At 36.6% G+C, this 72089-nt stretch overlaps 5 protein-coding genes across 7 annotated transcripts; 1 reads left to right on the forward strand and 4 right to left on the reverse strand.

Annotated features, from left to right (window-relative positions):
• Positions 8327-16810, reverse strand: LOC109834490 (DNA-directed RNA polymerase V subunit 7). The gene is made up of 2 exons (XM_020402524.1): positions 16696-16810; positions 8327-9116 (listed from the first exon to the last, which is right to left on the reverse strand). Exon 2 carries the CDS (start codon positions 9105-9107, stop codon positions 8568-8570), a length of 540 nt encoding a protein of 179 aa, XP_020258113.1. The 5' UTR covers positions 9108-9116; positions 16696-16810; the 3' UTR covers positions 8327-8567.
• LOC109835445 lies at positions 37346-38238 on the forward strand. The gene is made up of 2 exons (XM_020403427.1): positions 37346-38104; positions 38200-38238. Exons 1-2 carry the CDS (start codon positions 37346-37348, stop codon positions 38236-38238), a joined length of 798 nt encoding a protein of 265 aa, XP_020259016.1.
• LOC109832393 lies at positions 52902-54113 on the reverse strand. 2 transcript variants are annotated; one of them, XM_020399772.1, is made up of 4 exons: positions 53954-54113; positions 53788-53821; positions 53265-53312; positions 52902-53188 (listed from the first exon to the last, which is right to left on the reverse strand). In XM_020399772.1, the coding sequence occupies exons 1-4, from the start codon at positions 54082-54084 to the stop codon at positions 53111-53113; spliced, it is 291 nt and encodes a 96-aa protein (XP_020255361.1). In that variant the 5' UTR covers positions 54085-54113; the 3' UTR covers positions 52902-53110. The 2 variants fall into 2 exon arrangements, with proteins under 2 accessions (XP_020255361.1, XP_020255360.1); XM_020399771.1 differs by lacking the exon at positions 53788-53821.
• Positions 55778-57113, reverse strand: LOC109832394. 2 transcript variants are annotated; one of them, XM_020399774.1, is made up of 4 exons: positions 56954-57113; positions 56788-56821; positions 56265-56312; positions 55778-56188 (listed from the first exon to the last, which is right to left on the reverse strand). In XM_020399774.1, the coding sequence occupies exons 1-4, from the start codon at positions 57082-57084 to the stop codon at positions 56111-56113; spliced, it is 291 nt and encodes a 96-aa protein (XP_020255363.1). In that variant the 5' UTR covers positions 57085-57113; the 3' UTR covers positions 55778-56110. The 2 variants fall into 2 exon arrangements, with proteins under 2 accessions (XP_020255363.1, XP_020255362.1); XM_020399773.1 differs by lacking the exon at positions 56788-56821.
• Positions 69865-71038, reverse strand: LOC109832395 (probable CCR4-associated factor 1 homolog 6). The gene has a single exon (XM_020399776.1). It carries the CDS (start codon positions 70993-70995, stop codon positions 70144-70146), a length of 852 nt encoding a protein of 283 aa, XP_020255365.1. The 5' UTR covers positions 70996-71038; the 3' UTR covers positions 69865-70143.

Here is a 72089-nt window from a genome sequence, read left to right on the forward strand (position 1 = left end):
GGGTGTAACGGGGTTTATTTACTGAAAAGTCCTAGTTTTGTTTACAATTTGTCAACTCCATGATTTTTAAATGAAAATTTCGAGTTCAACACCAATTCCTGTTCATCTATCTAATCTGTTTTCTTGTATGATTTGGGGTTTATGTAAAGTATTATTAGCATGATAGATAAAATGCCTTTTCACTCATGTAATATTGTTGTTACCGAGGTCATGTCCTAGTTTTATGAAATTTTATTGCTATATTGATTTAGTTAGACCATCTCCAACAGCTTCCCCATTTCTCACTTTTGGAGAATATAGTTAGGTTTTTGGTCCAACAGATTCTCCCATCTCATTCCCCAAAATAAGGATGGAGGAGAAAAAATGGGGAAGCTTCCCCAAATCTGTAGCATTCTTCAAATTTTTGGAGGAAAAAAGAGATTCTTCAAAATAGGGAAGCTGTTGAAGTTGGTGTAAAAATAATTTGGAGAATATGACTTTTGCTTCCCCATTTTGGAGAAAATTTTAGAGAAGCTGTTGGAGATGCTCTTACAACATTACATTGACTACGTTGATGAAAATGGACATTATTTCAGAATTTTATTTGAAGGTATATAGATTGAAAATTCAATCTATGAATAGCGAACTTAAATGATATTTATTGATTAATGTGTACTTTATCCATCCTAATTTATTGATGTGTACTTTTTATACCCTAAGTTAAAAGCAAATTTCCACATCCACTTTTGATACTTACATAACTTGATTTTTGATAAATTTGATGTAGCGTACTTTTTCACTTTCAAGAACAACACTTTACTTACTCATGAAAGAGTAGTATGTGTGAAACTCTAATTTTATAAAAAAACAAAAAGAGAGAATTAAATAGTTCTAACATATGTCCCATTATACTAAGAACTACATAGTCCTACTGCACTAAGGGTTCGGATTCAAATTCTTTGTAATGAAATCCATATATGTTGCACTCTACAACTATCACATACAAAAGAAAACTCAAGCCTGCTATATATATATCATTGTTTAGGATAACATGGCTACATTAATACAAATCAGTAATGCAATTTATGACATTGTAGAATGATGCATACATCTAGATAATGTAATTTCAGTAGAACACGGGGGCTCCCATAAAAAAGAGCCATATATCTTAAATTTAAAACTTTAATAAGATAAGCAGAAATTTTGGTCACATTATACGCCGTATAGACCGAAACAAGGCCTGCCGACGATCCAATCACCTGTCTAAGGTAAAACCTAATTCAAACTCTAATTAACGAATGAAAACAATCCACGTCATCCAACGGGAATCCAACTGGACACGCGTCATCATTGAAGGAAACAGTGTTCTATTCCGCGGTTGCTGTCGCGTAACCGATCCGGTCCTGGAGATCCGCGAGCAATCCGTTTGACTGTAGTGGGCCCCATTATCACTCTCTCGCCTGCAGACGGAGCCATCACAAATCATTGATCGTATACTAAAATACGTATGTATGTACAAATTTGATGGGTTAAAAGTCCGAAAAGCCCTCAACTTTTGTGATTTTCCAACGAACCCCCAAAGCCTTGATCACGGTGCAAAGCGTCCGAAACTTATGACACGCACGACTTGCGCTTTTCATCACCCCAACGTTTTCACAATAAATTTTTTGGTTTGTTACGGTTCAGGAAATTTTTTCAATAGTTAAGCGGAGTTTATGTACAGTTTAGAGATAATTTCAATTGTTAATACAGTTTTAGGAGAGTTTTGCGTGAAACAGTTCAAATTGTTCATTTTGATATTAGGTTATTATTACAGCTGGCAGATGGTTCCCCCGTGAGAGAGGGGGGGAGGCACGTGACCTCGGGGGTCTAAGTTCCTTGATCTCCCCACGTAAAAGGTCGGTGCTGGGAATGGGATAATCACGTGCATGGGTGTGCGGGGGGTGACGTCAGCAATAAATGGGCTCTCGGGTGTCAACCGACAAAGGTGGACTTGATCTGCTTTTGCATTGAATGACCCATGTTAGCGCGTGTGATGAGCTTGGGCGGCCCATATATTTGGCCCATAAACGGTCCTCCTGAATGTTACGCCATTCCTAGAAAGATAGTAATGTTTAGGCTTCGGCGTATATCCTTGCGTTTTTAGCAGCCACATTTTCAAGGAAAGATAGTAATTAGGATTTGGGATTTGATGACACATCAAGAGAATCTTGTTTCCAAAATCTTCTCCTCTCACAAGGATTTTGAGAAGAGAGCGGAAACCTTACATCTAAAATGCAACGTAACTTTCAACGTAGATGAAGGGTAATTATTATGAAGCACTGAGCAAGTTTGATCACTTATTATTAGGAAACCCCCACTGTCACTTTTTCATTACATAAACAAAGGGTAATTATTATGATACACTGAGCAAGTTTGATTACTTATTATATACATAAATATTATATACGAGGAACAGCTAAAATAGTGTTTTTAGGGGCTGTTTGGTTAAAAAAAAAATTCTTTTGAAAGCCTGCCAAAGTGTCACTTCTTTGGCAGGCTTTAAGCAAAAACGCTTCTAAAAAAAGAGGATTTTGCTTGAAAGCCTGCCAAAAAGTAACATTTTTGACACATTTGACAGGCTTTCAATAGTGGCTTTCCCTCAAAAATGGGGAACCAAACAACCCCTTAGTTCCGAAGAATATGTTAGCGAGGGCGAATCAAAAACATGATAAAGTTGTGATCAGTATACAGAAAGCGGAAGAGGATGCAATGGACTTCTTCTATTTTTTTTTAAATAATCAGTGAGATGTCGCAAATACTTTGTTATCCGCTAGGCTTGATGTGGAGAGGAAGTAGGCGATTGATGTCAATAATACTTTGGGGAAGCATAATATGATAATTAAGGTACGTATTTTCAGCGAGAAAAACAGCATATACCTTGCACATACGGTTAAGGACTAGTTAGCGGTAGTATTAACAGCAAGGGTTTTGTAATAAGAAACTGACGATGATAGGGGGGTTTCCTAACAAATGATCAAACTTGGAAAGGGTTTCATAATAGTTACCCAAAAGTAACAAAAAAAAAATTGATATTCTTGGAAATTTTAATAAAAGCAAACTGTGTCATAAATCCAAAGCCCCCCTATTCTTCATCCAAATGGACCCTTAGTTCACACCTTAATAAAAATTTCTGAACAGTCTGTGTACCTCATCCTAGGATAAAGGACACTGCAGTTTGAGGATAGAGAACTGCTTGATTAATGTGTACAGAACGAAACAAAAGAATATGAGAGTGAAGTGGAAGGGCCCATCTTCGAAGTCCAGCTCATACTCAACCTCAAATCACATTTTAGCAGGTCCATACAAAAAAAAAAAAAAAAACAATCATATTTTAGCAGGTCCATATGCATATGTACCATACGCACATTAAAACATTCTCTGCTCATATCATTCGCGATCAGCCTTATCAGGCCTAAAAAAAGCTAACAACAACATATCCTGGGAAAGAAAAGTAGCTTGGGTTCTCTTTTTGCAGGTAGAGTTGCAAGTTTGTAATGGAATATTGATGGCAAATGTTAAGAAGTTGAATAATGCGCAGTTGGCATGTATTTTTCTGGGGAGAAAACTTTGGAAAAGGATACCTTCTCCCTTTTCGTTCTTATGGAATTCAGACATCAAAAATTCTGAAATCCTCTCCAACACTGCACTCCTAAATCAGGGAAAATAAGCTAAACACCACACGAGGATGACTCCTTACAGAACCTCGAAATATTTCTCAAGATGTCTGTAAAACCCTCATGGGTTTACCCAGCTTTGAGTCATGAACAGCTTAGGCAAGCAAATATGCTAATTAGAAAATACGTACGGTCATCTAGACGGTTGAACAAAGTAGTCAAGCAAAAGCATGTTCCAACATATGCAAAGTTCAATTTGAACAGAAGAGAACGTACAGAAATTATGGCAAAACAAGTATTATTATGCAACAGTGGGAGAAACTCGAATTGCTAAAGAGGAATAAAGAAATGAAATTACACAGATAATTCTGAACTTATTCTGCAAGTTTGGAGCCACCATAGCATGGGGAAAGGGGAAAAAGAAACTAAAAAAAAGGACGGAATTTCCTATGGACCAATTTATCTAAATATCTAAAAATTATAAAAAAGCCACCTCTCGCATATTAAGAATAAGAATCGATGATAATTTTGTGCTTAAACAATAGAAACCATGTAAGAAAAGATCACGAAAGAGCCCTGGTGGCACTATGTACGAACTAACACCATGCGCAACCATGTGCGAATGTAGACATACAAGAATGTGCTTGTATGTGATAAATATAAAATCAAAGCCGATAAAAAGCACTAATAACTTATGCTCAAATGCCTCCAAGTTATTAGCCCACTAAAACACTTGAAGACTTTAGCACCAGCCATAAAATTCCTATGTCATCATATATTCCAAAATCCTATCATATATCTCTTCTAAGTGCGTCCTTGCTAATTCGAGATCAACATCAACTTTAGCATCCTACCACTGAAAGATTAAACTATCATGTACAGAAGTATATAAATCTCTTGCAACCTAAAACACTTTCTCCTTTTCGGCCAGCTCGTCAGCCCATCTAGAAACATAGATTCGAATACCTTCATTTTAGTAAATTTACATAAGCCAACAGAAATGACCAATGCATGAAACCTCTGACTAAATATAGCTAAGCAGTGCCATCAGTGCTTCAATCTACCGCTGGAAGTACGTTTTACATATCCCTTCAGATACATGTGTCCTTTTTTCATCAAGATCCATTTAAAAAGGAAAAGAGTTCCTCATGGTTACTTGATTATAAACCCTCTCCTTAACACTTAAGAGAAGAAAACAATAACATTTAATAAAAAGCTAGATTAGCCCACCACTTCGTTTTGACTCCTGTGTCCGTGTCCGACACTTCCCATATCCGCGTCCCTGTTCAACACTCCTTGGATACTTCTTGAATATATATATTTTTATTCTGACATGCTCTCGATTATATAATACATGTTTTAGCTTAAAACACTCATGATACACTTCTTGGACGTATATCTTACACTTCACGTCAAATTTCTACTGCAACTCGTTGGACTTAGGTTGAATTCATTTCAGCCAATACCCCAATGCATAAGTATGAATTTAAAGGATTGTTTGGATATCTAGTTCAAAGATGAGCAGTTTTTCAATTTATAATATACTTAATAAAAGAAACATAAAAACGTTAAAAAGATAGCTTTGGGGATGAAGATTGATCCTCTTACAGTGTATGGCGATTCTCAACTGATAGTTAATCAACTGAAAGGGATCTACACTATAATCAAGAGGTCTCTCAAGCCTTACTTCATCAAGGCACGCTTAGTTCTCATAACATATGAATGAAAAAAACAACATCGATCTCATATACATTATAAATTTCAATATGTATGTATGTATGTATGTGTGTATGTATGTATATATAGCCAATCCTTGTATCCTACCGTTTAAAAATTTGCAGTGCCTTGAATCAACACCCATGCCTGCGTCCACACACACACACACCAGTATCCGTGTAATAAGGAAAAAAGATAACATGATTCTAGAAGGTTCTTAAACAAAGTACCTGATATGCACAATTAGAATGCAATACTATAATAAACTATACAAATATGCAATAAATTTTAAGTTCTTAACAACAAAAATCAGGAGAAGTTGTTTTTAATGCCATGACTTGAAGAAATATTGAATTGCATATACAGTTTCAGCAAGATGATAGCCATTACAAATAATTTCCCTTCACGCATAGACAGTCAGTAAAGGAAAACCAAACCTCAAAAAGAAGAGGACAAACATATAACACCACATTATGACTTCCAAGTTCCCAACTTGAAGCAAACCTCAAAAACCAAACCAGGAACCAAACCTCAAAAAGAAGAGCACAAACATATAATACCACATTACGACTTCCAAATTCCCGACTTGAAGCAAACCAGCCATGCATATTCGAAGCCAAAGTTGCCATAACAATTCACAAAAGGAAAGCAAAAGGAAATTACAAGGATGTACAAGGAGCATCAAACCTCAATCGTCGAAGCTTCGAGAACTGTTAGCATTAGGACCATCATCTCTCCTTAAAAAGAGAAGAACAAAAAATCATTCCTTTTCAAGAATTCACCCCAATCTCACGTACGGCTGCCTCATCGGGCTCCCGACCACCGACGCGAGCAACCCCCCATTGACCGCCTCATTCTCATCAAGAAACAAATCATCAGTGATCCTAAACGTCGCATGCACCACAATAATCCCAAGGCAACCGCCGAACGCCGCCAGCGACCCAACACATTCGTCCCCCCAACACCACCGATAACACCAGCCGCCACCACCCCGTCACGCCCACTCGACGGGGCGAGGGCGACCAGCACCCTGCCCCCCCCCTCCCACCCCCCCCCCCCCCCCCCCCCCCCCACGCCCGATTCGTCGACAGATCGGCACCGAGCGGACGACGCACGCCGCGGCATCGTCGCGCACAGAAGCCCTAGTAGGGCAAGAACCAAGAGCCGACCGAAGGAACCGCCGGAGCTGAAAACGAGCATGAGATGGGGGTCGCCGTAGAGGCAAGGGGCTTGAGGGCAAGCAGGGTATGAGCTTGAGCGGCGATCATGCGGGCGCGTATAGTTGACGCGGAACGTGCCGTAGACGGCCGTTGCCGGCGCGGAGGCGGAGGGCCGCGGGCCTCGCCGGAGCCGGAGGCAGGAGCGCGCCGCGGCAGAGAAGCAGACCGGGCGCCGCGTCGCACACCCGCAGCTCGCGCCACTGCGGGGCCGCCGGCCCGGCGGCAGTCGACGATAGCCGGCTTTCGGCGCTGGCGCTAGGTGGAGACCAGATCGCGGCAGGCCGTGCGAGGAGACGGCCGTTCGGCCGGCCGCGCGGCTGGCGGCAGCCGAGCGCACGCGAGGAGCCCGTTGATTGCGCGGTGGCCGGCCTTCGTTGGCATCCGCGTCGCGTAAAAGCGGTCAGCTCATGGTGGAACCCTAGATCAGGGAATTGGGCGAGATCTGGACCTTGAGACCCTAACCCTAATTTTGGAGGACCAATTCAAGGGGAAGAAACAAATGAGGGAAAAAGAAACGTTCTTTTTGGGGGAGAGATGCAACGGAAAATGTATGTGGACTTGGTCTTTGGACCAATGAATTGAACTCGGAATAGGATAACTAGCTTTTTTTTTTTGCGCATATACTCCTCTACTCTACATTGGTTTTTTTAACAGTGTTTTACTTAAAAGTTCCTATTTGATATTTTGGTTAGAGAGAAAAAATAGCGAATTTTTTATTCAATGGAAGTTGGAGGAATTATCTTGAAAAAAAAGTTTCTTTGAGTTTTTTGGCGTAATTTTATAAATACTATCTCACCCACTTGATAATTTAAGTTTACAAACGGGAAAATATTGCAAATTTATTGGAAACTTTTTGACATCGCATACTTTGAAACCACAATTATGGGGTGGGAGGTGTGGAAAAAATCAAATGTGAAAGAAATGAGAGGTAATTTTACAAATATCAGCATTTTAGAGGTAAATTTGCAAATATGTAAAATATGAGGGGTATCTTGACAGTCTTTGTGGATGCACTTAAAATATCTCATACTCAAATTTCAACACATACATGTTTTGTGGGGCCACAGCCACATAGGCTACAGCTGTAACAAAGCGAAGAAAAAGCCCACCAAATGGGCCATGTTCATTTGGATGCAACTATGGGTTTCATGTTATTGGCAAAAATAACAAGAGCAAACAAATACATACTCCATTCAACATGCTGTTTGAATTGTTGTGATATCAATTGATCTGAGGCTTAAGTGTTTCTGTAGGCCCCAGCTTTGGGTTTACTCAAATCTCCCACAGGATAGGGGGTGTTTGGCAAGAATTTAAAATATGTAAGCTACTTTTTACAAATAACTTTTACATCCATATCAGTACGCAAGTGAAATACAATGTTTGTTTAAAAAATTAAATTATTATCGAGAGTGCAATGTAAAAATAACGTGACAGAATAAGATTAATTAGAAAATACAATTAAAATCATTTAATTAAATTAGCTACATTTTTGTCACTTTCATGTGACTTCATCACTTTTTTAGGGGAAGTCAAAATTGCATTAAATCTTATGTGACAACTTTCTTACATCTCAATTTCATAACCATTTACATGAAAACAAACACCTTAAATTTAAATAAAAGTAATTTTCTCACTTTCATCTTTCACTTGCATGCAAACAAACACCCCCTAAGTTCATGTCGCATGTAGATAGCTAAAGCTGATAAATGCATAATATCACGTCCACAGGAAATAATCCTAATTCACCAAAACCAATTTTGACAACGCAAACGCAACAATCTTTAGAGAACATTTTTTAGACAGTTGAGACCTACAACATTAGTGCACTGCAATGTGTCATAGTACAAACTTGAGCTTGCTTCCCCTCTAAACAAAAGGGGATCACATAACACAGAATTCCAAAACACCAAGCTCAATTTGCAGGAGCATCCATTCTATATGGAAACAACTACATAGGATAAAGTCTTTAACTACACAAGAGTTTTACAGCAGAAGCCTAGAAATCAGAGATGGGGCCGAGGAAGTCACCCGCGATTGTTGCGAGAACCTGAAAGGCCCTGTCGACTTCATTCCAGCGAAATCCTAGAATCTTGAACCTCACCATGCCATCCTTCTCCATTTTGGACCGCTTCTCATTCATAAACACCGGGTTTTCTCCAGCGACAAAATGATAATCTCCCATTTTCTTCTCAGAAAGAAAAATGCTATCGTATGGTCCAGACTTGAGGAATATCCCGTGCTTTAGAATCTTATCCACGGTTCCAACCAAGATCTCGCCTTTGCACGGCTTCTGCACAAGGCACTTGAAGGCCACGGGGAACAGAACATCACCAGTTAGCTCTCGGATCTTGCCTTCGCCGATTTTGTTCAGAGAAGTGACAGCAACGTAGCATCCATGCTCCTTGGTTGACTTTTTTGACGCGATATCTTGCAGTAGGCGAAGGATTATTGCTTTGTGTAGGAGGAGGCCTTTTGTGTCGAGTTGATCAGGTGGGATCAGGATGTTCCCTGCCATGTCAATCTCAAGAAACACCATGGTTGTGATCTATTGAAAACCCAATAAACAATAAATATGATGAGCCTTCTTGATATATAAATTTTATTATTAGAAAGCATTTCACACAAAATGTATCCCATGTCAAATGAAATCAGTCTTGAGATTGGATTAACATGCTTTCAGTCATTGGATTCATATTAGGGCAGCAAATTCTAAGCAGAAAAAGCAAAATGTCGCGTTCAGTGTTCCCTCCTTAAAACATTCATATTACGTTCCACTGAATAAAAAGAAACAGGAAAAGAGAGACTGAAAAGGATAAAAAAGAATTCATGAAAAAGAAAAATAGAAAAAAGGGGAAGGACCAATGCCTTTCCAAGCAATAGATTCACAACAGTGAATATGCCTTTTGTGATGTATCGTACTTTTAATCAATCTTAGGACCTTGTGAAAACTAAGGTCTGCTCAGCATCTATCGACAGATAATTCATATGTTTATGCAATTTATTTCAAAAGTAGCCATTTAGCTGATTATTTAAAGACTGACCATTCAGGCTCTGATCAGAATTTACCAGCAACCAACTGCACCCACAATTTTAACATGAAAAAGTACAAACTATAACATCTAATGCCAATATGCTAGTCCAGTAGCATGATGTTATTACGACCAGGAAAGACAGTATAAACATGAAATTGTAAAGAAAACATTGCCCAGTTAACATGCACTAACTAGAGATGTTTTGGAGAAAGATAACAAATTACAACATCATCAAACACAATAAAATCGACTAAAATTGTTTGAACAAACAATATATAAAAGATAACATGTAAGCAAACCAATAGATCATACTAATGTTGGAGGAATTGGGAATACGACTTAGATAATGTATGGAAAGGATTATCATGGCAGCCATCATTTTAATTTTACATATTATCTAACCCCTGCCCACCCCATCTGCATGGAAAAACGCCAACTAAGAACTAGAGAACAAAAGGGGAAAAAATAGGACGGTGGGGCCGTCGTTGGGATCGGGCTGTAGCCGGAGCTCATGGTGGAGGATTTGGGGGAGATCTGGATCTTGAAATTCTAACCCTAACCCTAATTTGGGAGGAGCTCAAGGAGAGAAACTGGGGAAAAGGAAACATTCCTTGGGACCATGGAGAAGAAATGTTGTAGGAATTGGAGATTTGGACCAATGAACTGAAACTGGCACAGAATAGTTAGTTCGTTTTGCACATATACCCTTTTTAAATTAATTTTTTCACAATGTTTTACTTAAAGTTACTATTTGGTGAGAGAGAAAAAACAGGAATGTTTTTTAAAAAAATGGCATTTTAAGAGGTCCAACTTACTTTATGATCTTTTTTTTCCCATTTTATAACAAAGTCGATAATGATGTTTTAACTTGAGACGTCTCAAACAAATTTTGTTTTCATCATTAATATGGACATCAAACTTTAACCGTCTTACCTGTAGAACTCCAGTATTGTTATAAGTTATAACTATACTAGTATTTTATCCCGTGCTAAGCACGGTTATAACTTCATGTTTTGCTATCTTACTTAGAAAACACACCGAAAACGCATTTATATCTTCCAAAACCTATCATATATTATTTTATCCCCTTCAAATTTAACCTCATACCTCCATGTTTCTATACCTCGATTTTAAAAATAATCTCATAAACACATTTCTGTCTTCTAATACCTGCCTTATCTTTGTATGAATGTCATCCTAATACGCTTATAGAATTGTACAAACAAAGGTGAACAATTAATATTATTACCAAATTTACATTTAAAAATCATGATGTGGAAAAAAAAGAACTCCAAATGATCAGAAAGATCCTCTAAATTGTTGATATATATTTTTGAGATTTCTTTATATAAGAAATATAGCTATTGTATATATTATAATTATGCAATTTTTCTGAAAATTACTACTAAATTAATAACAGTTTTTTTAATAAATACAATTTTAAACATTGGTTACATATATAAACATCATTTTACATTAATAATAATAATAATAATAATAATAATAATAATAATAACAATTAACTTACGTACTCAACTCTTTAGCTAAACAGAGTTTTATATGTCATATTTATTGATTAATTTAATTTTAAGAAATCAAATATACTGCTCATTTTTGGGAACACGCAAAGGACTTTAAATCAATTGAAATCTCAATTACCTAGATCTAACTAACTCTAGAATTTTTTTAAACTTACCAAATCTCTTGTTGTTAATGTTATCCTATCCATCCATGCTTTTTATTGTGAAGATTGAATAAGAGTTGCAAATTTTTCATTCTTATTTTTTTACTCCTTTCACAGTTCATTTATGATCTTTGGTTTATTTTTTTGCAAAAATTTCCAAAGGTCAGCACATACTAGAACTCATCATCGATTTTTTTATTTAAAAAACCCTCTCAAGTTGTTTCTGAAAATTCAGGTAGAGATCATTATAGTTCTTTTATGTTATCATGTTTAATTTCACAATTATTCTTTTTCAATTCTAATTTTTTTGTTTTATCGTTTTGTTAGGTATGTTTTTTTTTATCTTTTTTACAAACTTGAAGATAATTCTTGAAAGGATTTTATCACCACTTATGAAACTTTTAGCCATGAAATGCAATAATAATTATGATTTTTCATACATAAATCATGGGTATACCTAAATTGAATATGCATACTTATCAATAAGATGCCATAGTATTTGATGTTTACATTTCATAAGGTATTGTCAGATATGTGAGCTTCCTTAGATGTATGAGATATACTTGGAAGCACATGACAATTGTGTCATTCTTTATCAATATTTGCTGTATTTCTGTATTGTAACTATTTTCTTTAATTGTTTTTTTAAATTAAGAAATGGGGATATAACTTTGGTAGTGTCTGCAAAGCCTTTTTAAGAGCAGCCATCATTTTTTTTGCATATTACTTGCACCCCTCCCCCGTCCCCACCAGAAAAAACACCAAAGAAAGAACAACAATAATAAAAGAAGGGAATACGCGCACGCGCACACACACAAACCTCCCACAAAAACAAACTCTGCTTCTTTTATCACTTTCTCTTTGGAGATATATTGCAAAGAAAAAACATAATGTAAAATACTTTCTTTTTAGCAGCCTCTCCATAGAGTGGAGTCGTTTACTCCAAGCCTCCAAATTTGAGTTATCTTTTTCTTTTCATTTCAAGAACCTTAGGTAGAAAATCACAAACGAAAGCCCCCCTAGGAATCGTCAACCGCCTAAGCAGAAACTTCTCAGACTTCAGCTATACCAGGATTCCTCCTAATACGTACTAATTTCCTTAATGTATGTCTGTACCAACTAGGTAACTCGTACTCCACTACCCTAGCTATCGAGTCAATAGCTCAAATAGTGTCTTTTCCTAGCCATATTTTTATACAATCTAAATAGTTTATCCTTTTAAGGGTTCTTACCACTAACAGAATCTACATAGACAAAAACCTGTTTCATGGCATCTTGTTCTACAAGCAGAGACCAAAACCGCACAGCTAACTCTTCAGTACACTACTTAGTTGATAATTAATGATAGCCCAACATATCATTCTTCTTTCCTGCTGGAAAAATATTGTTATATGGTTGTATATGGTAACTGAACAGCCAAGTCCTTACCCCAATTATAAGAGAACAATTAGCTTCGGATCGTAAATTTGGACATGATAAGCTTAAACAGCTTGGATTTGAATGCACTAAAGTCCAAGGAAAATAACAAGATAACCAATCCAACAACCTGTTTTGGACCACAAAAATCTACTCAATAAGCTTAAACTTCTAGGATTTAGATGCATTGAAGTCCAAGAACAATATCAATAACCAGTCTAACAAACTTTCATCATAATTATAAAGGGGGAAATTAATAGACAAACTGACAAACTGCAAAGTAATTATTTATTAGAGGTAAAGGTATATAGGTTTGAAATCCCACTACCATGGTCCATGATGAAGCAGCACATAAACACATGCATGTAAATGTCCATGAACAGACACACAAAAGCACGGAGGGAGGAGGAGGGGGGTTGATTCTTGCCTCTCATTTGGGAATCTTTCATAAGCGAAATGTTATATTCAAATTCAATAGTAGGAAAATGAAACGAAGATCCACTTCATTCAATGTTATCTGCAGTATTAGCACCAAGAAATCGAAAATCAAATTTTATGTTTTTCACCTCTCCAACTTGTCCTATAATAAAAGATGTGTCGTATTAAATATTTCTAAGAGGTATACTGAGACGATAACAAAATGGTTAGAAGTCAGTATGTATCCAATCGAAGCCTTCACGTACCTTGAGTATATATTCAGTCTCTGAATGAGAAACATATTACTTTAGCTAAGCATCTCAAGCATTTATCCATCATAAACTAGATAATCCTACCAAATTGTGGATTACTTTCAAACCTCCAAAAAAATTTCACATTTACTTTAAAAGCCCTGAAATATATCTGCTAGTCTCTTCTAAAAAAAATTGAAACTCAAACTTGCAATGGGATGCATATTACATCATCCAAATCAAGCAACAACTTTCTTTTGCATAAAAAAAAGAGAAGAAAATCCATGTATCATATGCTCCACAAATCATTTCAATTGACGACTGCAACTTTCCTACTACTACACTCTTGCTCATTAAGGAATGTTTCTAACATCCCAAGTCCAATAAACAAAGGTTTCTACACATTGAGTCTTAGAGGGTTTCAATTCCTGACATGACCATGTATCACCTACACTTCTCCATTTGTGCTTAAGTAGCTAAATATGCAGATGAAGCAAAGACACTCTTTAACAGCTATCACCCAAAATTCTCCTTTTCCAACCATAAGCAAAATTTTCCAAGAAGTGTAAGAACACCAAATGTTTCTAACCAACTCAAACTGTAGCAAAGTCTTTATATGTGGTATGTAGATAGATTGATCTACATACTCTTAGGTCCTCCTTAGTATTTCAAAAACTTTCTGGTAATGATGCTGAATTCTAGTCCTGAGTATCTCATAATACAAGTAACTTAGTTTACAAGAACCACAAAGACCTTTCCTGCAAGACAGAATCTCAAAAACAGCCGTACAATTGGGGAGAAAAATCGACAACTACCATTGAAAATACCTGCGAACTGACACCTTTTCATGGCATGAAATCAATGAGTATGTAATGTTTTATAGTATTGCAAGTGAAAAGTATAAACTAAGACAAAGCAAACAAAAAAAATTCATTACCAATGTAGTGGATTAATATTGTAATTCCAAGCACATATAATCACAATCAACAATCAAATAGGCCATAATGATTTGTGAAATTAGTTATAAGTCATCTTCATAAATAGATTTAAATCTAATTTCTGCATGATACTATAATCAGAAGTAGTTAATGCAGCATCTGGTGCCATAAAGATGACTCAAGCATCCGATGCAATAAAAGATGCGTCCAGCGGCATCCAAGAAATGAAAGGCAATGGATAGAAATATAGATATGAATACCCAAAGACGAGTGGAATAATCAAACAGTGATAACATGGCAACGTGACTGTGTAAACTATGTTAGAACATTTGTGATGCCATTTATGGATATAAATATAGATATGCTATAATCAAACAGTGATAAAATGGCAACGTGACTGTGTAAACTATGTTAGAACATTTGAAAAAGGTTCAAATACCATTTATGATGTCCTTACATATAACCTAGACACACTTACCTTATCTTTCACTTAAAAAGGTGGCTAACGAAGGTTAAGGTATCCAAAACTCAACTCTACAAACCTCTTCTTCATTCCACAGATGGAGTAAAGAGATAACATAGTTTGCCAACGAGAACTGCAAACTACTGTACTAAACTGCTAATCAGCTTCAAACTTCCCAAGAATTCATACCGATATTTTAAAAGACCATGAATTTTATCTGGCAGCCTCTTCTGATAAAAAATGATATTCAAACTTGCAATGGAATATATAATACGTCCTCCAAATCAAGCAGTTGCCTCCATTTGCATACAACAATAACAAGAAAATCCACAAACCATTTGCAACAGAAATTACAAAGTACAATAGTGTATTATGTTTAAACTGACTTCCTAAAAAACCATATTGCCTCGAGCATCTTGTCTACTTTAGGTAACATCAAAACACTTTGTGAAGAAATTGATTAAGATAGTCAATGCTACACAATAAACTGCAAGAGACAGAGAAGCACCTGATAATACAGGAAGAACAAAAATTGCTATCAAAAGGCTTATAAAATTTCAGCATCAAGCATGCACCGAGATTTTATTCCTTAAATCGTACACCATAACGACTTAGAAAGAGTACTTTTCACTAGTCACTACATACAATTAACCTTGAAACTGTCCTCCCAAAAGATGATGGTGATAATAATAATACACCTAAAATTCCGAAGATAGCACCAAAAGACAACTCAAAAGTCAAGGGTTTCTAAACAATAGCAACCGTATGTACAATGCTATCTGCATTACCTACTGCTTTCTTCTACAAGAATTAATAACCAAAATCCCCTTAGTTTTTTTTTTCCAAAAAGCACTTAATAAGGTTGATGCATAGGATGAACAATCACATCAAACAATTTAAGGGTCAGTGCCCTAAATTTGTCAAGTTGGCTACTTACTTTTAGACCAAACTCAAAAGGGGCAATTTCAGCAATCAAGAAGGAAAAAGGAAAATCTATCAAGGAGTCTATACAAGGTATCAACAAATAAATCAACTAAATATACTCCAAATTCTAAAACCCAAAATGGATGAGCTTCAATTGACTAATATATAGAGTTTAAACAATCCTTGCATTGCTAATAAAATGCCCAAACTTACGAAATCCCCAAATGGAAGAGTTTTTACTAACAAGACTTCATGTAAGAGCTAGGGTCTAGGGATTGTAGGTATGAAATTGAATGTCATTGCAGTTCATATCGAAATTGTTGGCGGGGATGGAAGAGATCATCAAATGGGCTTCTTCAAAGTAGTTAACTTGGAAGAACAAGGGTCTCTAAACAAAATCAACTGTGTTTACAATGCTAGACAGCTAGAGCTGAATTACCTACTGCTTTCTTTTACAAGGGCAAATTACAAAAATTCCCTTAAAACTTTTCTTTAATCCCTTAATAAAGGGCTCATGTATAGAATGAACGATCAAATTAAACAATTCAAGGGTTTTTTCCCCAACATTTATCAATGTGGCCACTAATTCTGGGACCAAATTTAAAGGGGGTTTTCAAAAAATTAAGTAAACTAACACCAAATTCTACAATTAAGCAAAAACTACACAGGAAACGCAGAACAGTTACAGCAAACAACCTATCGACAGTGAAAATCACCTAAATACACTCAAACCCTAGAACCCAAAGAAGGGTTCCAAGCACAGAAAATCCTCGCATTGCCTATAAGCAACAAAAACGACCAAAATCAAGAAACTCCCAAAAGAGGAAATATTTTTTTCGAACAAGTGTACTTGCATAACAAAACTAGGGTTTTGTGATCATAAGTCCGACATTGAAAGAAATCGTGAAATGGGTTTGTTTAAAATAGAAAATTGAGGGTTTTCTTTCGATTTGAAAATGTTAGCATGGGAAAAAAGAGACAAAGAGGTAGAATTCGTACCCAGAGAGAGAAAAAGCGAGATCGGAGCTTCTCAATGAGCTCTTTTGCTGCTGCGTTCCCCTTTCTCTCTCCTTCTTCGCTCTTCAATTTTGTATTTGTGGGATAGAACTAGGGGTGGGCAAAAACCGAAACAAACCGGTTCAACCGAAAAAACCGCCCGAAAAAACGGATCGGTTAACCGAACCGAATTAAATGGATGAGAAGAAGTCTCTAAACCGCCCGAACCGAATTAAACCGGTTTGGATCTGGTTTGAACCCCTGAACCGCCCAAAAAAAACCGAACCGAATTCTTAAACAAAAAGTAGCTGCGAACCTTGGGTGTGAAGAAAATTTATGGCTGAATGTTTAGCATTTAAGAATTGTGGGGTGGAGTTTATACTAACATATATTTGAGTATGCTGATATAGTTAAGTGAGATTTCCGTAAATCAATACAAGATGTTGAGGTTGAAGGATAAATTTAGTGTTTTGGTCAAATTTCAATGATAACATGAATACAGCTTGCTGGTGCTGGATATCAAATTAACCTATAGTATAGACTGTCAAGGATATAAGATAATTCTTGATGAGAAAAAGGCAGCTAAAAATTAACGAAAATCATCAAAAGGTGTGTGTGTCTGCCAAACATTGTTCTTTCTCTAAAAAAGGCTACATAATTACATGGTCCTCCTAGTGTATTAAGCTAGTTATATTCAGATCATACAATTTGATTAAGTGGCTTAGTACAATTTTGATTGTTTCTTTTCAGTTTTGATTGCTTCTTTTCAGTTTTGTAACCCAATTGATTTTATGGTTTTTCAAGCGAACAACCTACAAGTTATAACCCCAATTTTCACTAGAAAAAATATCTCCTAGTGTAATTTTATCCACCATGAAAAAATTGTGAATAACAATGTCTAAGTGGGTTTCCTTGATAAAAGGCGAAATTATCATAGTTGCAAATTTTGTTCACTGGATGTGACACATTGACATATTTTCTTACTCCTATGACGATGTGGTATTTATGGATCATGGTGACAAAATACCTCTACATTTTTGTCAAAACCAAAAATTCATCCAAGAGAAACATGAGGCGTCACATGTGTCTGAAGTAGATTAAGCGGGCTTACAAGGCTAGAGGGTGGCAGGATCTTAGTAACAACCCCCACCCCCCCCAACCAAAAAAAAATTCTATTCGCCTTTTCTTTCTTTATTCTTGTGAGGCAAAGGAATAATCTTCCCCGAATTATAAAGAATTCATCTTTAAATTTTGTTGCTCTAACCAAATTAACCCCATGAAAAAACAGTGCACCCCTAATTTAAATAAACACCTACTTTTTTGAGCCCTAATTTTAACGAAACTCATTTTCAGATCATTTTAGTGATCACAACTACCATCCACATTGTAGCTACGTCAGACGTACGTGACACCTAACATGACTCTATTTGGCCAGAATTTTCGCTCTAACGAAAATATAAGGGTGTTTGTCACTGTGGACCGCATAAATTTACCAAATCATCGCTGCGGTAAGAAATATGTTAATCTGTCACATAGGATCAACAAAATATATCCATCTAGTAATTTTGCCCTTGATAAAATTTTAAAGTTAAAGGGTTTTTTAATATGCCCGTAACTTAAGTCCTGCTTGGATTGAGGATAATATGAGGAAATGGAAGGTAGGGAAACATTTATCCCGTTTGGATAGCATTTAGGGGTGGATTGTTCACCCTAATTCACCTTAGTTCACCCCCAAGAATACAAAATTTGTTCCACCTCAAATTACGGTATAACCAAGAAGAAGAGAACCCCCTTAACTTGCATTCTCGTCTCTCCCCTAACTTATCACCCTAACGAAATATAAACAAGCCCTAAGGGCATTGTCTGATAATTCGAAAGTTGTGGGAGTTATCTTATAATCGTTCAACTATAATGGGAGACTTTTTACAATTAGCTTAAAAAAAACAATGTAAGATGGACCTGCTGCAAAATAATTTTTAAGAAGGCTTCCTTACACACTGTCCAAACCATTAGGTATTTTGTTAAAAAGAGTTTTTGCATATTAGAGCCCCAATATTTTTTAATTCTACGGTAAATCTCAGAATCTTCAATTTCTAAATTAACCGATCATCATATTCGTTTGAATAGGGGTTTTATTTATAACAACTTAATAGTTTTTTGGGTGAAAGTCCAAAATATATGGTCTAATTTAAAAAGATTTTTACACGAAAGCTATCCTTATCAAAATTGGAACTTATCAACTTTTTGACGTAAAATACATTAACTTGCTTACATGTTTTAAATGTCACAGATTTTTTACTATTCACTGAAAAAACGCCACAAGTGTGCATTTTACCTCTCAACCCTCCTCTCCTGCATATTCTTCCTCACCAAACCCACACACTAAATCTAACCCTAGTCTCCTCATTAGGGGTGCATTCGGTTCGTATACAGTTCGAGTATGACACTTATCATATCCATATCCGCTTTTTGAAAACGGATACAAATACGTTTCAGATATTCATCGGTAAGAAAAAAGCATTATCATATCCGCACTAAACAGAAACGGTTATGGTTCGGATATTAGAGAGTCAGATACGGATATGATACGTATATTAATCAGATACACAGATTCAGATATGCACTCTCTCGTGGTATATAATTTTCAAAAATTGACATTACAAACTTACAGTTACACATCAATGTGCACTCTCTATTTATTTGTGTGTTTGTGGGTATTGGGAATGAGTGTGGAATTGGCACTTAGGTATCAGTTGAAATTTTTGAGCACTGATATTAGTAGCTTGTAGTTCCTAATTCCGAAGCAAATTTTAGCTTCTAACTTACTACTTTAATTCAAGGTGCATGTGCTCTAGAAATTCACAAAATTTTAGGGTGTGTTTGGATTTCAATGGGGTTAAGGGAAGTTAAGGGAAACTAGGTGAGAGAATGGAAGGGAAGGGAAGGGAGTTCCCTTCCCCTTGGTTACACCCTAATTTAGGGGTAACAAATTTTATACTATTAGGGGGTGAACCAAGGGGAACTAGAGTGAATAACTTCACCTCCTAAATGTTCCCAAACAAGGTGAATGGTTGGGGGAACTAGAGTGAATAACTTCACCTCCTAAATGTTCCCAAACAAGGTGAATGGTTCCCCTAACTTCCCTTCACCCTTATAATGTTCCCAAACAAGGTGAATGGTTCCCCTAACTTCCCTTCACCCTTATTCCCCTCAATCCAAACAAGTCCTTAAGCTAAATCATTTGTCAAACAAACTAGGTCTTTTCAGTTTTCAGTTAATAAAGGATAGCAAATTAGGGCTTTTTATCAAATAAATTAGGGCTTTCCACCCAACGAAGGGCTAGCAAATTAGGATTTTTATCATATAGATTAGGGCTTTTCATTCAACCAATTAGAGTTTCGAATTCACCTTAGTGTTAGAAGAAACTGAGGAGAAGAATTTTTGGAGGTCGCTGTTGATGGTCGGTCGAGATTAAAGGTGGAGACTTGAATTCGGTCAAAAGCAGAGCCTTGGAGACGGCTGAAGTCGAAGGCGGAGGCCTGGAGACGACGAAGGTTGAAGGTGTTGTGCGCAGCGGAAATTTTGGCAGCACCTCCAGTGCGCAAGTTGCACAACAAGAGATTAGATCGTAAGAATTCTCGTCTCACCAAGGAAATAAGAATCTGAAGCGAATATCTCAACAAAGTGAGATATCGGTTCTTTTTCTCATCAGTTCTAGGACTGACTTGTCGAGGGATCCTACAAGCTATTACAAATCACGGCAAGAACACAACTTTTACGTGGTTCGGCAAATAGCCTACGTCCACGGGGCAAGGAGGGGGAGATCTACTATTAGAGGGAGAGATACAACTAGGGTTTACAATCACACAATCTAAACCCTCACACAAACTCTCAGATCCCTCACACAAATACTCTCTTAAATGGATACACAAAAAACTAAAAAACAGCGGCTTCGTTTTTCTTCTGCAGTTTCGTCCGCCGCCAAGAGAAAAGTCAGTCGACTTTTTTTTTGTAATTTCCTCCTTCGCGAAACCCTCTGTAGCCGCCTTGAATTATTCCCCTGCCTTGCTCTTAACCCTAGGCTAAACATAGTTGGTATTTATATGAGATTAGCGGCCCGAAATCTCACACGGAAAGGAAACGAAAAATCACATGGGTGGCCCCCACGTTCACAATTCTCCACCTCGGTAAAGTTTTTCCAAACTGAGCCGACACCAAAGCATCCAAATGTCCCATTTGTTGTGTCCAGTACGAACTCAATCCACAATAAGTCGAGAACCCGAACGAGAGTCCAAACAATCTCACCCCCATCAACTAATCCAAACCGGCTGCATCGTAAAGACTGCCTATGTATCCTCTTGCCCAAGGAATCAAGCCGCCCGTAGTTCATCCAATGGTCTCGAAAGGCCTCAACACCGAAGAATGTTCAAAAGTTCCAAACAATGACCAAACTTAACACCTGAAATAACTTTGGTCAACATATCTGTAGGGTTATCCTTCGTGTGGACCTTCTCTAATATGACGTCTCCATCATCCAAAACATCACGAACAAAGTAAAATCTGACATCAATGTGCTTCGTGCGCGTATGATAAACCTGGTTCTTCGCCAAATAGATAGCTAACATGCTATCACAATATACCCAAAGGGTCTCCTGTGCATTCCCCAAGTTCTCCAATAATCCCTACAACCACAAAGCCTCCTTCACAGCTTCAGTCAACGCCATATACTCTGCCTCCGTAGTAGAGAGAGCCACTATAGACTGAAGTGTGCATCTCCAACATACCGGTGCTCCTGCTAGTGTAAACACATATCCGCTAGTAGACCGGCGCTTGTCCAGATCTCCCTCATAATCAGAATCCACGTAACCAATACAATCCTGCCATGTCTTCTCATTCTTCTGAAATACCAAACCAACATCCACGGTACCTTTAATATACCATAGAATCTACTTCAGGGCCTCCCAATGACCCTTCCCGGGGTCGTACATGTACCTAGATACCATGCTCATGGCCTGTGATAAATCTGGCATTGTACACACCATCGCATACATCAAGCTACCCATAACATTGGCATATGGAACTTTGGACATGTATTTCCGATCCTCAACTGAAACAGGTAACATCTTAGCTGATAGCTTAAAGTGGGGAGCTAATGGAGTACTCACCGCCTTGGCATTGCCATCATAACTGAATTTCTTCAGCATCTTCTGCAAGTAACTCCTCTGTGTTAACTTCAACCTCCCTTTCACCCTGTCTCTCTCGATCTCCATACCCAATATCTTCTTTGCTTCTCCAAGATCCTTCATATCAAATTCGGATGACAGCTCTTTTTTCAACTTTCTAATAGCTGAAGTATTCCTAGAAGCTATGAGCATATTATCAACATATAACGGCAAATAGATATACTCACCATTCTGTAACTTGTGCATGTAAACATACGGGTCATATGGGCTCCTCGTGTACCCTCGGCCAATCATAAAGCCGTCGAATCTCTTGTACCATTATCGCGGTGATTGCTTCAATCCGTAAAGAGACTTCTTCAGCTTGCATACTAATTCTTCCTTTCCTGCAACTTTGAACCCCATAGGTTGTGTCATGTAGATCTCCCTTCAGCTTGCATACTAATTCTTCCTTTCCTGCAACTTTGAACCCCATAGGTTGTGTCATGTAGATCTCTTCTTCTAAATCTCCATGTAGAAAGGCTGTCTTTACATCCATTTGGACCAAATCTAAATCCAGTTGTGCCACCAATGCCAACAGAATCCTAATCGACGAGTGCTTTACAACAGGTAAGAATACCTCATTGTAATCAACGCCCTCAAGTTGTGCATAACCCTTGGCAACCATCTGGCTTTGTACCGAATGTCCCCAATAGAATATCCCTCTTTCTTTGCATACACCCACTTGCATCCAATAGCCTTCTTACCCTTCGGTAGCTTTGCAAGTTCCCAAGTACCGTTCTTATGAAGAGACTGCACATCCTCCTCCATGGCTTCCCTCCACCTAATCGAATCAGAGTTTGACTCTGCTTCCTTGAATGTAGAAGGAACCAAATCATCAACGACTGCTGATAAAGCATATGCAACCATGACATCGTCATATCTAGCTGGCCGACGAATGTTTCTTCTTGGTCTATCAGCTGCAATAGACTCCTGAACATGACCATGTTCCTGGGTCACAACATCCACTGTATCCTCTAAATGTCCGGCTATCATCCCACCTATTCTAGTGTCACCTCTGTAGGAGCCTCAATAGGTACAATACTATCTGAAGTGGGTGGAGTCACATCATCCTCCACCTGATGCGATATCCCAACTGTCTGGTTTTCCTCCACCTGTTGAGGAACTTGAGGCTTCATCATGTACGCCTCGTCAAATGTGACATTCCTGATAACTTAAAGCCTTTAACACCTTCTCTAAATCCAACAAAGACTGCTTTCTTCGCTCTCGGATTCAATTTACCATCACTGACATGGTAATAAGCAGGACACCCAAATATCCGAAGCGACTCATAGTCACTAGCCACCGAGCCAGACCAACACTCCTTCGGAGTCTTCCCCTGTATTGTAGTGCACGACAACCTATTCACGAGATGGCTCGCATAAACCAATGCCTCGGTCCAAAAGGATCTTGACAATCCACTCTGTGTCGTCATACATCGCACCTTCTCCAGTAAGGTACGGTTTAACCTTTCAGCCACCCCGTTTTGTTGCGGTGTCTCACGTACTGTTGACAATCCACCGTTATCTGAACGTAGAGTCTTCACCTTTCTACCTGTCTGCAGCTCCACTTTTTTTTTTCACTCCACAAAAATATCCAGAACCTGATGTTTATGCTTCATCGGGTATACCCAATTCCTCCTGGAATAGTCATCAATAAAAGTGATAAAATAGTTGGCCCCACCAAGTGATGTGTGCTTGGAAGGGCCCCAAACATCTGTGTGAATGTAGTCTAATATACCTTGGGTATTGTGAATAGCGGTGCCGAATTTTACTTTTGTCTTCTTCCCAAGTATGTAATGTTCACACAGTTTCATCTTGCAAGTCTTCGCACCCTTCAATAGCCCCTGCTTCGCCAATACCTGCAGGGACTTATCACCAGTGTGTCCCAATCTCATATGCCATAAGCTGGTAGCATCTTCCTCTGTGGTAATCGAAGCTGCCAGACCTCCTGTTACTGTCTTACCCTTCAAGTAGTAAACTAAGCCAAAATGAATAATAATAATTTTATTTGAATTATGGAAAAATTTAAATTTTAATATTTTTTTAGAAAAATATCATTATCTAAAAGAAAAATGCTTGCATAAAAAGTAAAGATTTTTCCTACATCACTATGATCAACAAAAAAAATGATAAATGTAACTACAATCTACTGCTCATGATTTTCTAGAAAGAAATTTAATTAGAAGTATGAGGATCCACTCTGGATTTCCCAAAGAGTTTTTGGGCCGATGTTGTGAATACTACTGCATACTTTATCAACCGTGGGTCATCCACGGCTCTCAGTTATGGGATACCTAAAGAGGCTTGGACCGGAAAGAAGCTGAAGCTATGTAAAACCCTGTATTTTATTAGAAGTATATGTGAACTATTAGTGATAAATAGTTCTATGTGTGATAAATGACTTGAGGTCATGGATATACTTGGTAGCAAGAATCTAGACATGTATAAGTGTGGTTTCATAGAGTTCGTGCATTGGTTTTGGCTGAATAACCAAATATGCACGAATCTGGAAATAAATATCTGCCCAGTCGACTTATGAGTCGAGTCATGAGTCGACTAATGAGTCGACTCATGAGTCGACCTATGAGTCGTCTGACGGGCTGATTTCCAGCTTTTCTTTTATTTGCAGGTTGGGTTGGTTTTGTTTCGGGTTTGACCGCTTATATAAAATCTCTCCTACTCGAAACCAACTCGAAAACCCATCAGTTATCAGAGAAACCCTAGTCTCTCTCTCCCCTCAAAACCCTAGTTCGTTTTTAGCGATTTTTAGGGGATTTTTCGGAGGATTTCAGCGGGATTTGATGAGGTGCAGCATAGGAGATCTTTCTCTCTCGGATTCAGGAGTTTGTCAGCATACCAGAGGCGAGTAACATCTCGCCCAGCCCTACACCCACTATTTGTATAGTTTTATTTGGTTTTATTTCGATTTTATTGAGCCTAAATTACTATTTGTGTATAAAAATAGATCTTTATAGCATATGATGTGAAAATCGAATGTTTTTCAGTTTACAAAAGCTCACAAACGAATTTATAAATTAAGATCCAGATCTGGAATTTGTTTAAACATGATTTTTTATTGTAATTTAATGGTTTCAATACGTTTTTAAACATGAAGAAATATGTTTAGGGTTTTAATGCAAAATAATACATGCAAATCTTTCTTTTCTGTTGATGTACATGTGTTAGAATTGAATATATATTACTGGACATGAACAAAGAGAACCTTAGTTTTTATCAATTTTCGTAGATAATCATCGTAAGCAGAAAACTGGGGATTTTCTGCTCACTGTGACGCCCCTGGGTTCACACAAGGCTGCAGTTCAAGGTAAAACCAAGAATGTCAAACCTGTCATGCACCACACCGTGCAATAACATGTTTTACCATTATAATTACTATCTTTCTAGTAGAGTCAAATAACAGGTGTAGGTACAAAAGCAAGTAAAAGATAATACAAGAGTTAACTGATGAAATAATAGAGATCAAATTAATACTTCATCATCTAACATACTAAATTACAAGTCAATGTTTGAAGTGAATAGACTGGAATTTCTCAACAAGTCTAAAATACAAATGTCTGAATAAAAGGAAATAAGGCACACAGTCTTTACAACTTCTAGAAAACTCTCTCAAAATGTCTAAACAAAGCATACAGTGGAGCTCAAAAGTAAAATATAACTATAATAGAATAGCCGAAGTTAAAGTGCATCGCCATCAACCTGTGACTCTCCGGGCTCCAAGCTCGTTACCTGAAAGGGGGAGGGACAACGAACGTCAAAGCGCTAGCGAGCAACATCACAACCAACCCCAAGGACGAGTATTTGGTTGTGACATCTATATCATGACCAATCCTGCAGACCGGTCAAAGCTTGATCCAAAGTCAAAGAAGCTCTCTTTCATTGGCTATGGAGGAGATGAGTATGTGTACTCTTTCTGGGAACACGATGCGCGCAAGGTGGTGTGTAGTCGTGACGTCGTGTTCAATGATGATGCGGTGTACAAGACCAAAGAGGTGAGTGAGAGTCAGTTTTCTCCCTCTATTTTTCCAGATATTGCTAACAGTGAGGACGATAGTGAGATACTAGTCAGCATACAAGACGGAGACTAAGAGAACATGCCAGATGCACAACAACATGATCCAGTAGAGCTGCCAATCATAGTTTGCAAAGCTTCAAGAAATCCGAGGGTGCCAGAGAGGTACCTTTCCATCATGAATTATCTTCTCCTGAATGACAGTGGTGATCCAAAGAGCTATGAGGAGGTACAGCAGACGGAAAAAGCTTGGGGCGAGTGGGAGTCTGCCATGGAGGAAGAAATAAAATTCTTGACGAAGAATGAGACTTAGGAGCTCATAAAGCTTCCAAGAGGACGACAGACTCTTCACAATTGGTGGATTTATCGGGTCAAGGATGAAGCCGATGGACGGAGATGCTACAAGGTGAGGTTTATAGTGAAGGGTATGGGCAGAAAGCAGGGATAGACTATTTTGACATTTTCGCTCCCGTCGTCAAGTTAACCATGATCTGGAATGTGCTGAGCATTGTGGCAGTTCGAGATCTCCATCTAGAGAAGATAGATGTGAAGATGGCATTCCTTCATGGATATTTGGAGGAAGAGATTTATATGTATCAACCAGTGGGCTTCGAGGAACAAGATATGGAGGGCATCATGTGTCGCCTGCACAAGAGCTTGTATGGCCTGAAGCAAGCTCCACGACATCGGTACATGAAGTTTGAGAACTTTATGGAGGAGAACAATTTTTTCAAATGCGACGCAAACCACTGCTGCTTCATCAAGAGGTATGGCGAATCCTATGTGATACTTTTGATTTATGTTGATGACATGTTGATTGCAGGACCCGACTTAGCCTGCATTGAGGAACTCAAGAGGCGTCTCTCCGAGTCCTTTGAGATGAAGGATCTAGGTCCAGCAAACCAGATTCGTAGGATGAGGATCATCAGAAACAGATCAGCACGTAGGTCGAGGTTATCTCAGAAGGCCTATATTGAGAAGATTCTTGAAAAGTTTGGCATGAAGAAAGCTAAACCGGTGGGCTCGCCGTTTTCTTGCCATTTCAAACTACCGAAGACCCAAGCACCAGAGATTACTGAAGAGCATGAGTTCATGGCCAACATACCATAAGCATCTACCGTTTGGAGTTTGATGTATGCGATAGTGTGCACGAGGCCAGATATTGCATAAGGAGTAGGGGTTGTGAGCCGCTTCATGAGCAATCCAGGGAAGCATCACTGGGTGCCGTCAAGTGGCTTCTATGCTACTTGAGATACTCATCTGACCGCTGTCTTGAGTATGACAGGGCGGATTTAAAGTTAGAGGGCTTTTGTGATGCAGACTAAACCGGGGACATAGACTCACACTAGTAAAAAACTGAGCGTTAACGACGGGGTATTGGCGACGGATTTGAAATCCATCGCCAATACAAACATTGGCGACAAAACATTAGCGGGGGTAGTTTCCGTCGCCAATGTTTGTATTGGCGACGGATTTCAATCCGTCGCCAATGATTTTCCGTCGCCCATAACCTTCGGCGACGGGAAAACATTAGGGACAGATCAAATCCGTTGCCAATAAGTATTGACGATGGATTCGAATCCGTCGCCAATAAGTATTAGCGATGGATTCGATCCATCACTAATGTTCCGTCGCCAATACTTATTGGCGACGGTTTCGATCCGTCATCAATAAGTATTGGTGACGGATTAGATCCGTCACCAATGTTTCGTCGCCAATACTTATTGGTAACGGATTCGAATATGTCGCCAATACTTATTAGCGACGGATCGAACCCGTCACCAATGTTTTTTTCGTCGCCAATACTTATTAGTGACGGATGCGATCCATTGTCAATGCTAATGTGTCCATCGTAAAAAAATTAACATTAGTGATTGATTATCTTATTGTTCATGAGTGGCCCCACAAAAAATTAAGAACTATTTTAATATTAGTCCCTCAAATCTATAATATTTTAAATGTAGTCCACCAAATTATGTAAATTGTTAACACATCTAGAATGTAAATGAACCAAATAATTAACAAATAGTTCAATAATTGTTCAAATATATTCAGTCATATTCGATCCCGTAGTTCATTTAATAAATTCAAGTTTGCTAACGATTAGAATTTGACCAGATGTATATTTGATTCGTTTGTTTATTAAATATTTGTTTAAAATTTACCACATGTTATTTGTATTATTGCACATATGATGTCATATTTGTGAGTTTTTGGCTTCATCTTTCATTAGTTTAGAGAAAATGATGAGAAAAATAAAAATGATGAGAATATGGTGAGAGACCAATGAAGATATCATTTTTAGTTATAAGCGTTATGAACATGAAACCATATTGATTTTGCTAATGATATACTAGAACTTATCATAGCTCTTTTCAATGAATTAGGAGTTTTATGTTACTTTTAAAATTTGTTTTTTACTCTTTATGCTAACAGATTCGATGAGCTTTACTATTCTTTATGCTAGCAGATTCTATGTTAGTTTTAAAATTTATTTTTTATTTTTCAAATTTATTTTTTATTTTTAAAATTTATTTTTTGTATTTGAGTTTGCTAACGATTAGAATTTGACCAGATGTATATTCAATTCGTTTGTCTATTAAATATTCATTTAAAATTGATCACAAGTTATTATTTGTATTTTATTCATATATGATGTCGTGTTTTAACCACTTACTTAAGTTTTATATATCGATTTTAAGAGTCACATAATCTTAAAATCTATTTTCTAATTAAATTTTGATTTAAATATATACACATTATATATATAGTATTCACATAATCTTAAAATCTATTTTCTAATTAAATTTTGATTTAAATATATACACATTATATATATAGTATATCGGAATAATTCTTATTTATGAATTTTAAAAATTTTGATTTAAATATATACACATTATATATATAGTATATCGGAATAATTCTTATTTATGAATTTTATTAATACTTGAAAATTAAATTCTTTAGTGAAATAGATATACTTTGATATTCGATAAGTATTCATGAGTTTTTGGCTTCGACTTTGATTGGTTTAGAGAAAATGATGCTAAAAGTGAAAATAATGAGAAAATGGTGAGAAATCGGGGAGATCATTTTTAGTTATACGTATTACGCACATGTAACCATATTGATATTGCTAATAATATACCAGAACTTATCATAGCCCTTTTTAATTAATTAGGAATATGATATATATTGGAGATGTTGGTTGGATTTGGGTTTCCACGATGTAATGGGACAACTATAGGTCCAAATGGGTTGGATTTTTATAATTAAAATTTAAGAGATAGTGGGAATAATAGTTAGAGCAAAGATGATATATGTTGGAGTAAAAAGAAGTTTTTAATGGATTTGGGGGATGTAATAAAAATTTTCATGATTTGAGTGACTAATTTTGAAATATTAAAGATTTGTTAGTGTTTTTTTATATATCTTTATGACTTTTTATTAGTTTATTTCATTTTCCCAGAACTAAAAGAAAATTTTCATAAAACTTTGTTTGTTTCAACAATATTTTGGGATTTGGAATACTATAATTTGTAATATTTTGTTTGTTCAAACTCAAATTATAGCATTACAAACTTTGGAATTTGAAATCCATAGTTGTAGCAAAACAAGTTTTAGGATTACCATAGGTAATAAATGGTGAATATAAGAACTTTTTTTTATTACTTTTTGGAATTAGAAATTCATAATTTGAATAAAGCTTTTGAAATCCACCCGACATCCCACATGAAAAAGAGGATTTTGCAAATCCTAAAATATATTACTTTTTTATTATTTAGGGATTTAATATCCTAAAACTTATTTTGAAACAAACAAGTTTTATGGAATTATAAAACCCAAAAAAACTCTTTTGACATCCCAAAACTTGAAATCCACACCATATCCAAAAAAAAAATGAAATAAACACCCCCTAAATATATCCCTAAAACTGTCTTTCTCTGTTCTCTTCTTTAACCTGCTTCCCCCGAAAAATTTCCTCCAAATTCAAAAATCTCGCCCCCTCTAAAAACCCTAACCCCAATCTCTGAAACCCCTCATCTCAAACTCCCAAGAACCGCCTCCTCTTCATCATCATCGTCGTCTCCATACCTCAGACCCCTCATCATCATCGTCTCCATCCTCTTCATCACCATCCTTGTCTCCATCCCCTTAGTGACTGTCTCCACGGCCGCTCCCTCTGGCACCTCCGCCTTCGGCGCCGACGAGCCCATTTTCTTTGTGAGACTAAGGTTTCTCTCCTTCTCTCTTTTGACAGCTAAAAGAAACGTGCAATTTGTTAATTTATACTTTCTATTACACTCGTTTTTTACTTTTTGTTTGATCATAAGCTTTTCTTGATTAGTTAATTTGTGACATAAAGTTTACAAGTTTACATTTTGCAATTGACCAGTGAGTTTTCCTTTTAAAATATATCAGATTTTAAAGAACAACTTCAGATTTAAGGTTTTGGTGAGAATTTTTCTTTGGGTTCTTTCATGATTTTGTGATGTTGATGAAAAGGGAGGCAGGGAGATGAGATAATAAAACAAAAACATGCAATTTGTTACCCCAAAATCTAAGGAATAATTAAAAGCCAGGTTTTCTTTGTGAGACTAAGGTTGTTGTCATTTTCTTTCAGTGCTATTGTTAGATTGTTGCATAGTTTATATAGAAACACTACAAATTTTTTTCTTATATATTCTACCTATATTTAACGAAAAAAGATACTAACTTTTAGCGTAAATGTGGTTGTTGATGGGTTAATCGTGAATCTTGGTATAGACACAAATATCACTTTGGTGATCTCTTTTAGTATAATTATTCTGCCAAATTTTTTTCTGTAATTGCATTTGGCGGCAAAATACCACATTGATATCATTTACCAGGAAAATAATAAGGGGATTGATTTGAAAATTAGATGCATATATCATTTCATTCGAGTTTGTGCGGGTCAAGAAGACTACAACAGGCTCAGGCCTCTTAGCTACAGGGGAGCTGATGTCTTCCTCCTAGCATTCTCCCTCATCAGCAGGGCTAGTTTCAAGAATGTCAGCAAGAAAGTAAAGCTTGAATCCTTTTCCTCTAATATAATGTTATCAACTATAGAATGTCAGCAAGAAGACTACAACACTAGGTACAACATTATCTTTGCTCCTGTATCGGTTATTCATACTTTCTTAGTTGTCTCATCCAGTGATCGACAAGTAATTTCCAAAAAGTTTTAAGTTCTAATACAACTTAAACTGAGTATAGTTCCCTGTTAGAGAGAATGGAATCTGTGAAATTTATTGGTTTCTATATAACTGCTATGATGGTAGAGTATTCATCCTAGATTAAAAGTAACAAGGATATCTCATTATGTATGAATATGACATGTCTTGTCTCAAATATATCCATTTGGAGGATATGTGAATATATTGCAAACATAGAATAATTTAAAATAGGTTAAACTACACAACCCCCCCCCCCCCCCCCCCCCCCCCCCCGAACTTTCAGAGTTTTGCAACAAAACCGCAATAACATAATGAGTAGAGCGAGCCAGATGCTTCGGGGTTGGAGGAGTAGACTTAAGAGTCAATACTTAACGGATATAACCATTAATTAGAAGTGGATTCATCAGCTTGATAAGAGGGTTTCTCCTTATAATTGGATGACTCTCATTATCGAGTGGGAGGGTGAGAAGAAGGTGAGTTGTTTTTAATTCACTATATTACCACCGCATATACTAAAAAAATTACTTTATTTTGAAGGGTAAATGTTTGATAGCATCGGCTAATCGCGGTGCAAAGCCATATGATCACTTTCTGGGAGCTACTCACTACGCTCGGATCGAGCATAAATATTTGTGTGAAATCCGGTTAGATCAATATATTAAAACTCAACTCATGTTACTAGTTTCATATTTTATTAGAAATAACTTAAAATTTGATTATTCACAGGACGCCTTGACTATGCCGCCAACTCTTCTTGCTAGAAGAGCATATACACCCCCCGAGGGCTATGATAAGGAGGAAAAGATGACAAAAATTAAGGATATGCATGTGAGTATAAATTTAATTTTATATTTGCACACATACATTTATGAAGACATCTTCTGCATAAATTTTCTGCGTATGATGCTAGATATGCTCTTCTCGATGTTTTTTAAATTTTCATGTTTCTCGATGATATTCCATTTAAAATCCTTGAATACTGAATGTTTTATAATAATTCACAATTAAATACTAATATTAATAAATATAAAAAATCAATCAAGAGAAGATGTAGAAGTTTTCATATGCAGACAACTTTTATTTCTCGAAATTGTATAGGCTGTAAAATTTCCTTACATAAATTTCATTATATCTACACAAGTTGTATGGAATTTTTATATGCGTGGAACTGGTTACTCAAATGTGTGTAAGTATGTGTAAATTCTCACATATGATATTTAAAATTTTATTTTATAAAATTTCTATGTTGAAGTATTTCTAAAATTTGCATATGCATGTATCAGTTGAAGTATTTCTAAAATTTGCATATGCATGTATCAGATTTTGACCGAGTGTGTAAGCAAATAAGTACTGCATATTTTCTATGAAATTAGATGAGTTCAGTGGAAGAGAAGATTGTATTGCTCATGTGTTCAGGTGCTACTAAGACTTTAATCCATTTACTATTCGTCATTGTCCAAGAATTTTATGCTTCGAAGAAAAACTCCATACCTCGAGGACCATCTGTCATTAGAGATTTACACAGGAACATCCACATGAGTAGGATATTGGGCGGATCAAGCTCAAGTTGTGTTGATTATCGTAGGATACGTAGGGGACCATTCATAAATTTAGCAATATTATTGCGAGAGGGAGGGATTCTGAAGGACACCATACCTGTATTAGAAAATCTGTTGCTGGTAACAAATTATATAGATGAAAAGGTAGGGGTAATCGTTAAGTCTATTGTTGTTTTAATTGCCACAAAAGGCATCATGTTCAGAATATATCGATTTTAAGACTCACATAATCTTAAAATCTATTTTCTAATTAAATTTTGATTTATATATATACACATCATATATATAGTATATCAGAATAATTCTTATTTATGAATTTTAATAATACTTGAAAATTAAATTCTTTAGCAAAATAGATATACTTTGATATTCTATAAGTATTCATATGTTTTTGGCTTTGACTTTGATTAGTTTAGAGAAAATGATGCGAATAGTGAAAATAATGAGAAAATGGTGAGATACCAAGGAGATCATTTTTAGTTATACGTGTTACGCACATGTAACCATATTGATATTGTTAATGATATACGCGAACTTATTATAGCCCTTTTTAATTAATTAGGATTATGATATATATTGGAGAAATTGGTTGGATTTGGGTTTCCACGTTGTAATGGGACAACTATAGGTCCAAATGGGTTGGATTTTTATAATTAAAAGTTAATAGATACTGGGAATAATAGTTAGAGCAAAGATGATATATGTTGGAGAAAAAAGAAGTTTTTAATGGATTTGGGGATGTAATAGAAATTTCCATGATTTGAGTGACTAATTTTGAAATATTAAAGATTTGTTAGTGTTTTTTATATATCTTTATAACTTTTTATTAGTTTATTTCATTTTCCCAGAACTAAAAGGAAATTTCCATAAAACTATATTTGTTTCAACAATATTTTGGGATTTGGAATACTATAATTTGTAATATTTTATTTGTTTCAAACTCAAATTATAGCATTACAAATTTTGGAATTTGAAATCCATAGTTGTAGCAAACAAGTTTTAGGATTAGCATAGGTAATAAATGGTGAATATAAGAACTTTTTTTATTACTTTTTGGAACTTGAAATCCATAATTTGTATAAAGCTTTTGAAATCCACCCTACATCCCACATGAAAAAGAGGATTTTGCAAATCCTTAAATATATTACTTTTTTATTATTTGGGGATTTAATATCCTAAAACTTATTTTGAAACAAACAAGTTTTATAGAAATCTAAAACCCAAAAAAACTCTTTTTACATCCCAAAACTTGAAATCCACACCATATCCCAAAAAAAAGAAACAAACACCCCCTAAATATATCCCTAAAACTGTCTCCATTTTCTTCTTTAACCCGCTTCCCCCCAAAAGTTTCCCCCAAATTCAAAAATCTCGCCCCCTCTAAAATCCCTAACCCCAATCTTTGAAACCCCTCATCTCAAACTCCTAAGAACCGCCTCCTCTTCATCATCATCGTTGTCTCCATACCCTCAGACCCCTCATCATCGTCGTCTCCGTCCTCTTCACCACCATCCTCGTCTCTATCCCCTTAGTGACTGTCCCCACTGCCGCTCCCTCTGTCACCTCCGCCTTCGCCACCGATGAGCCTATTTTCTTTGTGAGACTAAGGTTTCTCTCCCTCTCTTTTTTGACAGCTAAAAGAAACGTGCAATTTGTTAATTTATACTTTCTATTACACTCTTAAATATTGTGTTTTTAACTTTTCGTTTGATCATAAGATTTTCTTGATTAGTTAATTTGTGACACAAAGTTTACAAGTTTACATTTTGTAATTGACCAGTGAATTTTCCTTTTAAAATATATTAGATTTTAAAGAACAACTTCAGATTTAAGGTCGGTTTTTGGTGAGAAATTTTCTTTGGGTTCTTTCATGATTTTGTGATGTTGAAGAAAAAGAGAGGCAGGAAGATGAGATAATAAAACAAAAACATACAATTTGTTACCCCAAAATCTAAGGAATAATTAAAAGCCTGATTTTCTTTGTGAGACTAAGGTTGTTGTCATTTTCTTTCTGCGCTATTGTTATATTGTTGCAAAGTTTATATAGAAACACTACAAATTTTTCTCTTAAATATTCTACCTATATTTAATGAAAAAAGATACTAACTTTTAGCGCAAATGTGGTTGTTGATGGGTTAATCGTGAATCTTGGTATAGACACAAATATCACTTTGGTGATCTCTTTTAGTATAATTAGTCTGCCAAAAAATTTTCCGTAATTGCATTTGGAGGCAAAATACCACATTGATATCATTTACCAGGAAAATAATAAGGGGCTTTATTTGAAAATTAGATGCATATATCAATTCATTCAAGTTTGTGCAGGTCAAGAAGACTACAACAGGCTCAGGCCTCCTAGCTACAGAGGAGCTGATGTCTTCGTCCTAGCATTCTCCCTCATCAACAGGGCTAGTTTCAAGAATGTCAGCAAGAAAGTAAAGCTTGAATCCTTTTCCTCTTATATAATACTATGAAGCACAGATTCACCCCCAATGGCCACGAATCCGTGTCCGACACGAACCGGACACGGATTCGTGCCCGACACGCGCACGACATGTAAAGAACACGGTCAATCCGTGTCCGACACGGGTCAATGGTCAAGAGAGGGGGGGGGACACGGTCAAACAGGGTATGGACACGGTTAGGATACGGCTGTGATGCAAAGAAAAAAAAACGGATGAAAAAATTAAACCCGAAACCCAAACCCAAACCCAATCCCCCAAAACAAAACCCTATCTCACTTACCTGAAGCCGACGCCGCCACAACTCTGAGCTCTTTTTGCTCCTTTGTCGCTCGACCCAAACCCAATCCCCCAAAACTAAACCCTAATCTCCTCGACCTCGAAGCTCGACGAACTGACGAAGAACTGACGAAGATCTCCTCTTCCTCGACCTCGACGCTCGACCAAGATCTCATCATCCTCGACCTCGACGCTCGACGAAGATCTCATCGTCCTCGACCTCAACGCTCGAAGCTCGACGCTCGACGAACAGGTCAGTCTCTCTCTCTCTCTCGATCTTCGTCTCTCTGGATCTGAGTCCCTCTCTCTATCTCATTCTTTCTCTCTCTTTTCTCTTCGTCTCTCTCCCTCTCTGTTGATCTCTCCCGAGTCTCTCTCTCTCAGTCTCTCTTATTCTCTTTCTTAATCTCTTTCTCTCTCTCTCTCTCTCTCAATCTCTCTCTCTCTCTCAATCGTTCTCTTCATCTCTCTTATTCTCTTTTTCTATCTCTCAATCTCTCCGTCCCTCTCAGTCTCTCATATCTTAGTTTTTTTTGAGAAAACTAACTTTTTTGTTACTTATGCAGCTTCTTGATATTGCTGAGCAAGTCACAGATCTACAATCCTATTCTTTATTTGGTAATTTATTTTTTCAATTTTAGTTTCAATTTCAGTTATAATTTCCTAACATATGAATATTTTTTTAATTTCAATTTTAGTTTTAATTTCCTAACATATGAATATTTTTTTGAGAAAAAATTATTATACAAATGAATTATTTGTTAGGCAATGAATTATTTGTTAGACAATGAATTATTAGTTAGACAATGAATTATTTGTTAGACAATGAATTATTAGTTAGACAATGAATTATTACACAAATGAATTATTTGTTAGTCAATAAATTATTACACAAATGAATTATTTGTTAGTCAATAATTTTGTTAGTCAATAAATTATTACACAAATGAATTGTTACACAAATGAATTATTACACAAATGAATTATTTGTTAGTCAATAATTTTGTTAGTCAATGAATTATTACACAAATGAATTATTACACAAATGAATATAGATATTTAATGAATGAATTACAGATATTTATTTTCGCAATTGTGTTGGAAATTTTGATTGATCATTCATCCTTGCTCATTGCTGCTTAACTCTAAGTATAATCTGTAAAAAGAAAAACAAAGTCAGTGAGCAACAACTTATTAATTAGTATAATTAGAAAAAAGAGCTTAAAATAGTAATTTGCATGCTAACTACTAAATTATAAACATGTAAATACTTAATTGTTAATCACTTAATTTTTAACTAAAAACATATTTCATATTTTAAATGAAAATACATTTATAATTTGTACTTGTTACTTGTTGTTTATACTAAATCGAGATTTTTGTATTACGTTCCATATATGTTATGGTTTAATATTTAATTAGTACTTGTTACTTGTTGTTTATAGCAATGGAAGCAGGAGGTAGTTCTGGTGGTGTACAGTCTGTTCAAGATGATCACACTCCTTTGTGGAAGTATGTCACAAAGTTGGAGAAGATTGGTAAAGGAGGGGGGAATTGGCAGTGGATGTGTAGTTATTGCAGTGAAGTATTTACATCCTCCTACTCAAGGGGCAAGGAATTAAAATGTGCAAATGTGTTAAGCCGCATAATTTGAGAGACATGCAAACTAATGCGGATCAAGCAGAAGCAAGGGTGAGGGCTTCTATGCCTAGGACAGTGACGCTGCCAGGTTCTTCAGCGTCAAGTGCAGTAGCAGGAAGTCAAAGCATGCCTTCTCGTCTAAGTGAGCCAAAAAGGAGGAGGGGATTCACCACCGTTGAACAAGCCTTCAATACAGGGGCAAGAGATGAATTGGATTCAATGATTGCAAGGATGTAGGGGCAAGAGATGAATTGGATTCAATGATTGCAAGGATGTTCTATACCGGTGGGCTGTCATTTAATTTAGCAAGAAATCCTTATTTCTCCAAGATGATCATATATGCCGCAAGCAATTCAATTACCGGTTACAAGCCTCTGGGTTATAATTCTTTGAGGACCACTCTTTTGCAACGTGAGAAGGCTCACGTAGAGAGGTTGTTGGAACCCATCAAGAGCACATGGAAGCAGAAGGGGGTCTCTATTTGTAGTGATGGCTGGGCAGATGCACAGAGGAGGCCACTGATAAATTTCATTGCGGTCTCAGACAACGGGCCAATGTTCTTGCACTGTGTGAATGCTGAGGGAGAGCAGAAGAATAAATATTTCATTGCAGAGAAGCTTGAAGCTTGCATTAGAGAGGTGGGGCCTCAAAATGTGATCCAAATCATTACTGATAATGCTTCGGCATGCAAGGCCGCAGGGGCAGTTGTGGAGGGCAAATTTCCACATATCTTCTGGACTCCATGTGTTGTTCACACCCTCAATCTTGCCCTTAAGAATATTTGTGCTGCGAAGAATACAGAGGCTAATGCAATTGCTTATGCAGAGTGCAGCTGGATTACAGAGGTATATGATGATGCTTTGATGATTAAGAACTTCATCATGAATCACTCAATGAGGCTGGCTATGTTCAATGAGCATTCGAAGATGAAGCTTCTTTCAATTGCTGATACTCGATTTGCTTCATGGATCATCATGCTAAAGAGGTTCACTGTGATCAAGAGAAGCCTCCAAGATATGGTTCTTAGCGACCGTTGGAGCTCGTACAGAGATGATGATGTGGGAAAAGCACAGTTTGTTAAGGAGAAAGTGCTTGATGATTTGTGGTGGGATAGGGTGGATTATATTATTACTTTCACTACTCCTATATATGATATGATTTGGCTCACCGATACCGACAAGCCCAGCCTTCATTTGGTATATGATATGTGGGATACAATGATTGAGAAGGTGAAGACTGTTATTTATAGACATGAGAGCAAAAGAGAAAATGACCCCTCCTCATTTTATGATGTCATACACAAGATCTTGGAGGATAGATGGAATAAGAGCAACACGCCACTTGAGTGCTTGGCGCACTCTTTGAATCCAAGGTAATAATTTAGATTATGTTATCAATTCATTATTTTAGATGTGATTATTTCTATTAATAATGTCTAATTCTATGTTAAATTTTAATAGATATTATCACGAGACATGGCTCAATGAGAATATCCATCGGCAAGCACCCCATCAAGATGAGGAGATCTCTTCGGAAAGATCCAAGTGTCTGAGGAGATATTATCCTAATGCCGATGAACGGAGGACGGTTAACTTGGAATTTGCTAGATTCTCGGCTGCTCTTGACACTTTTAGGGATCCAGATTCTCTTACCGATAGAGGATTGATGGATCCAAAATCATGGTGGGCACTCTATGGATCCTCAACTCCAAATCTTCAAGCATTGGCCTTAAAGATTCTAGGCCAACCCTGCTCATCCTCTTGCTGCGAAAGGAATTGGAGTACATACTCATTCATTCACTCTTTGAAGAGGAACAAGATGACACCGTCAAGTGTAGAAGATCTTGTGTATGTGCATAGCAATCTTCGTTTGCTTTCTCGATCATCCCAAGAATATCAAGAAGGAGAATCGAGGCTGTGGGATATTGGTGGAGATGCATTCGACTCATTTCAGGGTGCCGGTATTCTTGATGTCGCCACCTTGTCTCTTGATGAACCCACCATGGAGGCTGTATTGTTTGCTGATGATGAAGGCAATGAAGAAGTCATTGGACTAGCTTCCACTCCATCTTGATGTATTTTTTGTTTACAAACTTGTTATTTTGTGATAGAATGAGTAGAGTATGTACTCTAATTCCTTTTTGTTTACAAACTTGTTATTTTGTGATAGAATGAGTATGTACTCCAACTCCTTTTTGTTTACAAATTTGTTATTTTGTGATAGATTCATAATTTAGATTGTTAGTTGAATTTTATAAAATTTTCTATATATAATAATAATTTGAAAAAAAATTCCTCGTCGTATCCCCGTATCCTATTTTTTTGGATTTTGCCGTATCCCGTATCCGTGTCTGTGTCGTATCCGTATCCCGTATCCGTATCCATGCATCATAGATATAATGTTATCAACTATAGAATGTCAGCAAGAAGACTACAACACTAGGTACAACATTATCTTTGCTCCTGTATCGGTTCTTCATACTTTCTTAGTTGTCTCATCCACTGATCGACAAGTAATTTCCAAAAAGTTGTAAATTCTAATACAACTTAAACTGAGTATATTTTCCTGTTAGAGAGAATGTAATCTGTGAAATTTATTGGTTGCTATATAACTGCTATGATGGCAGAGCATTCATCCTAGATTAAAAGTAACAAGGATATCTCATTATGTATGAATATGTCATGTCTTGTCTCAAATATATCCATTTGGAGGATACGTGAATATATTGCAAACATAGAATAATTTACCCCCCCCCCCCCCCCCCCGAACTTTCAGAGTTTTGCAGCAAAACCGCAATAACGTAATGAGTAGAACGAGCAAGATGCTTCGGGGGTGGAGGAGTAGACTTAAGAGTCAATACTTTACAGATATAACCAGTGATTGGAAGTGGATTCATCAGCTTGATAAGAGGGTTTCACCTTATAATTGGACGACTCTCATTATCGAGTGGGAGGGTGAGAAGAAGGTGAGTTATTTTTAATTAATTATATTACCACCGCATATACTGAAAAATTACTTTATTTTGAAGGATAAATGTTCGGTAGCATCGGCTAATCACGGTGCAAAGCTATATGATCACTTTCTGGGAGCTACTCACTACGCTCGGATCGAACATAAATATTTGTGTGAAAATCCGGTTAGATCAAAATATTAAAACTCAACTCATATTACTAGTTTCATATTTTATTAGAAATAACTTGAAATTTGATTATTCACAGGACGCCATGACTATGCCGCCAACTCTTCTTGCTAGAAGAGCATATACACCCCCCGAGGGCTATGATAAGGAGGAAAATGACTATGCCGCCAACTCTTCTTGCTAGAAGAGCATATACACCCCCCGAGGGCTATGATAAGGAGGAAAAGATGACAAAAATTAAGGATATGTGCTAGAAGAGCATATACACCCCCCGAGGGCTATGATAAGGAGGAAAAGATGACAAAAATTAAGGATATGTATGTAAGTATAAACTTAATTTCATATTTGCACACATACATTTATGAAGACATCTTCTTCATAAATTTCTTGCGTATGATGCTGGATATGCTCTTCTCTATGTTTTTTAAATTTTCATGTTTCTCGATGATATTCCATTTAAAATCCTTGAATACTAAATGTTTTAAAATAATTCACAATTAAATACTAATACTAATATATATAAAAAAATCAATCAAGAGAAGATGTAGAAGTTTTCATATGCAGACAACTTTTATTTCTCGAAATTGTATAAGCTATAAATTTTCCATACATAAATTTCATTATATCTACAGAAGTTGTATGGAATTTTCATATGCATGGAACTGGTTACTCAAATGTATGTAAGTATGTGTAAATTCTCACATATGATATTTAAAATTTTATTTTATAAAATTTCTATGTTGAAGTATTTCTAAAATTTCCATATGCATGTATCAGATTTTGACCAAGTGTGTAAGCAAATAAGTACTACACATTTTCTATGAAATTTGATGAGTTCAGTGGAAGAGGAGATTGTATTGCGCATGTGTTCAGGTGCTACTAAGACTTTACTCTAATTTGATGAGTTCAGTGGAAGAGGAGATTGTATTGCGCATGTGTTCAGGTGCTACTAAGACTTTACTCTATTTACTGTTCGTCATTGTCCAAGAATTTTATGCTCCAAAGAAGACCTCCATACCTCAAGAACCATCTGTCATTAGAGATTTACGCAGGAACATCCACATGAGTAGGATATTAGGTGGATCAAGCTCAAGTTGTGTTGATTATCTTAGGATACGTAGGGGACCATTCAAAAATTTAGCAATATTGTTGTGAGAGGGAGGGATTCTGAAAGACACCATACATGTATTGGAAAATCTGTTGCTGGTAATAAATTATATAGATGAAAAGGTAGGGGTAATCGTGAAGTCTTTTGTTGTTTTAATTACCACTGAAGGCATCATATTCAGAATATATCGATTTTAAGACTCACATAATCTTAAAATCTATTTTCTAATTAAATTTTGATTTAAATATATACACATCATATATATAGTATATCAGAATAATTCTTATTTATGAATTTTAACAATACTTGAAAATTAAATTCTTTAGCGAAATAGATATACTTTGATATTCGATAAGTATTCGTGAGTTTTTGGCTTCGACTTTGATTAGTTTAGAGAAAATGATGCGAAAATTAAAAATAATGAGAAAATAGTGAGATACCAAGGAGATCATTTTTAGTTATACGTTTTATGCACGTGTAACCATATTGATACTGCTAATGATATACCAAAAGTTATCATAGCCCTTTTTAATTAATTAGGAATATGATATATATTAGAGAAATTGGTTGGATTTGGGTTTCCACGTTGTAATGGGACAACTATAGGTCCAAATGGGTTGGATTTTTATAATTAAAAGTTAAGAGATACTGGGAATAATAGTTAGAGCAAAGATGATATATGTTGGAGAAAAATAAGTTTTTAATGGATTTGGGGGATGTAATAGCAATTTCCATGATTTTAGTGACTATTTTTGAAATATTAAAGATTTGTTAGTGTTTTTTATATATCTTTATGACTTTTTATTAGTTTATTTTATTTTCCCAGAACTAAAAGAAAATTTCCATAACACTTCGTTTGTTTCAACAATATTTTGGGATTTGGAATACTATAATTTGTAATATTTGTTTGTTTCAAACTCAAATTATAACATTATAAATTTTGGAATTTGAAATCAATAGTTGTAGCAAAACAATTTTTAGGATTACCATAGGTAATAAATGGTGAATATAAGAACATTTTTATTACTTTTTGGAATTTGAAATCCATAATTTGAATAAAGCTTTTGAAATCCACCCGACATCCCACATGAAAAAGAGGATTTTGCAAATCCTTAAATATTTTACTTTTTTATTATTTAGGGATTTAATATCCAAAAACTTATTTTGAAACAAACAAGTTTTATGGAATTATAAAACCCAAAAAACTCTTTTTACATCCCAAAACTTGAAATCCACACCATATCCCAAAAAAAATGAAACAAACACCCCCTAAATATATCCCTAAAACTGTCTTTCTCTATTCTCTTCTTTAACCTTCTTCCCCCAAAAAATTTCCCCCAAATTCAAAAATCTCGCCCCCTCTAAAATCCCTAACCCCAATCTCTGAAACCCCTCATCTCAAACTCCCAAGAACTGCCTCCTCTTCATCATCATTGTCGTCTCCATGCCCTCAGACCCCTCATCATCATCGTCTCCATCCTCTTCATCACCATCCTTGTCTCCATCCCCTCAGCGACTGTCCTCACGGTTGCTCCCTCTAGCACCTCCGCCTTCGGCGTCGACGAGCCCAATTTCTTTGTGAGACTAAGGTTTCTCTCCTTCTCTCTTTTGACAGCTAAAAGAAACATGCAATTTGTTAATTCATACTTTCTATTACACTTGTTTTTAACTTTTCGTTTGATCATAAGCTTTTCTCGATTAGTTAATTTGTGACATAAGGTTTACAAGTTTACATTTTGCAATTGACCAGTGAGTTTTCCTTTTAAAATATATCAGATTTTAAAGAACAACTTCAGATTTAAGGTCGGTTTTTGGTGAAAATTTTTCTTTGGTTTCTTTCATGATTTTGTGATGTTAATGAAAAAGAGAGGCAGGAAGATGGGATAATAAAATAGAAACATGCAATTTGTTACCCAAAAATCTAAGGAATAATTAAAAGCCTGATTTTCTTTGTGAGACTAAGGTTGTTGTCATTTTCTTTCAGTACTATTGTTTTATTGTTGCAGAGTTTCTAAAGAAACACTACAAATTTTTTCTTAAATATTCTACATATAATTAATGAAAAAAGATACTAACTTTTAGCGCAAATGTGGTTGTTGATGGGTTAACCGTGAATCTTAGTATAGACACAAATATCACTTTGGTGATCTCTTTTAGTATAATTAGTCTGCCAAAAAAATTTTCATAATTGCATTTGGAGGCAAAATACCACATTGATATCATTTACGAGGAAAATAATAAGGGGCATGATTTGAAAATTAGATGCATATACTAATTCATTAGAGTTTGTGCAGGTCAAGAAGACTACAACAGGCTCAGGCCTCTTAGCTACAGAGGAGCTGGTGTCTTCCTCCTAGCATTCTCCCTCATCAGCAGGGCTAGTTTCAAGAATGTCAGCAAGAAAGTAAAGCTTGAATCCTTTTCCTCTCATATAATGTTATCAACTATAGAATGTCAGCAAGAAGACTACAACACTAGGTACAACTTTATCTTTGCTCCTGTATCGGCTCTTCATACCTTCTTAGTTGTCTCATCTAGTGATCGACAAGTAATTTCCGAAAAGTTGTAAATTCTAATACAACTTAAACTAAGTATAGTTCCTTGTTAGAGAGAAAGGAATGTGTGAAATTTATTGGTTTCTATATAACTGCTATGATGGCAGAGCATTCATCCTAGATTAAAAGTAACAAGGATATCTCATTATGTATGAATATGTCATGTCTTATCTCAAATATATCCATTTGGAGGATATGTGAATATATTGCAAACATAGAATAAGTTCCCCCCCCCCCCCCCCCCCCCCGAACTTTCAGAGTTTTGCAGCAAAACCACAATAACGTAATGAGTAGAGCGAGCAAGATGCTTCGGGGGTGGAGGAGTAGACTTAGGAGTCAATACTTTACGGATATAACCAGTGATTGGAAGTGGATTCATCAGCTTGATAAGAGGGTTTCACCTTATAATTGGATGACTCTCATTATCGAGTGGGAGGGTGAGAAGAAGGTGAGTTATTTTTAATTCATTATATTACCACCGCATATATTAAAAAATTACTTTATTTTAAAGGATAAATGTTCGATAGCATCGGCTAATCGCGGTGCAAAGCTATATGATCACTTTCTGGGAGCTACTCACTAAGCTCGAATTGAACATAAATATTTGTGTGAAAATCCGGTTAGATCAAAATATTAAAACTCAACTCCTGTTACTAGTTTCATATTTTATTAGAAATAACTTGAAATTTGATTATTCACAGGACGTCATGACTATGCCGCCAACTCTTCTTGCTAGAAGAGCATATACACACCCCGAGGGCTATGATACGGAGGAAAAGATGACAAAAATTAAGGATATGTATGTAAGTATAAACTTAATTTCATATTTGCACACATACATTTATGAATACATCTTCTTCATAAATTTCCTACGTATGATGCTGGATATGCTCTTCTCGATGTTTTTTAAATTTTCATGTTTCTCGATGATATTCCATTTAAAATCCTTGAATACTAAATGTTTTAAAATAATTCACAATTAAATACTAATACTAATATATATAAAAAATCAATCAAGAGAAGATGTAGAAGTTTTCATATGCAGACAACTTTTATTTCTCGAAATTGTATAAGCTATAAATTTTCCAGACATAAATTTCATTATATCTACAGAAGTTGTATGGAATTTTCATATGCATGGAACTGGTTACTCAAATGTGTGTAAGTATGTGTAAATTCTCACATATGATATTTAAAATTTTATTTTATAAAATTTCTATGTTGAAGTATTTCTAAAATTTGCATATGCATGTATCAAATTTTGACCAAGTGTGTAAGCAAATAAGTACTACACATTTTCTATGAAATTTGATGAGTTCAGTGGAAGAGGAGATTGTATTGCGCATGTGTTCAGGTGCTACTAAGACTTTACTCCATTTACTGTTCATCACTGTCCAAGAATTTTATGCTTCGAAGAAGACCTCCATACCTCAAGAACCATCTGTCATTAGAGATTTACGCAGGAACATCCACATGAGTAGGATATTGGGCGGATCAAGCTCAAGTTGTGTTGATTATCTTAGGATACGTAGGGGACCATTCAAAAAATTAGCAATATTGTTGCGAGAGGGAGGGATTCTGAAAGACACCATACATGTATTGGAAAATCTCTTGCTGGTAATAAATTATATAGATGAAAAGGTAGGGGTAATCGTGAAGTCTATTGTTGTTTTAATTACCACTGAAGGCATCATGTTCAGAATATATCGATTTTAAGACTCACATAATCTTAAAATCTATTTTCTAATTAAATTTTGATTTAAATATATACACATCATATATATAGTATATTGGAATAATTCTTATTTATGAATTTTAATAATACTTGAAAGTTAAATTCTTTAGCGAAATAGATATACTTTGATATTCGATAAGTATTCGTGAGTTTTTGGCTTCGACTTTTAAATTCTTTAGCGAAATAGATATACTTTGATATTCGATAAGTATTCGTGAGTTTTTGGCTTCGACTTTGATTAGTTTAGAGAAAATGATGCGAAAATTAAAAATAATGAGAAAATAGTGAGATACCAAGGAGATCATTTTTAGTTATACGTTTTACGCACATGTAACCATATTGATATTGCTAATGATATACCAAAACTTATCATAGCCCTTTTTAATTAATTAGGAATATGATATATATTAGAGAAATTGGTTGGATTTGGGTTTCTTATCATAGCCCTTTTTAATTAATTAGGAATATGATATATATTAGAGAAATTGGTTGGATTTGGGTTTCCACGTTGTAATGGGACAACTATAGGTCCAAATGGGTTGGATTTTTATAATTAAAAGTTAAGAGATACTAGGAATCATAGTTATAGCAAAGATGAAGTATGTTGGAGAAAAAATTAGTTTTTAATGGATTTGGGGGATGTAATAGTAATTTTCATGATTTGAGTGAGTAATTTTGAAATATTAAAGATTTGTTAGTGTTTTTTATATATCTTTATGCCTTTTTATTAGTTTATTTCATTTTCCCAGTCATTTCCCCAGAACTAAAAGAAAATTTCCATAAAACTTTATTTGTTTCAACAATATTTTGGGATTTATAATACTATAATTTGTAATACTTTGTTTGTTTCAAACTCAAATTATAGCATTATAAATTTTGGAATTTGAAATCCATAGTTGTAGCAAAACAAGTTTTAGGATTACCATAGGTAATAAATAGTGAATATAAGAACTTTTTTATTACTTTTTGGAATTTGAAATCCATAATTTGAATAAAGCTTTTGAAATCCACCCGACATCCCACATGAAAAAGAGGATTTTGCAAATCCTTAAATATTTTACTTTTTTATTATTTAGGGATTTAATATCCAAAAACTTATTTTGAAACAAACAAGTTTTATGGAATTATAAAACCCAAAAAACTCTTTTTACATCCCAAAACATGAAATCCACACCATATCCCAAAAAATGAAACAAACACCCCCTAAAGATATCCGTAAAACTGTCTTTCTCTGTTCTCTTCTTTAACCTTCTTCCCCCTAAAAATTTCCCCCAAATTCAAAAATCTCGCCCCCTCTAAAATCCCTAACCCCAGTCTCTGAAACCCCTCATCTCAAACTCCCAAGAACCGCCTCCTCTTCATCATCATCGTCGTCTCCATGCCCTCAAACCCCTCATCATCATCGTCTCCATCCTCTTCATCACCATCCTTGTCTCCATCCCCTCAGCGACTGTCCCTACAGCTGCTCCCTCTGGCACCTCCGCCTTCGGCGCCGACGAGCCCATTTCTTTGTGAGACTAAGGTTTCTCTCCTTCTCTCTTTTGAATGCTAAAAGAAACGTGCAATTTGTTAATTCATACTTTCTATTACACTCGTTTTTAACTTTTCGTTTGACCATAAGCTTTTCTCGATTAGTTAATTTGTGACATAAAGTTTACAAGTTTACATTTTGCAATTGACCAATGAGTTTTCCTTTTAAAATATATCATATTTTAAAGAACAACTTCAGATTTAAGGTCGGTTTTTGGTGGGAATTTTTCTTTGGTTTCTTTCATGATTTTGTGATGTTGATGAAAATGAGAGGCAGGGGGATGGGATAATAAAATAGAAACATGCAATTTGTTACCCCAAAATCTTAGGAATAATTAAAAGCCTGATTTTCTTTTTGAGACTAAGGTTGTTGTCATTTTCTTTCAGTACTATTGTTATATTGTTGCATAGTTTATATAGAAACACTACAAATTTTTTCTTAAATATTCTACGTATAATTAATGAAAAAAGATACTAACTTTTAGCGCAAATGTGGTTGTTGATGGGTTAACCGTGAATCTTGGTATAGACACAAATATCACTTTGGTGATCTCTTTTAGTATAATTAGTCTGCCAAAAAATTTTCCATAATTGCATTTGGAGGCAAAATACCACATTGATATCATTTACCAGGAAAATAATAAGGGGCTTTATTTGAAAATTAGATGCATATATCAATTCATTCAAGTTTGTGCAGGTCAAGAAGACTACAACAGGCTCAGGCCTCCTAGCTACAGAGGAGCTGATGTCTTCGTCCTAGCATTCTCCCTCATCAACAGGGCTAGTTTCAAGAATGTCAGCAAGAAAGTAAAGCTTGAATCCTTTTCCTCTCATATAATGTTATCAACTATAGAATGTCAGCAAGAAGACTACAACACCAGGTACAACTTTATCTTTGCTCCTGTATCGGCTCTTCATACTTTCTTAGTTGTCCCATCCAGTGATCGACAAGTAATTTCTGAAAAGTTGTAAATTCTAATACAACTTAAACTGAGTATAGTTCCCTGTTAGAAAGAAAGGAATCTGTGAAATTTATTGGTTTCTATATAACTGCTATGATGGCAGAGCATTCATCCTAGATTAAAAGTAAGAAGGATATCTCATTATGTATGAATTTGTCATGTCTTATCTCAAATATATCCATTTGGAGGATATGTGAATATATTGCTAACATAGAATAATTTAAAATAGGTTAAACTACACAACCCCCCAAGAACTTTTAGAGTTTTGCAACAAAACCGCAATAACGTAATGAGTAGAGCGAGCAAGATGCTTCGGGGGCGGAGGAGTAGACTTAAGAGTCAATACTTTACGGATATAACCATTGATTGTAAGTTGATTCATCAACTTGATAAGAGGGTTTATCCTTATAATTAGATGACTCTCATTATCGAGTGGGAGGGTGAGAAGAAGGTGAGTTATTTTTAATTCATTATATGACCATCGCATATACTGAAAAATTACTTTATTTTGTAGGATAAATGTTCGATGGCATCGGCTAATCACGGTGCAAAGCTATATGATCACTTTCTGGGAGCTACTCACTATGCTTGGATCGAGCATAAATATTTGTGTGAAAATCCGGTTAGATAAAAATATTAATACTCAACTCATGTTACTAGTTTCATATTTTATTAGAAATAACTTAAAATTTGATTATTCACAGGACGCCTTGACTATGCCGCCAACTCTTCTTGCTAGAAGAGCATATACACCCCCCTGAGGGCTATGATAAGGAGGAAAATATGACAAAAATTAAGGATATGCTTGTAAGTATAAACTTAATTTCATATTTACACACATACATTTATGAAGACATCTTCTTCATAAATTTCCTGCGTATGATGCTGGATATGCTCTTCTCGATGTTTTTTAAATTTTCATGTTTCTCGCTGATATTCCATTTAAAATCCTTGAATACTGAATGTTTTAAAATAATTCACAATTAAATACTAATATTAATAAATATAAAAAATCAATCAAGAGAAGATGTAGAAGTTTTCATATGCAGACAACTTTTATTTCTCGAAATTGTATAAGCTGTAAAATTTCCATACATAAATTTCATTATATCTACAGAAGTTGTATGGAATTTTTATATGCATGGAACTGGTTACTCAAATGTGTGTAAGTATGTGTAAATTCTCACATATGATATTTAAAATTTTACTTTGTAAAATTTCTATGTTGAAGTATTTCTAAAATTTACATATGCATGTATCAGATTTTGACCGAGTGTGTAAGCAAATAAGTACTACACATTTTCTATGAAATTAGATGAGTTCAGTGGAAGAGGAGATTGTATTGCGCATGTGTACAGGTGCTATAAGACTTTACTCCATTTATTGTTCGTCATTGTCCAAGAATTTTATGCTTCGAAGAAGACCTCCATACCTTGAGAACCATCTGTCATTAGAGATTTACACAGGAACATCCACATGAGTAGGATACTATGTGGATCAAGCTCAAGTTGTGTTGGTTATTTTAGGATACGTAGGGGACCATTCATAAATTTAGCGATATTGTTGCGAGAGGGAGGGATTCTGTAGGACACCATACATGTATTGGAAAATCTGTTGCTGGTAATAAATTATATAGATGAAAAGGTAGCGGTAATCGTGAAGTCTATTGTTGTTTTAATTGCCACTGAAGGCATCATGTGTTCAAAATATAAATTAAACACATAGAAAATATAAAAGTCTAAATTGAAAAAGTTATCATGAGTCAAGTTTGGTAAAAAAGGATTTATTTTTCTTAATCAAATAAAAGGAGTAATTTGCATGGTATATATTTATTTTGCTTTTACTTGTGGTGCAATGAATATAAATGATAACATAGGGATTAATCCTTAAACTATTAACTTCCTAATTTATTCATATTTGCACACATGTATTTCTAATTAGAATTTCTAATTTATGATATTTTTTGGCGTTTGACGAGCATGAAGTTCATGGTGGTGGAGAGGTATATATGACGTGACATATATGTATTTATTATGATATTTTTGGTATATATATCTTATGTGGAGTGGTAATCTTTTCAGGTTAGAGGAGGTACTCCTGTAGGGAGCAGCAGTACGATACGACGTTCTAATGCAGATGATGCTGATAACAAGGATGCCGACAACGACGATGATGAGGAGTGAGTGAGACTTGTGTTAAGACATATTATGACTTTTGAATTTTACCTATATGTAATATATTTGTGAATTTATTGCATAGTGAATGAATATTATTTGAGCATGCGAGATGTATTGTGATTGTGATTATATGATGAGTATTGTTCGATATTGTGGATTGACGGATGAAATTGGATGAGTATTCATTTGGAATGTGAATGTATATCATGATTGATTTTATGATATATTGTTAAATATTATCATTGGATTAATGTCGATACAGGTTATATATGTATTCTCCTATGGGAGGCTACCACAAAATTAAATTTTTTTGCGTAAGTATATACATTAGCGACGGATTTCCCCGTCGCCAATGCACATTGGCGACGGGGTGATCCGTCGCCAATGTTTAAAACACATTGGCGACGGGGAAATCCGTCGCCAATAGTCGTCCGTCGCTAATAAGTATTGGCGATGGGGAAACCCGTCGCCAATACTTATTGGTGACGGATTTATTAGCGACAGATCCATTTCCGTCACTAATATGTATTGGTGACGGATTTTGGACTTATTGGCGATGGGGAAACCCGTCGCCAATACTTATTGGCGACAGGTTTATTGGCGACAGATCCATTTCCGTCACTAATATGTATTGGTGACGGATTTTGGGGCATTGGTGACGGATTTTCCCATCGCCAATGTCCTGTTTTCTACTAGTGTCAAAGGAACACGAGTAGCTACATCTTCATCTTGGGTGGTGGAGCGATAAGTTGGAGATCCAAGTTACAGGATACTATGATTATGTCAACAACCGAAGCCGAGTACGTGTCTGCAGTAGAGACAGCAAATGAGTTGCTATGGTTAAAAGATTTTCTTATCGAGCTTGGGGTAAGTTTTGAGAAATATTTCATCCATTGTGACAGTCAAAGTACCATTCACTTGTCAGAGAATGACACATTCCATGCTCAGAACAAGCATGTTGACGTGAATCATCATGCCATACGGAGATGACAAAGTAGGAATGAGTTCAAGCTTGTAAAGATTGATATGAGGCACAATCCAGCCGATATGCTAACCAAGCCAATTCCGCTCGAGAAGGTGAGGCTGTGTGCAGCCTCATATGGCCTTCGTTGAGAACGTTGAGGGTCGTGCAAGACGTAAAAAATACAAGACATCCGGATGATGCAACCAAGAAACAGAGTTCGTTGAGAAGACTCTCCAAGTGGGAGATTGTTGAGAACGTTAAGGCTGTGTGGATAGCCTTCTCACCTACACCCTGCTACAGTGTTCACCTACCCCCAAGAGAAATCTTATAAATACCCCCCTAAGTTTGATTTGTAAAGCATCTCAGTAGAAAAGAGAGAAAGATACAGATATAAGTAATATCATTGAGAGATCTTGAGAAAGAGTTTATGAGAATTCTTGGAGAGTATCTTAATCAAGAGAGAGTGTTCTCTTTTATCTTTTTTCTTTGTAACCTCGAAAGGAATGTAAAGGAATTGGGTGTTGTCATTGCACCGTGGAGTAGCTCCGTAAGAGTGAACCACGTTATATCTGTGAGTACTGTGATTGAAATCGTGTTTGCTGGTTTTATTCTGTGATTCCAAGATCGTTTGGGAGTGTTTTGCATCTCCGTTTGAGGCTTTCTTGCTGGCGTGTACCCTAACAACATAAACATTATAGTAGTGAAATATAGAGACACTAGTACAAAACAGGGTAGCCCAAACGGTTGGAACCGTTTGGGAAAACATAGTCCCAAATGGTTGTAACCAATTGGGCTGTAAAAAGAACCGTTTGGGCTAAAGTCGTTGGGGGAAAATCTACCCTAACGGTCGCCCAAACAGTTACAACTGTTTGGACAAAATCTCAAACGGTTATAACCGTTTGGACAGAGGAAATTAGCCCAAACGGTTACAACCGTTTGGGCTAATTTCCGCCCAAACGGTTTTAACTGTTTGGCCAAATTTCTAGCCAAACGGTTACATCCGTTTGGGCGGAAAGTAACCCAAGTGGTTACAACCGTTTGGGCTAATTTTCGCCCAAACGGTTGTAACCGTTTAGACTGTGTATTTTAATATTTTTTAAATTTTGACTACTTTATTTATCTACCTATTTACATTTAATATATACATCTCACACAATGATTATTCAATATCTCACAATGAAATCAAAAACATATACATACGCAAAAATGTCTCAAAAGGTGCTGAATATCCAATTCAAATAGATAATATAATATTAAAGATAAAACATATACATACACAATGATTACTCAATATCTCACAATAAAAAGCATCCAATTTTATATATTTGTCTCTAATATCCATTCAAATAACAAGAAAAAGATAATATAGAAATGCGAGAGCCAGCATCAAAGTTCTTCATGTAATGGCTGCACTCGAGGTCTTCTCTAACATATCCTTTGCCTACAAAATGAAACATGTAATAGCATTAATGAGATAATTGAGTTTTTCTTCTACACGAAGGAATACTTCAGTTCGATGAAATTCCAAATTGGTAAAGTGATAATATACAAACAAAAGAATTATCATATCATGAAAAAAATGAATCTAAAGAAAAATAAGGCAGATTTATCCAGTTAACTATTTTCCAAAGAGAAGCAGCCAAAAAGTAAACAAATAACTACCTGAAACTAGGAACTTTCACGGTTTGTAATGTGTGGAAAGAATTTGCAAAAGACGTTAACACCTCAAAGTACCAAATGAGGAAATATACATGAGAAACTAACAGTATGATTGTTCAAACATGCAAACAGAATTTTTACCTAGAAGTTGGCAGCATCAGGAAGAGGATCATAGGAAACAAGACCCAAAAACCACTTAACAAACAATCTGGAATACAACTTGGGGTTGAAAAATGCTTTCTTCCGTTCTGCATCTCCAAGAATGAGACAGAACCTGGAAAGAGTTGTCTTTTAATAACACTTATTACCAGTACAATAAAATATAACTGAAGTTCACATCTGTATTACACCTTAGCCAGAAAAACAACTTCGGTTGATCCGGGAACTGATGAAGTGTGCTAAATCAAGAAACAGATACAAAAAGGTGAAGGATCAGTAATTTCAGATATGCATAAAGATGCCTGAAAAGAAATATCCATATGCAATGGATTCACAAAAGAAAACTGTAGGTATATTTTTCCATTCATAAAAAGACCCTGTTCAGTATGTAATAATGAAGATAGGAAACAGATAAGTGTGCCATTTAGGACTAATAAAGTTGCAAATAATAGGGAAAAAGAGCTAAAGGCAAACTCCAAGGAGCATAAATGGAAGCGATTAAAAAGGATATGATGGCACTGAATTGGGGAAAAGGACTTACGTAGCCGACCCAAAAAGTATGTGATATAAAGCTTCATAGTCTATCTTGTTATATAAGCAAACAATGATATTTAGGGCACATATGCAGAATATATATATGGGATGCCTTTAGTACTAGGATTACAAGCTTTGCAAATGCATCAATTGGCTCAAGTTGTAAATCCCGGTAATTACTTGTTTGAATTGATAATGAATCTGAACTTTGAACCTGCTCAAGAACAACACAACGAACAACGGATAATTTCGTGATTAAAATAAAAACACTCTGTTTCTAACAAGAAAGTATGAACCGTCACTATGAAACACAATACATAGTTGCCAATAGAATAATGAAACTTACCAGAAGGAAATGGAAAAACCAATATGTGATATCATCACCCTTAAGAAAGCCTCTTTGATGTAACTGTGAGATGAATCTAGTGCAGGCTGTAGCATTTGTAGCAGGAAGTTCACAAATGTGGTACCACTCATTGAACAGAAACGAGACCTACAGCTAAAGGCGGAAATGCTGATAGATGATTCTGTGATTAAACAGATGTTAGACAACAAGATATATCCCTATTAACACTCAGTCTTCTTCTTGTGGACGCGTGCGTTTTCACGCGTTTTGTGGGGACCACGAGAAAAATATCTCGTGAAGAGATGATGTGAACGCATGAAAAAAAAAATTAGCGGCAGGCCCACCCGATTCCTCCTCTGCTATAAATATAGCTTTGATGTGCCCTAGGTTTTCGTGAAAAAGGAGGGGGCGGCTGTGGCTGATTCGTGTGCAGTACAGCAAAGGGTTTTGCGGCTGATTTTGTGCGAAGTCAGAGGCTCAGGGACTGCGGCTGATTTGTGCGCAAAAGAACAGAGATTTTGGCAGCTATTCATAGAGAAGAAGCAAAGTCTTTTTGTAGTTGTTCTTTGATTTGTGCATCCCTTTGAGAGAGTATTTGTGTGAGGGATCTAAAAGTTTGTGAAAGGGTTTATGTTGTGAGATTGTAAACCCTAGTTGTATCTCTCCCTCTAATAGTAGATCTCCCCATCCTTGCCCCGTGGACGTAGGCTATTTGCCGAACCACGTAAAATTTATGTTCTTGTCGTGATTTGTAATAGCTTGTAGGTTCCCTCGATATTTCAGTCTTAGAACTGATGAGAGGAAGAGCTGATATCTCACTTTGATGAGATATCTAGCTTTTGGTTCTTGTCTCCTTTGAGAAACGAGAATTTCGTTGTGATCTAATCTCTTGTTGTGAACCTTGCACATCGGAGGTGCTGTCGAAATTTTCGCTGCGCACAACAAGTGGTATCAAAGCTCCGGGTTGAATTTGGGAGCTTGTTCGAAGGATTCACTAAGGCCCCGTTTGGCAAATGGTTAATGAAGAGGGGTTAAAGAGAAGGATTAATGTACTTAGCCCATTTGATAATCCGAAGGACTAAATTATTAACCCGTTAAATAAGTTTTATTTTAGCCCTTATGATCAGTTTTAGGGCCTGTTTGGTTATTTCCTAAAAACCAAGAAAAACCAAGAAATGGAAATGGAAAAGGTGAAAATATCAAAAAGTACTATTTCCTCCATTTCCATCCCTAAAACTCACCCACAACATCCAATAAAATATTATTTTCATCCAACAACTCATCCACATCATCTAATAAAATATTATTTTCATCTAACCACTCATCCATCACATCTAATAAAATATTATTTTACAACCGTTTGGGCTAATTTTCGCCCAAACGGTTGTAACCGTTTGGACTGTGTATTTTAATATTTTTTAAATTTTGACTACTTTATTTATCTACCTATTTACATTTAATATATACATCTCACACAATGATTATTCAATATCTCACAATGAAATCAAAAACATATACATACACAAAAATGTCTCAAAAGGTGCTGAATATCCAATTCAAATAGATAATATAATATTAAAGATAAAACATATACATACACAATGATTACTCAATATCTCACAATAAAAAGCATCCAATTTTATATATTTGTCTCTAATATCCATTCAAATAACAAGAAAAAGATAATATAGAAATGCGAGAGCCAGTATCAAAGTTCTTCATGTAATGGCTGCACTCGAGGTCTTCTCTAACATATTCTTTGCTTACAAAATGAAACATGTAATAGCATTAATGAGATAATTGAGTTTTTCTTCTACACCAAGGAGCACCGTCTAACCTAGTAGCACTACACACATCATAATTCCTAGTAGACATATAACAATGAATCTAAAGAAAAATAAGGCAGATTTATCCAGTTAACTATTTTCCAAAGAGAAGCAGCCAAAAAGTAAACAAATAACTACCTGAAACTAGGAACTTTCACGGTTTGTAATGTGTGGAAAGAATTTGCAAAAGACGTTAACACCTCAAAGTACCAAATGAGGAAATATACATGAGAAACTAACAGTATGATTGTTCAAACATGCAAACAGAATTTTTACCTAGAAGTTGGCAGCATCAGGAAGAGGATCATAGGAAACAAGACCCAAAAACCACTTAACAAACAATCTGGAATACAACTTGGGGTTGAAAAATGCTTTCTTCCGTTCTGCATCTCCAAGAATGAGACAGAACCTGGAAAGAGTTGTCTTTTAATAACACTTATTACCAGTACAATAAAATATAACTGAAGTTCACATCTGTATTACACCTTAGCCAGAAAAACAACTTCGGTTGATCCGGGAACTGATGAAGTGTGCTAAATCAAGAAACAGATACAAAAAGGTGAAGGATCAGTAATTTCAGATATGCATAAAGATGCCTGAAAAGAAATATCCATATGCAATGGATTCACAAAAGAAAACTGTAGGTATATTTTTCCATTCATAAAAAGACCCTGTTCAGTATGTAATAATGAAGATAGGAAACAGATAAGTGTGCCATTTAGGACTAATAAAGTTGCAAATAATAGGGAAAAAGAGCTAAAGGCAAACTCCAAGGAGCATAAATGGAAGCGATTAAAAAGGATATGATGGCACTGAATTGGGGAAAAGGACTTACGTAGCCGACCCAAAAAGTATGTGATATAAAGCTTCATAGTCTATCTTGTTATATAAGCAAACAATGATATTTAGGGCACATATGCAGAATATATATATGGGATGCCTTTAGTACTAGGATTACAAGCTTTGCAAATGCATCAATTGGCTCAAGTTGTAAATCCCGGTAATTACTTGTTTGAATTGATAATGAATCTGAACTTTGAACCTGCTCAAGAACAACACAACGAACAACGGATAATTTCGTGATTAAAATAAAAACACTCTGTTTCTAACAAGAAAGTATGAACCGTCACTATGAAACACAATACATAGTTGCCAATAGAATAATGAAACTTACCAGAAGGAAATGGAAAAACCAATATGTGATATCATCACCCTTAAGAAAGCCTCTTTGATGTAACTGTGAGATGAATCTAGTGCAGGCTGTAGCATTTGTAGCAGGAAGTTCACAAATGTGGTACCACTCATTGAACAGAAACGAGACCTACAGCTAAAGGCGGAAATGCTGATAGATGATTCTGTGATTAAACAGATGTTAGACAACAAGATATATCCCTATTAACACTCAGTCTTCTTCTTGTGGACGCGTGCGTTTTCACGCGTTTTGTGGGGACCACGAGAAAAATATCTCGTGAAGAGATGATGTGAACGCATGAAAAAAAAAATTAGCGGCAGGCCCACCCGATTCCTCCTCTGCTATAAATATAGCTTTGATGTGCCCTAGGTTTTCGTGAAAAAGGAGGGGGCGGCTGTGGCTGATTCGTGTGCAGTACAGCAAAGGGTTTTGCGGCTGATTTTGTGCGAAGTCAGAGGCTCAGGGACTGCGGCTGATTTGTGCGCAAAAGAACAGAGATTTTGGCAGCTATTCATAGAGAAGAAGCAAAGTCTTTTTGTAGTTGTTCTTTGATTTGTGCATCCCTTTGAGAGAGTATTTGTGTGAGGGATCTAAAAGTTTGTGAAAGGGTTTATGTTGTGAGATTGTAAACCCTAGTTGTATCTCTCCCTCTAATAGTAGATCTCCCCATCCTTGCCCCGTGGACGTAGGCTATTTGCCGAACCACGTAAAATTTATGTTCTTGTCGTGATTTGTAATAGCTTGTAGGTTCCCTCGATATTTCAGTCTTAGAACTGATGAGAGGAAGAGCTGATATCTCACTTTGATGAGATATCTAGCTTTTGGTTCTTGTCTCCTTTGAGAAACGAGAATTTCGTTGTGATCTAATCTCTTGTTGTGAACCTTGCACATCGGAGGTGCTGTCGAAATTTTCGCTGCGCACAACAAGTGGTATCAAAGCTCCGGGTTGAATTTGGGAGCTTGTTCGAAGGATTCACTAAGGCCCCGTTTGGCAAATGGTTAATGAAGAGGGGTTAAAGAGAAGGATTAATGTACTTAGCCCATTTGATAATCCGAAGGACTAAATTATTAACCCGTTAAATAAGTTTTATTTTAGCCCTTATGATCAGTTTTAGGGCCTGTTTGGTTATTTCCTAAAAACCAAGAAAAACCAAGAAATGGAAATGGAAAAGGTGAAAATATCAAAAAGTACTATTTCCTCCATTTCCATCCCTAAAACTCACCCACAACATCCAATAAAATATTATTTTCATCCAACAACTCATCCACATCATCTAATAAAATATTATTTTCATCTAACCACTCATCCATCACATCTAATAAAATATTATTTTCATCCAAACATCACTCAACTCATCTCTTTTCATCATTTCAAATCACTCACATCATCCAATAAAATATTATAACAATTCACCTTATCTCATTAACATTTCATTTCTTTGTTTTCATCCCAAAAAGTTGTGAAAACACTTTTCTTAATCTTGGATCACATTACCCAATAATACAATGACAACTCATCTCATCTCATTTCATTTCTTATTTTTAAGAATGAACCAAACCAAAAGAAAACAACAAACTACAGGAAATAAGTTTCTTATAATTCATTTCCTTATTTTTTTCGCCAACCAAACAACATCAAAACTAGTTTTCTTAAAAAATCACTCACATCATCCAATAATAATATGACAACTAACATCATTTCATCTCTATTTTTTTGATTTTCTTCTTTTTTTAGCCAACCAAACACTCCCAAACCAATTCTTCATTTTAATAGTTTTCCATTTCTTTGATTTCCCTCTTTTTTTAGTAAAACAAACAGGCCTTAGTGTTTGGGAATAACTATGATTTTGACTATTTTCTTTATAATTAGAAGGGTTAACTCTTATTCCATCTAAATAGGAGTATTAGTAAACCCCTCATTTTGAGGGGTTAACTCATTTTAACCCCTCTAGAGGGGTTAACTTAACTCTTCTATATTTTTTTATATTTGACAAATTATGGAGGGTTAACTCACTTTAACCCTTATATAGATTTGTTGTGTTTGGCAGGTTAAGAAGGGGTTAAGTCTCCTTAACCCCTCACTTAACCCTTTGCCAAACAGTACCTTAAAGGATTTCTATTTGAAGAATTAGATCGACAACATGGGAGAAACAAACATATCGGGGTCGTCTCTTTTAAAGGCGATACAGAGTCTGAGCATCAATAACACGAAGATTAATGTTCCAAAGTTCGACGGCAAGATTAATTTTGGATTGTGGATGTGTCAGGTGATGGATGCTTTGGATACACAGAATTTGGAGGAGACTCTTGAGTTACAAGAGAAATCTGCTGATATGGACGACAAGGTTGGGAAAAACATGAATAGTAGGGTTTGTAGAGTTATTCGGCCATGCTTGATGTCGGATCTTATTTATGACGTATTAATGAACGAGACGTCGACGTAATGAATGAGTCGTTCTTCCAATGAGAAGTATTTGACGAAGAGCATTGAGAATTGGCTTCACTTAAAGAAGAGGTTTTACCAATTCAAGATGAAGAGGGGAGTTTCCATTCGAGAACATGTTAACAACTTCACGAAGCTAATTTCGGATATGGCCAATGTAGATATCATGGTTGAGGATGAAGACAAGGCGATGCTACTATTGTGTTCGTTGCCGGAGGATGATTTTGGTATGTTTGTTCTCACTATGATAAATGAAAGAACTACGGTTAGCTACAAGGAGATGACCTCAGCTTTGGTGAATTATGAGTTGAGGAAGAGTAATGGCGAACCCTCCGAGAAGGCATCGGGAGATGCATTAGCAGTTCGAGGCCGTGGTCCAAACCATCGTCCAGGTGATCGCTCAAGATCAAAGTCAAGAGGTGGCCATAGAAATATTGGTAGGAATCAATGTTGCTTTTGCAAAGAAGAAGGACATTGGAAGAACGACTGCCCAAAGTTGAAAGATAAAGCCAGGAAGAATAAAGGGAAAGTTGTACAAGTTTCGGAAGTGAATGTTATCAATGCCAGTGATGACAATTCAGATACGGATTCTTCAGGCTATTCTTGCTCTACATTATCGTCATTTTGTTACGCTGACTCTACGGAGTGGACGATGGATTCTGGTGCTACATACCATATTTTTCCTAAGAGGGATTGGTTCTCCAGCTTTGAGGAGTTGAAAGAGGGGATGTCGTGCTCATGGGTAATGACCACGTATACCTTATTGGTGGTATTAGTATAATACGGATCCGGATGTGTGACGGGATGACTCGGGAGCTAAAGAAAGTGAGATTCGTTCCTCAATTAACGAAGAATATCATTTCACTTAGAACTTTAGAGGCAGCTGGCTATAAGGTGATCTTGGAGAATGCGACTCTGAAGGTCACAAAAGGGTCTATGGTGGTGATGCGAGGTGTCAGGGAAAACAACCTTTACTACTTGAAGGGCAAGACAGTAACAAGGGGTCTGACAGCTTCGATTACCACAGAGGAAGATGCTACCAGCTTATGACATATGAGATTGGGACACACTGGTGATAAGTTCCTGCAGGTATTAGCAAAGCAGGGGCTATTGAAGGGTGCGAAGACCTGCAAGATGGAACTATGTGAACATTGCATACTTGGGAAGAAGACAAAAGTAAAATTCAGCGCTGCTATTCACAATATCCTTTCTATATTGGACTACATTCACACTGATGTTTGGGGCCCTTCCAAGCACACATCATTTGGTGTGGCCAACTATTTTGTCACTTTCATTGATGACTATTCCAGGAAGAATTGGGTATACCTAATGAAACATAAACATCAGGTCCTGGATATTTTTGTGGAGTGGAAAAAAAAAGTGGAGCTGCAGACAGGTAGAAAGGTGAAGACTCTATGTTCAGATAACAGTGGAGAGTATAAGAGTGATCCGTTTCTGTAGTTTTGTCGGGATCACGGCATTAGGCGACACTTCACAATTCGAGAGACACCGAAACAGAACGAGGTGGCTGAGAGATTGAACCGTACATTACTGGAGAAGGTGCGATGAATGATGACGCAGAGTGGATTGCCTTGATTCTTTTGGGCCGAGGCGTTGGTTTATGCGAGCCATCTTGTGAATAGGTTGTCGTGCACTGCGATACAGGGAAGACTTCGTTAGAACGATGGTCTGGTTCGGTAGCTAGTGACTATGAGTCACTTCGGATATCTGGGTGTCCTTCTTATTACCATGTCAGTGATGGTAAATTGAATCCGAGGGCGAGGAAAGCAGTCTTCGTGGGATTTAGAGATGGAGTTAAAGGCTTCAAGTTATAGGATCTACAGGACAAGAAGATAGTTATTAGAAGGAATGTCACATTTGACGAGGCGTACATAATGAAGCCTCAAGTTCCTCAGCAGGTGGAGGAAGACAAGATTCAGGAGATATCGCAACAGGTGGAGAATGATGTGACTCCACTTACTCCAGAGAGCATTGTATCCATCGAGCCTCCTACGGAGGTGACACTGGAAGGAGATGAGATGACAGCTGGGCATTTAGAGGATACAGTGGATGTTGAGACTCAGGAACATGGTCATGTTCAGGAGTCCATTGCAGCTAATAGACCAAGAAGAAATATTCGTCGGCCAGCTAGATATGATGATGTCATGGTTTTATATGCTTTATCAGCAGAAGTCGTTGATGATTTGATTCCTTCTACATTCAAGGAAGTGGAGTCAAGTTCTGATTCGATTAGGTGGAGGGAAGTCATGGAGGAGGAGATGCAGTCTCTTCATAAGAACGACACTTGGGAACTTGCAAAGCTACGTACCGAAGGGTAAAAAGGCTATTGGATGCAAGTGGGTGTATGCAAAGAAAGAGGGATCTTCTATTGGGGAAATTAGTTTCAAAGCCAGATTAGTTGCCAAGGGATATGCACAGCTAGAGGGCGTTGATTACAACGAGGTATTTTCACCTGTTGTGAAGCATTCGTCGATTGGTATTTTATTAGCATTGGTAGCACAGATGGATTTGGATTTGGTCCAGATGGATGTGAAAACAACCTTTCTACATGGAGATTTAGAAGAAGAGATCTACATGACACAACCTATGGGGTTTAAAGCTACATGAAAGGAAGAATTGGTATGCAAGCTGAAGAAGTCTCTTTACGGATTGAAGCAATCGCCGCGACAATGGTACAAGAGATTCAACAGCCTTATGATTGGCCGAGGGTACACGAGGAGCCCATATGACCCATATGTTTACATGCACAAGCGACAGAATGGTGAGTACATCTATTTGTTACTATATGTTGACGATATGCTCATAGCTTCCAGGAATACTTCAGCTATTAGAAAGTTAAAAATGAGCTGTCATCCGAATTTAAAATGAAGGATCTTGAAGAAGCAAAGAAGATATTGGGTATGGAGATCGAGAGAGACAGGGTGAAGGGGAGGTTGAAGTTGACACAAAGGAGTTACTTACAGAAGATGCTGAAGAAATTCAGTTATGATGGCAATGCCAATGCGATGAGTACTCCATTAGATCCTCACTTTAAGCTATCATCTAAGATGTTACCTATTTCAGTTGAGGATCGGGAATACATGTCCAAAGTTTCATATGCCAATGTTGTGGGTAGCTTGATGTATGCGATGGTGTGTACAAGACCAGATTTGTCACAAGCTGTGAGCATGGTATCTAGGTACATGCACGATCCCAGGAAGGGTCATTGGGAGGACGTGAAGTAGATTCTACGGTATATTAAAGGTACCGTGGATGTTAGTTTGGTATTTCAGAAGAATGAGAAGACAGAGCAGGATTGTATTGGTTACGTGGATTCTGATTATGCGGGGGATTTGGACAAGCGTCGGTCTACTAGCAGATATGTGTTTACACTAGCAGGAGCACCGGTGTGTTGAAGATGCACACTTCAGTCTACAGTGGCTCTCTCCATTATGGAGGTAGAGTATATGGCATTGACTAAAGCTGTGAAGGAGGCTTTGTGATTGCGTGGATTGTTGGAGGACTTGGAGATTGTATAGGAAATCATTCAGGTACATTGTGATAGCATGTCGGCTATCTATTTGACGAAGAACCAGGTTTATCATGCACGCACAAAGCATATCTATGTCATATTCTACTTTGTTCGAGACGTCATGGATGATGGAGACGTCAGGTTGGAGAAGATCCACACGAAGGACAACCCTGCGGATATGTTGACCAAAGTTGTTTCAGGAGTGAAGTTTGGTCATTGTTTGGAGCTTTTGAACATTCTTCGGTGTTAAGGTCTTTGGAGGCCATTTGGGTGAACTACGTTCGGCTTGATTCCTTAGGCAAGAGGATACGTAGGCAGTCTTTCAGATACAGCCGATTTGGATTAGTTGATTTTGATGGGGGTGAGATTGTTTGGACTCTGGTTCAGGTTCTCGACTTATTGTGGATTGAATCTGTTGTCGTGGATTTACTTCACGACGTACTGGAGACAACAAGTGGGACATGTGGATGCTTTGGTGTCGGCTCAGTTTTGGGAGAAACTTCATTGAGGTGGAGAATTGTGGACGCGTGCGTTTTCACGTGTTTTGTGGGGACCACAAGAAAAATATCTCGTGAAGAGATGATGTGAACGCATGAAAAAAAAAATAGCAGCATGCCCACCCGATTCCTCCTCTGCTATAAATATAGCTTTGATGTGCCCTAGGTTTTCGTGAAAAAGAAGGGGGCAGCTGTGGCTGATTTTTACGTAGTACAGCAAAGGGTTTTGCAGCTGATTTTGTGCGAAGTCAGAGGCTCAGGGTCTGCGGCTGATTTGTGTGCAAAAGAACAGAGATTTTGGCGGCTATTCATAGAGAAGAAGCAAAGTCTTTTTGTAGTTGTTTTTTGATTTGTGCATCCCTTTGAGAGAGTATTTGTGTGAGGGATATGAGAGTTTGTGAAAGGGTTTAGGTTGTGAGATTATAAACCCTAGTTGTATCTCTCCCTCTAATAGTAGATCTCCTCCCTCCTTACCATGTGGACGTAGGCTATTTGCCGAACCACATAAAATTTGTGTTCTTATCATGATTTGTAATAGCTTGTAGGTTCCCTCGATATTTTAGTCTTAGAACTGATGAGAGGAAGAGCTGATATCTCACTTTGATGAGATATCTGGCTTTTGGTTCTTGTTTCCTTTGAGAAACGAGAATTTCATTGTGATCTAATCTCTTGTTGTGCACCTTGCACACCGAAGGTGCTGCCGAAATTTCCGCTGCGCACAACACTCCTGACGGTCAGCATTGAGTCATTGACACACACTAAATACTGTATTCAAGGTAAAATATAAAATGTGCAACTGCATTCTAAATTCCATACTGACAAATGTTGGGTTCCCATGAGAAGATTATAGGAAGTAAAAAAAAAGTTTAACAGCATCAGCACAAGGGACTTATTTTGCTAGTTTAATACGAATTTGATCCTTGCATAAGGCATGAGATGCTAATAGATCCCCCTGGCTAAAGGTCATGGTTGTATAATATTATTTACTAAAACCAGGAGATACAGGGAGACATTCCTGCATAATGCATGCCATCTAAATGTAATAGTAGTTTTCTATCCAAATATTGCATCAGAAGTCTGCCATATATGAAAGAAAAAAGTGACACCAAAGAAGAGTTTTTTTTCCTAGAAGTTTGTAAAGTATTCCAGACATCCGAAGGATGTATATCTATGTATGGACACATAATCTATCATACATAAATAATATTTTTACATGAACTACATAGTGGGAGCAGCTTGTACCCTTCTTCAAAATGAAACATGTAATAGCATTAATGAGATAATTGAGTTTTCTTCTACACGAAGGAATACTTCAGATCAATGAAATTCCAAACTGGTAAAGTGATAATATACAAACAATAGAATTATCATATTCGGAAAAAACTCTTAACATTTCTGTTAACAGAGCATTTTCATGATCCTTGCAACTTCCAATAATTGCTCATGATATATGATTATAGTTAGTTTGCAACTCCATGGGAGCATGAGGATCAGTTAGAGTTGCATACAAAGATTTTACTATCAGATTTCTTCAGAACAAATGGTCACTATTAAAAACTTACGTTTTCGTTCCTTTCTAGGTGGCTCAATCCAATTCTCACTAACAATTTTCTTAAAGTCCACCTTGTTTTCATCCTTTTGTACAGGTCAGAAATAATTAGTCAAGCAATAACTATTTAAAATATATGACATTAGTCAAGAGTTAATGTATTCATAATAACATAGAAGATCATAAAATGCATACTTCCCTTTCGACTTCTTTTCTCCACCAGACTGATTGCCTTTTGCAAAATGGGCAAATATCTCAGTTTGTTCAAGTAGATATTTCAATCTTCCCTTCCCTTTGTTGTTCTGGCAATACCTCACTTGTTAGTTGATCTTGCATATGGATGATAAACTTGAAAACTAAGGTCATAGATATGGGAGAATAAAAAGATATAAAAGAAATAACAGGTCAGAAAGGAATACAACCTTATGAGCTGCATCCTTCAGAGTTTGAAGATTCTCTAATTTTAACTTGTAAGTTTTTATCTCGTGTGACCCTTGTGAAGCTTTTTTATAACCTCTAGAGCTTTTGTATAACTATACAACACACAAAGATAAAGTGGGATCATATTGTATTAGATCAACATTCATGAACACAATAACAAAATAGCCGGCTTGAAATTCAAATGCATGGATCATATTGTATTAGATCAACATTCATGAACACAATAACAAAATAGCCGGCTTGAAATTCAAATGCATGGAATTTCTTTTATAAAAAAATATTAGAAAATCGAGCGCAAAGAAGAAAATCCAACACTGAACAGAATCGTTAAACGACCCACAAAATTATACAAGTTAATATGAACTTGAAGAAATAAATCCAAGTCAAAACACAAATAAACAGGACTACTTTCCCAAACAATAATTGCGAAGGATATCAAAGGCATTACTTTATGTTTTTATGATTCCTTAAATTCAACATTGGATCACCGACATATTGAGAGCTGGACGCTTACTTAATCTGAGCATCAAAAAGTGATCACTAGCAAATATTTCTCTATTTTGTGCAATATACTTACCCTCAATTGAAAAAAAAATTGCATTCAGAATTCTAGCATAAAAAGACATGGTTAATTTATTTACTTTATTTATTACAGCTTACCTCAGAACCTAGCCACATGTCAATCATTTTATACAATTATCAACCTAATTTGAACTGCTTGACGCATATTTTAAAGACTCAAGCAAAGCAAGATTGTTTTGAATTAAATAAAAAATTCAAACATCAATTTTGGAAACCCTCATTATAAATAAAGCCTGTCTGTAGCGAAATGCTCTACCAAGACAAATTTTTTTTCAAGATATTACATGTAACCTTGAACTCTTACTTTCTGACGCATCACGGAAGTTGTAACCTCGGAATCCACCAAGGGTGTTCTCTGAATCCACAAAGAACGATCTTCGAATCCACGAAGAGCTTCGAATCCACGAAGAAATATTGAGGAAAAACGAAATTTTATTAATCAAAAGTTATGCTCCTTTGGGGTTACATGACTCTTCTTAAATAGAAAAACAAATAAGACTCCTAGTAAGACTAGAATTATAAAAATAAAAAGTATCAAGTAAGACTCCTAGTAAGACTAGAATTACAAAAAAAAAGTATCAAATTCTATCCTAAAAAGACTCCTTATAATAGAGGAAACAAATCATGAATCAAAATTAATTTTATTTCCTAATCTAATTGGACTATAAAATTGAATTTATTTCCTAATCTATATTTTCTAATCTAAATAGACTCAAACTCAGATTAAGTGTCCTACATCAGTCTCCCATTGTTAAAAGAAGCTCGACCCCGAGCTTATATTTGTTAGAATAGTAGCTTCATTGATAAATAATTTTCTTCTCTTGCAATGATCTGCATCTGCCTTATATTTAGCGTTGATTTTCTCCATATGTTGTTTTGTCTCCTCTGCTAGGGCTTCTTCTATATAAAACTCGTTTCCTAATCTTTCCCATGACATGTGTATGTAGTTGGCAACATGTGGCTCTGTAGTTGGCATGAAAAACTCTTCTAAATATATTCCCTGTTGCTTCCTATATTCTAGTGTCGGCGGTATCATCTCATTGTTGTTGAAATTATTGATGATCATTGCTTCCAAAAAAAGAATTTTCTCCCTCATACTCCATACATAATTCTTTCATCTTCTTTGCCTCGAGCCCTCCACCAAGCAATTCACACATACCATCAATTGTCTCACTCTCTATTTTATCCTTCTCCTCTATCGGGACAACATCAATATGTTGAATATCACTCTCAACCACTTTAAGAATATCATGCATATCATCCATCTTCACTATCATATCACCATCATGCATTTCATGCATATCGAGTGGTTGCACCTTAGGAGGAATTTCGGTAGAGGCATGTTCTTCTTTTTCAGTTACAACCAAGTCACAGACCTCTTCAGATTGCTTCAAGTTTTCTGTTAAAGCATTGTTGTTTATCACCAATAGTTCCTTCTTCTCAGTAGTCTTTATCTTATATGACTCCTTTTCTGTAAGAGGCTTGAGCATAATTCGTCGTCCATCTTTCTTGAAGATATAAACATTGTCTCTGCTCTTATGGGTAGCTCCATTATTGAATTGCCATGGCCTACCTAAAAGCATATGACAAGTATCCATCTCGACAACATCACACAAAACCTCATCAAAATAAGTTCGACCAATAGAAAAAGATACCCAACACACTTCATCGTTCTGCACATCATTAGCCTTGTGAATCCAGTCGATCTTAATGAGAGATGGGTGTTTCTGTCTTCAAACCTAACTTATTCACCATACGCCGAGAGACAAGATTCCTTCCACTGTGACTGTCAATAATAACATTACAAATCTTCTGCATCACGGTACATCTCGTACGAAAGATATTATGCTCTGGAGGTGGTTCTTCTTTCTTTATTACTTCTTCACTGTTCTTCCCAACTCTTATGTCTTGCTTAAGATCATTGTCGTTGTTCAATTTATCATATGGAGTCGGATCACGTCGTTGGCGACCATTAACGTGATTTTGAACTCCTACCGTGTTCAGATGCTCCACTGCCGACGCAAGTCACTCTACGACAGTCTTCATCTGATTAACACCGGTCTTCAGCACGTCGAACTCAGTTCGAAAAATATGGGCTTCATCACCTGCCATCGGATCGGAGGAACAAGGCTCTGATACCAATTGACGCAGCGCGGAAGTTGTAACCTCGGAATCCACCAAGGGTGTTCTCTGAATCCACAAAGAACGATCTTCGAATCCACGAAGAGCTTCGAATCCACGAAGAAATATTGAGGAAAAACAAAATTTTATTAATCAAAAGTTATGCTCCTTTGGGGTTACATGACTCTTCTTAAATAGAAAAACAAATAAGACTCCTAGTAAGACTAGAATTACAAAAATAAAAAGTATCAAATAAGATTCCTAGTAAGACTAGAATTATAAAAAAAAAAGTATCAAATTCTATCCTAAAAAGACTCCTTATAATAGAGGAAACAAATCATGAATCAAAATTGATTTTGTTTCCTAATCTAATTGGACTATAAAATTGAATTTATTTCCTAATCTATATTTCCTAATCTAAATAGACTCCAACTCAGATTAAGCGTCCTACATCACTTTCCAACACGTAACAATAAATTCTCACAAAGATTATCTTATATATAAAAGCACCCACGTCAAAATGTTGAACACTTATTCTTCATTGTTAAGGAAAAGAACACAAATGGGTCATAAATCCAAATAAATTCAAGTACCAACATAAGGGGAAGGGGCCTCATCGATTTTGGTTCTTGGGTTAGTTCTCTCTCTACCATGGACTCCAGTTGCTGGTCCAGCTTCTTCACCTCGCATCTCGGCATCATGGCTTCTACGGAGGAGCTCAAGGCTTCGGCCGCTTTGGTTTCGGCTTCGGCGACCATTGCGAACGAGATGTCGCTGGTGGAGACAATGACGCCCTCAAGGGCGAGGGAGATGGAGAGGTTGTCGGTGCCACACCCAGCGTCACCGATGGAGACGCCGACAAGGGGCCCGTCATCCTTGAGCACCTTTAGGGTTTTCTCAACGTTTTTGGAGTGGCCGAGGAGGATGTCGAGCCGGACCTTGTTCACGCTGTGGATTCACCGTAGATCTTGCGCTAGCACTGGAAGCCAGTGTTGTTGCAATAGTTGCGGACGACCTCTTTGTCGTCAAGGCCGCCGAGCGCTTCGGATTGTTGCTAAACATCCCATAAGGTTTAAACCATTTGCCGATTGCGTTTGGGATCACCTAACAGTCCTAACGGTTCCAACCATTTGGGTTTTGTTATCTCAAACGGTTTCAACCGTTTGGGCTATTTTCACTTGTCAAACGGTTCTAATAACCGTTTGGACTGTTCTGTTTTGTACTAGCGAGAAGAGACATGCCCATGCTGAACATTTTGATAGGGAAATAAAAAGAAAAAAAACTAATTCTCATGATGAACATTTAGTGCTTCTCGGTCCAGTACCTAACCAAATCGACAATTGCCTAAGACTGGGATTAAAATAGCGAAATTTGAAAGTCTTGCTTTTTCATCCCAACGCTTGCATGCTGCAAGCTTCTATTCGATTGAACACAAAGCAGATATCTCACGCTCGCATCATGCTCCTGCTTGGTCCTTTTAGAAAAAAAACGTTTTTTTCCTCAACAGACGCAATAAAATTCCCACCAACAGGTGCCCCCTAAATCTAGAGGAAATAATAATTATAAAAACCAAATAATAAGGAGAAAATAACAAAATTAAAAGGAAATGACGTTGATCAAAATTTTAGGATATATAGGCTAAAAGAGCGCTATCCGATAGAACAATAGAGACACTTCATTATTTGCTAGCTATTCTGATTGATCTCCTGATAGCTTGGACTGCTTCGAACAAATCTCTGCTCTCTTTTAATTAAACCTTTGGTAATTAAAACAACCTTGATCAGAAGCCAATACATGCAACTAAAAAGATACCAACATGAGACGTCAACATGAAAATTAAGGGTTATGCTAGTCTAAAATCCACAGCTAATTAAACAGACGCCAACATGAAATAAAAACAATACGCGTATCCATCCACTGTTCACAGCATCAAGAAACTCTTCACAAACTGGTATGTATCACAAACGCATGTACACGTTGACAGCCAATGCGGAAGCAAACTGGTATTTACACTGAGACGAAGGGAGAAGGCTGTGGCGGAGCGGCCCAGTAGCCGTAGGGACTCGGAATCGGATGGTATCCCGCGGGAAAGCCACCACGGTAGGCAAACGGCGGCCCAGGAACAGGACCACAGCCTGGCGGAAAGACGCCACGATAAGCATACAGCCGAGGAGCACGACGAAAGGGCGCTAGAGGCGCACAACTCTGACGGCTCAAAGCGATGCTAGCCAGAGCTACAGGATTGAAGAGCATCACGATGTTCCCCGACTCCCTTTTCCCGTGTTCTTCGAATCCATAGAGTATCCCCGCATGTTTCCCCTCGTCAAAATCCGGAAACTCCCTCTTCATCTTCCAGAACGCCATTGCCGTGAGCAGGCTGTCATGCCCTGCCTGATGCGAGCTCCCCGTCCACTCGATCTCCAGCACCCTCGAAAGCTTAACCAGGCCCACCTCAGAGAGAGACGCGTCGTACTCCTTCGCCATATGTTTGAGGTCGTAGACCCTCGTACCGAATAGTTTTCTCACCAATCTCAAGAAACCCGCCAGCGTGTCCGGCAGAGGCGTCTGACCGTAGACGATCTTGATCAGGTACGCGAGGTCGTACATGCCGTGGAAAGTGATCCACTTCAGCCCTTCGCCTCCCCTAAGCAGCGAGTTCTCCACCAGCCCCTTCGAGAGAACGTCCGCGCTGACCCCGTCCCTGAGATTCTTGCCGAAGTCAATCCCGCTCTTTTTCAGAAACTCTATCGAGGCTTCCGAGCAATCATCGACCCGAGGATCGAAGTCCTTCATGTTGAACTGCCAGGAGGCGTAGCTCTCTTCGTTAGTCAGGGTGATTCCCAGCTGTATCAGCTTCATCCTGTCGACGTTGTACTTGAGAGCGCTGTAGATTTCCTCTTCGGAAGAGGGAGGCTTAATTTGGATATATGTCGGTAGTTTCCGTTTGTAATACGAGTTGGAGACGGATTAGGATAAGGATTTTCACCAGAAATTTAATTAGTGGCCGTTAAACTTAGTCCTAATCAGATCGGGTTTAAAATCTTCAATTGCAGCGTTTCCTATTTGTTAATTTGCCAACTCGAATCCTGATAGGTTAAGGAAAGGAATTGATTTTTCTCACTAGAACTGGGGCCTATATTGGGTTTTTGTCATCTTAGACCCCATATCTTCTTAATCCTATATTGGGCCCCTAGATACTTATTATTTATAAATTCCACCCGGCTTTTTGGATTGACACCAACAAACTATTAAGTTGTTGTCAATATATAGGACCCCTACTTCAAGCCAAGACGAAGATTTCAATATGGGTCCAATTCGGAAATTAAAGATTAAGGGCTGGATATAAATCAACAAGGATCTGGGGGTCTAATATGACAAAATACGTTTCGTTTAATTTTTGGAAGCGAGTTCACTTCAGATTGACTATTGCCAAAATAAGAGAAAACTCCTTTTTTTTAACCCTGGATCGTGATCAAATAACACTTCATAACTTTAAAAATATCAAAAGAACCCCCTTAAGTTTAGAGGGGTTGTTAGAAACCCCCCAATAAGTGTATGTAAGGAAACTCCCTAAATATCATTAATTAGAATTTTCACATGGGTTAGTAAGATTACACCTCGAAATATTTTTGCAAGTGAAAATTAAGATTCATGTTTCGAGGGCGGTTTATGAAAATATATTGAAGTTAAAAGGGTTTCCTTATAACATCTAAACTTAAAAATTCCGTCTTATATTTTTAAAGTTGTTGGGGATTATTTGATAATCACCCAAAGTTAGCCTTTTCTTTTCCTCTGGAAAACCTATCAAGTTATTTTAAATAAGACCTCTTCAGGCCATTACTAAGATTTACGGGTCTTATATAGAAATTAAAGATTTAACGCCTTAACATAAAATTAACAAAGACTTGGGGTTGATATGACAAAAGAAATCCTTTTTTTTGGCATTTAGATAC

The sequence above is a fragment of the Asparagus officinalis genome, chromosome 3, assembly GCF_001876935.1.
Source record: "Asparagus officinalis chromosome 3, Aspof.V1, whole genome shotgun sequence".
Lineage (NCBI taxonomy): Eukaryota > Viridiplantae > Streptophyta > Magnoliopsida > Asparagales > Asparagaceae > Asparagus > Asparagus officinalis.

Excerpts from the sequence above, each read along its gene's own strand:
- LOC109832395 (XM_020399776.1), bottom strand. The coding sequence starts at position 70,995 with ATGAAGCTGATACAGCTGGGAATCACCCTGACTAACGAAGAGAGCTAC.
- LOC109832393 (XM_020399771.1), bottom strand. The coding sequence starts at position 54,084 with ATGAGTGGTACCACATTTGTGAACTTCCTGCTACAAATGCTACAGCCT. Across the intron at positions 53,313-53,953 it reads GGTTTTTCCATTTCCTTCTG|CACACTTCATCAGTTCCCGG; the intron begins GTAAGTTTCATT and ends TTCTTGATTTAG. Across the intron at positions 53,189-53,264 it reads AAGTTGTTTTTCTGGCTAAG|GTTCTGTCTCATTCTTGGAG; the intron begins GTGTAATACAGA and ends AACTCTTTCCAG.
- LOC109835445 (XM_020403427.1), top strand. The coding sequence starts at position 37,346 with ATGATTGCAAGGATGTTCTATACCGGTGGGCTGTCATTTAATTTAGCA. Across the intron at positions 38,105-38,199 it reads AGAGAAGCCTCCAAGATATG|GGTGGATTATATTATTACTT; the intron begins GTTCTTAGCGAC and ends GTGGTGGGATAG.
- LOC109834490 (XM_020402524.1), bottom strand. The coding sequence starts at position 9,107 with ATGGTGTTTCTTGAGATTGACATGGCAGGGAACATCCTGATCCCACCT.
- LOC109832394 (XM_020399773.1), bottom strand. The coding sequence starts at position 57,084 with ATGAGTGGTACCACATTTGTGAACTTCCTGCTACAAATGCTACAGCCT. Across the intron at positions 56,313-56,953 it reads GGTTTTTCCATTTCCTTCTG|CACACTTCATCAGTTCCCGG; the intron begins GTAAGTTTCATT and ends TTCTTGATTTAG. Across the intron at positions 56,189-56,264 it reads AAGTTGTTTTTCTGGCTAAG|GTTCTGTCTCATTCTTGGAG; the intron begins GTGTAATACAGA and ends AACTCTTTCCAG.